Source organism: Polypterus senegalus, chromosome 12 (genome assembly GCF_016835505.1).
Source record: "Polypterus senegalus isolate Bchr_013 chromosome 12, ASM1683550v1, whole genome shotgun sequence".
Taxonomy (NCBI): Eukaryota; Metazoa; Chordata; class Cladistia; order Polypteriformes; family Polypteridae; genus Polypterus; species Polypterus senegalus.
Genome location: NC_053165.1, coordinates 76,364,858 through 76,425,805, shown reverse-complemented (window position 1 = coordinate 76,425,805; position 60,948 = coordinate 76,364,858). Strand labels below are relative to the sequence as shown.

Here is a 60,948-nt window from a genome sequence, read left to right as displayed (position 1 = left end):
GCGGACGTGGTAGACGTTACCAGCCATGACTGAGTGATGTGCCTCAAGATGGCAGACTTAGGGTACAGACCTCCATTATTGAAGCACCTCTAGTTCAACTCAGAATTACCCAGACTGTCAGTCCATCCCATTGTGCCAATCCAGAGCCACCAACTGACCTGAAGCCCTCAGGGTACCCAGATTTGATTCTGTGCCATCATGAGGCCCTGAGCGGGTTTCAGGTTACACTCACATACCTACCAACCTGGGTGCCCCACACTTGACAGAATATGACAGAGGTTTGTGGTCCTGGTGACGTCCTGAGTTATGACCAGTGACAAAAAAAAAAACCAATGAAGTAAAATCAAATGAAGCCTCATCATTGGCATCACTGCATGTCCCCGTGGAAACAACGCTATAAAAGGGAAAGGGCAGATGCACAGGGCACAGTTTACAAGAAGCAACAGGCAGGGCGGCTCAGTGATTAGGGCTGATGATTTCTACCTCAGGGTCACTGGCTGCAGACTGGTGTACCTTCCTTCTCGCCCACCCACATCATTCTGTGCCCACTCGACATTAAAAGCTGAACGGTGCAAGCAGACAAAGCCACCTTTCTATGATGGGCACCCAGACGAGGTCATCGTCATCACCAAAATAAAATCCTCTTCTGCTGGTGCCACTCATGAAAGGCGCTATATAATGACTGGCAGTGAGCATAGCAGGCTAAAGAGTCACAGGACCCAACCTCTGAGGTATAAGAATACAATCAAGTGAAAAAGTAAGTGCACCCCCTGAAATGTTTGTTCTTTTTTAATGTATGTGGAGATTTCAAGATTTGATCTTCATTTGAGCAGTCCGTAAATATAAAGGTGATGGAATATAACACACATCTGGCCACATTTCCATTTTGTACTCCACTGTACAATTTAAATCCACCTAAATGTAGACTTTTCATGAAGAAGAAGTAAGTGCCCCCCTCCGTTTATCGCTACCTCAACTTAGAATCAGGTGCAAATAGCTGGAAGACCACTCGAGAGGACCTCGTCTGAGCCGCTGCTCCAATGTAAAGCTCAGCCACCGAGTCTGCTTTGCTGCTTCTTGGCGAGGTGTGTGTTACCACCACAGCGAGACTGAGGGGACGCCGAGGCCTTCAGAAAGGCGGCTCTGGAGGCCCAGCAGTCAGGGAAGGGCGCAAAAGCAGCTCCAAACCACTGGAATTGAACCATTCCACTTTCCAAAAGATCTTCTACAAACTGAGAAGATTTCAAACAATCGCCAGCAAGTGCAGAACACAAGATGCAGGAAGAAGACTCAAAGAGGCCCAGGATTTCATCACGAGACCCCCAGTCTACCATTAGAATGAGGCCTAAATGGGAGGTGCGCCAAGTGGAAAGCAGAAAGCAAATCAGGGTTAGGGTTAAAGATTACCCATGAACACTTGGGCAAAGACCAGGGCCTGTGGAGCCGCGTGCTGAGCAGATGAGGCCACAGCAGCAGAAGACATGTTTGGCACATAAAACCCAAAACCCCACCTTGACAGAAACGGAATGTTGTGGTTTGAGGCCTGGGCAGCTCAGCTTCATCGAGTCCACTAGGAATTCTTCTTTGTACCAGAAGGTGCTTCAGGATAACGGAGACCATCTGCTGGACCACAAACTCAAGCAAGGAATTGCTGAAAAGCGAGAACCGGAAAGGCCATCGAGATGCCGTGGGCGATTTGGGCGACCCCCAGACATCTCACGGGCCGGGAATTCTGCACGGAGGAGACGGACAACCTTCTGCCAGCCGATGTTGGAGACTGTTAAACAATTGTAGGAAATGCCTACTTGAGGGGGCAACACCAGCTATTCGAGCCAGATGGTTGAGCTGGGATGGGCTCACTTCGACCACAGACGGAAATGGCACATCTGTTCATTTTCACTCAATACATTTTTGCAGAGTCACAATTTGTTTGTCCAATTCACCCATGGAATCTGTTTAAATGAAGGCCAAAGTGTGCTTAAGGCTGCCCAGCACTCAGTCTGAATGTGGTCCGCCGTCTGTCTTGAAATGATAACGCTGAGCGAGTGGCTGGGCAGTATGGCAGCAGGGTGGCAAAGAATCCCCACACAAGAGCCTTGCCACGACACACCGCTGGCCTCCCCTGCTGCAGCCGCCCTGGACACACCGAGGCGCAGACAGCGAGCAATGAGCAGGCGGCACAGGAGACGGAAAAGAAGTGTTTTATTGAAAATACACACGAGCTGCCCACCAGTGTGTGGCCCACCGCTCTCCACGCAGCCCATTAACTGCTTATGTGAAGGAACTCAATATGGAAGCACCCTGTGAAGGAATGGAAAGAAAACGTGCAAACAGAAACGATAGCGTCCACCACGCTGCCACACGGGAGGCGACACCAGCACATTCTGGACCGACGTGGAGGGTGGCAGCGTGCCCGAGAGGCGTCACGCGCTCCGTAAGAAGCTCTGCTAGATTTGGGCTCACCAGGCCCCAGGAATGTGGCTTTATGTGCTTCTTGTTTCCCAGCATTCGCCAACAAGCACTCTGCTCGCCGGACAAACGTCACATCAAATTAGGCAAATCCCGGCATCAGACAGGCGTCAAATGGGCAAAGGTGCTGAGCTTGCCCACTGGGAAACGGGACCGTCCAGGAATGTGTGATGGGCGAAGGCCCCAGCGGCACATTTCTGCAGACCACTCGTCACCGGCTTCAGGACGCCATTCTGAGGGCAAGCGCCTCACCAGTGCTGCCGTGAAGGACGGCGCCCCCACGTGGATACGCACACACACACACACACACTCATTCACGCACGCACGCACACGCACAAGTAAAATTATTTGAGTATTTCTGAATTCCCTGAGCCTCAGAATGATGTTAGGTAGTCAAGCCATTTGCCATTTATTAGCTACACGCCACGTCCGCTCTCCACTCGTCCAGCTCTCTGTCGCTCTCGTCAGTTCGGCTCCTTGGCCTTGGGCTTGGCCGGGACGTAGGGCAGCAGAGTCTGCGTGCTTTTGTCCGAGACGGTCTGCGTGCTGCTGTTGCGGAGCACTTTCTTCCGGGGTCCCGTGCTGGGCCCCCTTTTGGCTGCTGTCAGGACTGGGGACAAAGCACCCGGACAGTTCAGGGGGTTGGCCGACGGAGCGTTCTGGCTTTGGTCGCTGTCCACCTCTGGAGACCCCCCGCCCTCGTCAGCCGCCCCCTCCTCATCGTCATCACAACACAGGGCGTGGTAGAGGACTTTGTCACTAAAGCGCACTCGCTCCCGTGTGCCAGAGGTCCTGGATGAGCTTTTGTGCGTATGGGTCGAGCCGACGGCCTCCTCGCTCGAAGAGTCGGGCGTGACCGCCACAGGTCCATTAGGGACTACCCTACCGTTCATCTGCTCGTAGGTGGGCTGCTCGGGGGTTGCGGCCATCACTGCCGGCGTCTCCAGGAAGCTGCAGAATTCCCAGCTGTCAGAGAGGATGTCAGGCGTGAGAAAGTCCAGCCTTGAAAAGGTGTCACCGAGCCCCCTCTCGCTGCTCGACGTGCTGCTTGCTGTGGCCACCGTCCAGTCATCTGGCTCGAGGTCAAAATCAAAGTCCGATGTCAGCTTGTCAATCTGTCCAACCACCTGAGGGAGAGAAAGAAAAAAGAAGGCCATTGAGAGAAGCCTGGCAGAGACCACCCGTTTACCAGATCGGGGCCGAAAGTGGCAGTCTGCGAGCCGGAAAACGTCACGTGGTGGGCTGCCGGTTAATGGCTTTCTCAGAAGGAGAAGTCATTTGGGAAAAACGTCCTTCACGGGGCAGGACAGGGAAAGAACCTGAGAGACGGAGTTGGTGACAGAACAGACACAGCTGACCTAAATGAAAACCCTAAAAATGCCGTCCATTGTAAATCACTGGAGGGACAATGACAAGGGTGGGGTGGCACAGAAACAAGCAAAGGTCCTGCAAGCGGTGCTGTTGCCACTTTTCTTTGAGTTCACAATAAAGCTCAGAGTGCCACGCCTGACCCCAGCGTCTCTGTCAATCCCCTAACGAGATCTACCAACAAATGGCCAACACCAGCAACGGGTGCCTGCCATGTGCCAGCGACACAACCAAGGGGCTTTCTTGTTTCAGTTTTTGGACATTTCGATGCTCCTTTTCTGCCTCGCTTGCGAGTTTTGGGTCACTCAATAGATTTGCACGTTTTTATTTCGCCCGCATTCGCACTGCCATTTTGTGTATCGTTTTCGAGCCATTTGGACTTGTTTGCAGTCATTCTGTTGTTGGCAATGGCACTCGCCGTCACCCCTTGACACTGACGTCACAACACTAAGTGTGTTGATAAACCCCTTCCAAGGTCTTTGATTGGTGGTCCGCATTCTAGTGGGATTTTCTGCCTTTGACTCTGCACCTCGACCTCGGGGTTGGCATTTCAATGTTTTGCCAACTTTGTGTTTGCCCCTGGACTGTGCCTGCCGAATGTCTCCTCGCTCAACTTCTCCCATGGCTGTACACTTCCGTTCCTGCCTGAACTTCTTGGCCTCCAACTGGAGTACCACGAGGTGCCCCTGGCCCGAGTGTGCCAGCTTCAGCAGCGACGAGTCACAAGCGCCTCATTAAAGCGCTGAACAGCTCCATTTATGCCTCATGTGAATAAATATTCATTAGGAGACGGAGACCGTGGCGTGCCGAGCATCTGACCGCATGCAGCGCGGCAAAAGCGTCAGAGCAAAGCGGATTTTTTCCTCCATCCCTCTGGGGAACTCAAAGCAATTAATTGAGCGCCGAGGCAGGACGAGTGGGGCGATTCATGGCCGAGAGTCAGACTGCGCACACGCATGATGTCCTCCCAGCATATCGCGCACCAGTGAGTGGGAAGACAACAAGATGCTAACATCAGAGACTCGGCTCTCCTCACTGCAGGCTGCCTTTGTAAAGGGTGCAATTCGGTGTACCTCGGGGTCTCGCCCAATAATCTCTGATGAGCCTTGGGCCCTCCCTAGTGGTTTGGGCAAATCTAACTCGACAATGGTGATTAACCGTCCAAATGGGTGCTAACTAAAGCCCAAAGCTGACTGGTCAGCGGTAAGCACAGCTGCCCCGGGACACAATCCCACCCATTACCCCTTGAGACCTGCAATATCTATGTAGCTGGTATCGAGATCAGAGCAACCTGGTGCACATCCCACACCAGTCGAATAAAATGCAACCATTTTGGATGGGGGCCACTGTATGGCTATCCTGCCAGACTGGCATGGCTCCTTCACTTCAAATACCATGAGGCACCTCCTGGCACTTTGAGGCTCCGGTGGCTCACGCAGCGCTGCCAGGCTACACTGAGTTGGCTGGATAAATGAGCACATGGGATCTCAAGAGCTCATGGCACGGTGGGCATTTCTAAATATCAAGAGCTGTGTTAAACCTCTGGAGGCTCATATGGTGCCAGCGGAAAGGAAACAAAGTCTGGAAAAGCAAAGGCCTGCTGACTACTGTGTGCCAAGCTGCCAAATTCTAGTCTGGACCGAATGACTGAAAAACCACTGGGGTCAGCAGGAGAAGGCAAGTGAGTGCCCACCTGCCCAAGCAGGGCCTTCCTGGTCACTAAACAGTGTACTACAGGGTGGGTGATGCCAGTTTCTTTCACCCCAAGGTGAACAGGTTAACGCTCGCCAAGAGCCATGACAGCATGAGCCAGGGGGGCTCCACCGTACTCACACCTTGAAACAAACACGTGATGAAGCCCGCAAGTGAGAGGGTGCCCTCCACCACCACATCCCAGGACATTCTCCTCATACAACAAACAATATTTTTTTTTCCTTACTTGCCCAATAGTTAAGCGCCCATCACTGCCACCTAATCCACCTCAGGGTGAGATGTACGGACCCCCGCAGCATCGAACACAAGTCAGGAATCAACTCTGGACAAGATGGCCGTTCAACAACAGACACTTAGTGGGACCGGGCGCAGTTTTGGAGAAAATCCACGCAGAAGGGGACAGGGCTGGGATGTTGACCAAGGGCTCTGGAGTGGTGAAGGACACCGCTCTACACACTGTGCCGCCACACCTCCTACATAACATCAAGCAAACAAACGGCACCTGGTATATGTGGGCTTGGAGTCAAACCAAAATTTGGACTGCCATGGAATTGAACTCCTCACTCTGCTTCCATCTATCAAATAAAATGACTCAACAATGGCTGAAATTAATCGGCCACCTCTTGTTGGCAAGCCTCCTGCCAGCAGGACAGGCTCCTTGGAAAGCCACTGTCCTCACACCTTAACTACACCAGTTTACCCATTCAATGGACTGTGGTGGGCAGGAACAAAACCTGCATTGGATGCCAGCCACCTGCTACAGGGCCGACTGACACCTCCAGGACAATAAGATGGAGGCCCAAACCTGTGGACGTAGGAGGAAGCTGGAGCAGAAGAACAGGAATGGCAACATGAGCAAGATATGCCCATAAACAGAGAACAGAATGGGCACAGGCCAAGCCATGCAAAGGGTTTTCTCCCCATTATTTGGGGGCCTGGGTCCTTACGTGACTCACAGAGAACAGGACAAAAGGGGGCGCTCCTGAGCATCACTGACAATGGAGCACAAACTTAGCATTTGTGTATTTGAATCCTCCGTTCATTGAAGAAGCAGAGCTCAACAAGAAAACATAACCCAGTTAACCACATGAACACAAGGTGGCACGTACAAGAGCCACTCCGGGGGACGCACCATGAAAGTCTCACTGGACAAAGACGGCCTCATCTAAAGTGAGATCAAACGAGAAGCCTCAGCACAGGCCCAGCACGTCTACTGCCGAGTGTCACCGAGAAGTTCTTGTGACAAGAATGGCATTTATCCCGATTTGACACAACCCTGAGCGCTGCATTCCCACCGAGTAACAGGTGGTGGTCTGGGATTGTCGCACTTGATCAGAACGAGTCTTCATGCCAGTTGTGTGGCATGGGTGGTCACCACTGATTTACACTTTGATGCCATCTGCAATTCCAACAATTTAGACAAGAACAGGTCAGTCAGACCAACACGTTTGCCAGTTCTACTCACTCGTTTTCTAACATAACCAAGTCGAGATTTGAAGACCCCCAAAGTGCTGCTGTCCACCAGATGCCGTGTCTTTAGTCCTTTGTGTGTCCCCAACATGTGTGTGACATTTACACTTAACAAGTTCCACCTGTGTCCCGGTCTTCTTGTCGAAGTAAGAGCCTTTCAGTCCTGTCACCTCTTCATCTTGTTTGCTCAAACTGTGAAGGTTTGGCTCCTTCCTCCTCTCCTCTCCTCTCCGTCGCTCTCCAGGGGATCACCTCGCTTGGCTTGTACTCTACGCATCAGGCCACTCTAAAGCCTAACATGTTACTAGCCTTCTTAATGGCTTCTGTCCCCTGCCTAGATGTCGAGTTTGCCACTCCTGCCAGGCCCTTCTCATAAGATCGCTCATTCGATTCTCACATTTAACTTCCTACACGATTCTTGTACTCAGTCCAGGTCCATTCTGCATTGTCCTCCACTGGCCCAGTTTGGTATCGTCGTCAGACTCGTGCCACTGTGCAGGACACCAGCTTTACCTTCGCCTCATTCTCAGAAGCTCCCTCTCCATAACACTTTGTCTCCTGTTTTTAAGCCAGTTTTCCATCCCCTCCATCTACACACTGCACCTTCAATTCTCACTTCTGTTAGTTTAATGACTAACCTCTCATGTCAGTCATCCTCAAAAGGTAATCTAATCCACAGTAAAAAAATCTCCTAGTAACTTCTCTTGTTGCTTTGTCCTAAACTTCCACCACATTCGTCCCACATGGCCTTTCTGTCTGTTGTTCTCCTTATTAAACGTACAGGTCTGTGGATGCATGGATCAGCCCGACCTCCCTTTGTAACAACAGGGCAACATTTAGCGGCCTGCGGTCCCCAGGAATGTCCCTAGTGCACGAGGCCTAACCCTAACCCGCTAACCTAACCTCTTTTAGCCCCCTTAGATAAATGTGGCGGGTCCCAGCCGCGCTCTTCCAATCCCTCTCTACACCCCGTTACCGCTCGGAGGCTGTCGACTTTCCCTGTCTGTATGTCTGAATGCCCCCTTAGTACGCCTTCACGGTTCTTCTATTGCTCTTTTGTCCTCTTTCCTCGTTTCCTTCCTGCTTCTTCTCTTCCACTGAGTGTTGGCTTTCCTAATGTCATTGTTACCTGCCGCTCTCATGAGCCATTGGGTCGGCACTGCAGATATTTGCCTGGTATGGCTTACAGTATATACAGTAGTGCTTTGTTTTGCTTTATTATTATTAAACTTTATTTCTTTTCACTCCATGAATATGAAGAATGACTCTAAATGTTGCTGTTAAGGCGCTAGCAGTGAGTTTAAAGATGCTAAGAGCATGTGGCCTGGCAATACGGGTGCTTGGTGAAGTTGCTCTGCCTTGGCTGCATTTTAGACAAGACTGGCGTCATCAACACAGTTCAGTTCTGGAGTGACTGGCACAAACTGAATGTCTGAGTAGTTTGCAGTTCCATTCCCATCCTGGCAACTCCAAAAGATCATTTATGCCAGGCTCCTAGAGATTTATTGGTTTAACTGTGGAGATGCTGCCCGAATCTCCATTCACTCTGACCAGGGTCACCTCAGGGGCAGGCCGAGCAACGTTTCTAATCTGACTACAGTTGTGGGTGGCTGGCAGCTCCAAAGGTCTAAACACCTTAACAATATGGAGATTGCCAGCAGTCACGACCCTTCCGTAGATATCTCAGTGCTGCATGGGTTAAAGATGGCTGGCACAGCTGAAGATTATGTTTGGGGCAGCAGACAGGAGCTTCTCTGCCTAAATGTTGGCACTCTGTTGGGCTCCATATCTTTAATAAATGGCAGACCACCCGGTGGCTGCTCAATTAACAATAAATTAGCGTCGACACAGACAGGATTTCCTTGCCTTTGCTAACTGAGGCATCTGAATTATTGACTTGGCATTCATTTAAACTTTAATTGGACTGGGAAAGAAAGTTCTAAATTTGCTTTGACTACGCTCTCCAAATCTAAATTTAAATATCTTGGGCACAGTTTTTTTAGATGCACTGCAGAGCAGATCAAGAGACAAAATCGACTGGGGTGACCAAAGCTGAGCCGCTGCTGTTCTCCTGGCCTGAATCTGGGCATTTGTGACCAGTTGAGGCCATTTGTGCCAGCAGAACGTCTTGCAGGTTTTTCAGGTGCCCTGATTTGCGCCTACTGCCAGGCTTTGATGGCACTCGCCCGACTCTGTGTGCAACATCTGCCCTTAGCCAGTGCCCAGCTGTGCCGCCACTGGCGTAAAGTAAGTCACCTAAGTAAACACTGCCATCATTTCACCGAAGTTGGAAGGTCTCGTTTATTGCACTTTGCTCAAGTGGCACAGTTGTTTGTCAGGCCAGCACTGCCATGTCCCTCTGGCAATATGGAGGCCCGAGCAGCAGTCAGAATTCCGCTCGTGGCCTCTGGTTATCAGCCGAGTGTAGACTATGTCGAGCGGTAGTCCACGCTGTCCTTCACACTGGACGCTCATCTCGATTCCTGTCATCGAACGCCTGGCGCTTTGGTCGACTTCCTCCTAACCCTTCAGGCTTTTCCATAATCTACAAAGGCACCATCTGCCATCTCTTGGAAAAGTCTCCCTTGCAGAGCGTCTCATTTATGCACTCTCTTAAAAACAGTGACCACGCGTGCCTTCTCCACTCCAGCAGCATCTGCTCCACTTATTTTAACTCAGCGTTGTCCAACCTCTTTCACATTTTGGGACGGCTTGCTGCCTTGGCTTTTGAGACACAAGCCAGGCACGCCGGCCTGCCACCATGGATGGCCAGATGTCTCAAAGCTTGCTCTGCTTTCTTTTGGTAGAAGGTCACCAGGAGCACATCAGTAAACGTTCCTCCCCTTAAGGTCTTCTCTGGACTTGACATCAGCTAGTTAGCTGACCCTGGCAGAAGATAAAAACGCGGGCCAAGTCAGAACTGCACCTGCGAGGATTTATTGGAAGAAAAAAGAAACCCCCCTGAGAAGTGGGACAGACGACCAGGAGAGAACCTCAGGGAGGCCTTTCTGTGCCAAGCCAAGAGTATGGAAGATTTGACGGGGGGCAGGAAAGGGGTCAACAATCAAACGTTTATGGCGCTCAGCTCTTTGGCGGCCCCCCTCGCTCACAACATATGCAACTGGAATTCAGAACACGACTGCATGCCAGTGGCCGACTCCCTACAAGGCTTTACTGTTACTTCATGCATTTATCTGACAAATGTAAGCACGTTGATGTAAATCCAATTAAATAAATATGAGAGATTAAAGATCAAAGATTAAAACAAAAACCTTTTACAAGAAAGAGCCGGCACAAGACCACCCATCTGGGGTCCCCCTAGTGGCCACAGCACTAGGGTTAGGCCCTAACCCTAACCTCACCCTGCAGACAGAAATCAAGACGACGTGTAAAGCACACACGCCATTTGGAGGTTGCTTTGGACGTGTGTCAGCTAAATTGGAACAGAAGGCACAGAGTTTTGTTGGTTTTTTTTAATAAAATTCTCCTTTGCATTTTACTGGAAGCCAGAGGAGCCAACAGTGCACTGCCACATGGATGGGTGCGCCACCAAGTGTAATGGGACCCACCATAAATTCAGGGAATTGGGCACCACATCTGCAGCATCCATGGGTGCTGCCCTCGACTCCCTTCGGCCCCTTTGACTAGAGGATTGTGTGGTCTAGTCGGAGGCTACAAGCCGTCATGCGAAAGAACCAAGGGTGCCCTCTGTGTCACCCAGTGTGTCCACTGTCACAGCTGTCCAGCACTGCGTCTCAAGACCTTCCCTGTTTACGCCGGACCTGGACTCTGCGGTCTGTGCATTCTCTCATATTTACATCCACGGGAGTTTCTTGTTAAAAGTTACTCTTTAGATGACTTAAATGGAGCAAACCTTCCGGAAAACGCTGAGAAAACGTCAAGAGAATGCAAAAAGGAAAGCGGGCGTCACACTTGTCACAAAGAGACAAATCCTCATAGGTTCGCTCAATGCAGTCGCTCTGTGCTTCATTCCCAGAGTATCAAAACAATGCTGTAAGAAATTCTACTAAACATGGGACCCTTCTAAAATCGACGAGGACGTAGCCAGCTGGGGTCCTTCTGGCTCACAGACAGAGGAGGAAGAAGCAGGCCAGGCTGCAGACAACACCAAGGCGGAGCCTCTGTCCAGCTGTGACGATGATGATGATGATGATGATGATGATGGAGAAGCTCAAACCCTAACTTAGGGACGCTCTGCAGCGCATCTGCACAGGAGTCAAAGGAGGCCATACACACCGGGCACGCGGGTGAAGAACCATCCTGCTCAAAGTGTGTTCACAATTTGCTCTGAATGAGCTGACAAAACCCGAGTTGCCCAGGAGACATTATGATGGGATGGGCCAGGATGGAAATCCAAAGATCATCAGGTGAGAAGGAAAAAGAAGAAAACAGCAATAATGATGATAATCAGCTCGTCTCCCAAGGCTTAGTGAAGAACATCCCAAAGAAAGGCACATAATTAATGGCCGATGCTGGGATCTCTCTGAACAATGAGTAGCTGCCCCTGCCCACGGCAACATCACCGCTTGGGGTTAAAGTGCACTCCATCAACTAGGAGGGCTTTCCCACAAACGCCTCTATAGCACTGTCACCAGCGGCCACGTTCCATGATTTGTTCTTGATGCCAAAGTGTCACCTAACATGACAAAGGCAGTCCTTGGTCCCAGGGGCTTCACTCGACTCTGCTGCTTGGTTGTCCCTTCCTAATGACAGGGGACAGGGCATTGCTGGCTGCCTGGCTCCGCTTTGACCCTTCACCCCCACCGTGACCCCGAGCTCAAGCAGCTTCTCAGAGGCCCTGCACTTTTCGGCTCGCCTGACCGTCGACACCTCGAGGTTACATAAGCAGTGCGGTGGGGTCCAGCGGGTGGTCGCCACTGCCTTGTACGTGTCAGGCTGTAAAGGAAGCGGCACGGAGCCCGAGCGGGCCGTCAGCGCAGATACTCGGACACCCCAATGGCATCTAAAAGACTGAGTCCCGTTCTCGGGCCCTGCTGGGCAAATCCAAAAAAAATAAATAAAATAAATAAAAATAAAAAAATTAAAAAAAAGAATGAAACAAAATGCGCCCGAGAAAAGCGGAGGGGCTGTCACCTTGACGAGCGCTCGCTCCGTCGCTCCCTCCCTCAATTTCACCTTGACTGACTGCTCGGCCCGCGAGCCCCGTCACACCCACCTCTCGGAGCTCCCTGGCCACCTCCTTGAGCTCCACGAGGATCCCCTCCAGCTGCTCGATCACCATCTTCATGCGGCTCCGGATTTGCTCTCTCTGGCTGGGGATCTCACTGCAGTCCTGGGCCTGCGCGCTGCTCAGGGACATCCTTCACAAGGCGACGCGGACAGTCCAGCGGGGTGTCCAGGGGTCCATTTCTCATCCAAACAGGAGCCCCGGTTGCGCAGGGAGACCTCCACATTTTAGAGCTCGTAGGGCCGATTCAGAAAACCATGGCATCAAGGAACCCCTGGCCCGTCGCTCGCGCTGCTCCACAAGCCCCGCAGTCCGAAAGGATGAAGAAGAAGAAAAGGAGAAGAAGAAGATGAAGCACACGAAAGAGGCGTCAGTTCGTCGGCGGGCCACACATCCGCATGCAAGGCGGCCGGCGAGTCCCTCCCGTGCCGAGAAGACAGAGAGAGTGCCGAGAGCCTCGCTGCCGATCCCGCCGCACGCCAACTCCACAACGCACGCCGCCGGCCCCGCGGCTGCCTACATGGTGGCCGGTGACGGAGACCCCCGGATGGCTGGCTGGTTTGACGGCTAGTAGCTTCCCATCCCCCTGCGTCCTTCCTGCTGCTGCTGCGGCGGCGGCGGCGGCGGCAATCCCACTGCTCCCATTACATCGCACCGGCTCAGCGCGAGAAAGGCTTCACAAACGCGCATCAAAGGCGGCGGCCGCGTCCAGACGAGGGCGAGATGCGCAGCGCCTCCTCCGTCATCTCACGTGTGTCGAGCCGGGCGGGCATTTGCGCTTCTCATCCTTGTGTGTGTCGGCGCGACGCCCGTCCGCTCGGCGGCTCAGGTGCACCCGCGCTCTCGAGGACTGCCGGGAAGGATCGTCAGATCGCCCGGGAGGGGGGGGTGTGAGGGGCAGACACAGAGCGAGGAAGACAGAGAGGCACCGCCCACCCCACACGCAGCGACGGGCGCATCGAATGGAAAAAGTCGGGTCGTTGGTGTGGGTGGCACTGAAGCGACCAGGGCTGCATGGGGTGACGAATCCGCGACTTCACCCCGTGGCAGCGGGTTTCGGTCAAAAACGGCTCGTCGCCCTTGACTTCGCTCGCTTTGAGTTGATTTTAAAAATAATGAGGTGCACATTTGTAAAAAACGAAAGCTGCTTATTTTAGCACGTAAAAAAATCACGTTTCAAATTTTCTGGATTAACACAAAAAGGTCAGAAAGTGGCGAACAGCAGCAAACGTATTTCAAGCAATAATAGCACTTAAGAGCGGCCGTTGGCTGGAATGAAAACCCGTCCATTCGAATATTGGAGCCAAATGGACGGGAGCTGGCCGGTCATGTGCAATTAACTCCTCCAAGATAACACCAAGCCGAGTTTTGAAGGCCCCTAAAGTCCTCCTGTCCACCACTACGTGGTCACTTATTCCATATTTCTGTCGTTCTCTGTGTATTGATGAAACTTTTCTAACGTTTGTGTGAAATTAAACGTTTCTAACTGTGCTCCTGTGTTCATGATGAAGTCATTTTAAAGTCACCATCTTGATCCAATGGACTAATTCGCTTCATAATTTTGCTCACTTCAGTCAGGTCTCCTCTTAATCTTCTTTTCTTTAACCTGTAAAGGCTCAGCTCTTTTAATCTTTCCTCATAACTCATCCCCTGTAGCCCCCCCATAATCAGCCCAGTCGCTCTTCTCTGGTATTTTTCTAGTGCTGCTTTGTCGTTTTTGTAGCCTGGAGACCCAAACTGCCCCCAGGACTCCAGCAGCTGAAGCCTCAGCAGTGTGTTGTAAAGTTTGAGCAGAGCCTCCTGTGACTTGTACTCACACATCAAGGCGCTATATAACCTGACATTCTGTTAGCCTTCTTAATGGCTTCTAAGCACCGTCTAGCAATTGATGGTGTTGAGTCCACCGCAACTCCTAAATCCTTCTCATTAGGTGGGCCATTGATTTTCAGAGCTCCTACTGTGTATTTAAACATCTCGTTTTTACTGTGATTCTTTACATTTACTGACATGAAGTTTCATCATCCACAAATCTGCCCAAGTCTCTCTGCTGGCCAAGTCCACCTGTGATGACTCAAACGATTCTCGATTATCTGCCACTCCACCTATCTTGGTATCATCTGCAATCTTAACCAACTTATCCTTATATAGAATTTGATAGTATCCGTATGTATGGTGGTCGTGCCAATACCTCGACTCAATAGAAGTTAAAACCATCCAGTGGGTCTCTGCCTCTGTAGTTAGAACATCACGTGGCAGACGTGGACGCAGTATTGCATGATTGGCTAAGAATGTTCAAATGCTTGAGTGACGCCGCTGGACAGCCGAGTGTAGTAAGTCGGTGTTGGTTTGAGCAGATAACAGCAAATTCGATTGGTTTTTGGAACATTGCAGGACTAACATCGTCAACTGACTTAAACCCTTCGACAGCTCTGGAACCGCAAGTAACCTAGAACGTATCGCCATTTGCTTGGTACGTCGAAATCTATCTTTGGGCAGTTCGGTTTTAGCATCCGTCCTTCTGACATCTATTGGCAAACTGAGTAATGACGGCTGGGTATTAACATCGGTCATTGTTTAAATTTTAGCCGATCTCAGATCTCAAATGACCATGCCAACATAATTATTACTCCGATTCTGATTAGAGTCATAAAACACGGTTTGTTTTGAAAATTTGTTTGCCGGAAAAACTCAACTGAGGTGCGCCAAAGAGCTGAGTTCACGTCTCGCAGCCCCGTTTAAACAGGAAGCTCTTCATTACATCAGCCGAAAAGGTCTATTTGAAGCACAAATCGGTGCCATGATAACAAAATCATTTCAAGGACTTAAAAAAACAAATAATTCTTTGCAGAGGAAATATGGATTTCACAAACGTAGAATTTGTAGTCCGATTCGATCGGCTCCCAGTCGCTATTTATTAATATTTCTATCGCAATCATTTCTAAAATTAGCAGTGGCCTCTGTACTGACCCCTATGGGACGCCACTCTTAAAATCCACCAATTCTGAGAAGGTTCCTCTCACCCTAACCCTGATGATTTTATATTTAAAGCACTTTGAGCTTATTTTTATATATGAAAAGTGCTCTATAAATACAGTTATTAAAATGATTATTATGTGCAGAGAACAAGTGTTCATACACAGATAAGTCTGCCCGATTAAACTGAGAGGCCATGTCCTGACTAACGCACCCCTGTCCCATCTTGAATTTGTGAAGTATCTTCAAGTCCATCTCACCCCACTTTGTTATTTATTACTATGACTGCCATGTGGAGTCTTCAGCACCCATAAAACTTCAAAAACTGAGCACGCATGGAATGGATGGAAACATGAACTGCATTGATTGTGAATATCAAGCACTCAGAGTGCATCTAGTTTGAGGGGTGCTCTAAAAAACTGATTGGACGTGTAGGTTAGGTCAGCTGTGGTTGTAAGGTGGTCTTGTATCATTAGTAGACATGTCTGTGATGACCTCAGTTAGAATAAGGACATTCAAAAAACTGCGCTGGGAAACATCTTTTAATAGAGAAAGTCCTTGGTCAGTTGGTGCCACACTGCAGGCTGGGGACCCTTCGAACTTCTCAGAAGGTCCAAAGTTAAACCTGAGCTCAGGGGTCGGGCCACCTTGTTTAGTTTCAAAACGATATGCTCGCCCGCAGCCGTTATTTTTGTACTTCTTCTTTGTGAGCGCTGACGGGTCTGGTGACTCACCCAGGCAGGCAGGCAGGCAGGCATGCGGGCAGGCGGTCGGTCGGTGGTGCGGGTTGAATCATCGGTCTTGTGCCTAACTGTGCAAAGCCTCTGCCACTAGGGGGCCACACTGCGCCCTACGTTGGTGACGCCGAGAGGTTAGCGGAGGTGCGCTGCTCTCCGTAACCTCTGCAGTGTCTGCTTGTACATTGACCTGTGATGTTTGTCTTCTGTTGCAAGGATTTATTTTAAATGTGATGGTAATTAGGCCTTATTGAGATATTTAAAAAAACAGGCCTACGAATATTTGTGAATTCAAGTAGTGACTGTGCTTTGAAACACAAGAATAGCTGATGACTGCACTCGTTGATATTCAAGTATACACGCGTTCTTGAGAGACACCCAAAGATATTCACTCCAGAATGGTGTGTCTAATTGAAAAAGGAAGTACAGTTCGCATTTCTCAACGGCCAAAAGGGAAAAATCCAATGGCTGCGTCTGATATTTCAAATGAGACAAGCAGTTACGACTCCCCTAGCGAAAGTAGACATTGACTTTCACTCCCAATAAACGGTGAAGTTACAACGAATATTAGCTATTAAAACCAGTCATTATTTAAGAATTGACATTCCCTCTTCCTATCAGTACCCGCAATTTAAAAACAGGCAACATGGTTTGATGTAGCTGTACCTTAGTAGATTCATCGATCCTAACGACATCGTATTAATAAAGGTGAACGCGCTAGACGTCGAATTGTTGTAGGCTAACTGAGCAGATCAATCCACCTAACAAACAACAGGGACACAAAACGAAAATAACATCTTAGGGAATGCGGTGTACTCTTAACTGATACACAGATGTTAAGAAATCTCTATAAAGCGAAGTTCGAAAGCCGCCGTTTTTATTCCCGCTTCTGGCGCGATTACCCGAGGGCGATCCTCACTGCTGAGGACCCGAGCGGCTGGACCAGGCCAAGGAGATGCCCACGTAACACCTGGCTACGGCAGACAGACAGAGGGTCATTTTCGGAGGGTGGGACTGGACCGCGTGTCCACCTGGGCTGTTGCCAACCAGGATCCCGAGCTGTTTCATCGGGTGGTGTACTAGCGCGCATGCTCACCAACTTGACCTGACCTGAAGCGTTTAAATGCATTGTGTCGTTTATCAGATTATTGCGACTGTTTCACTGCCCAAAACGGAGGCGGCGGGATTTTTCTGTCCCAAGACGAGTGGGGTCCATTTGACCCCTGCTTCTTCTTAAATGAAAGTCAGATCAAGCCTCTTCGATCACATTGGTCACTTGAGAAATCGTTTGACCAGAGGAACTTTCAAACCGGCTCGTCACCTGTCCTAGTATTCAGTCTTGGGCTCTTGTGGACACCAGTCCCTCACGCGCTGTGCAGGTGTCATGGCTGTGCACCCCGGGGCTGACCCGCCGAAAGGGTCAGCGATGACGGCGTATCCAGGTGTTTTAAGTCGCCCTGGAAAAAGGACTTCGGTCACATTCACAGTAACGCCAACACTGCAGAATTTAGTTGGGTAGGGCAAGGAGACTGTAATGTTAGCGAGCCAGGGGCACACGCGGGCACTTTTCCCAAATAGCACAACCTTCTGAAAACCGCATCCGGTGCAACGCAGGAACCCGCCTAGATAACGCGCCGCTCTGCTCTGCTCACACAGCAGCCATGCACTCTGGAGTCGCCAACCTGCAGTGCGTCTCTGAGCAGGTGGGAGAAAACCCAAGTGCCCGAAGGGAAACCAACCATATGGGATTGGACCCGTCACGTATACTGCGAAGCGCTCCGTTTCACATCTTCATTCGTCTCTCTTTACCGAAGACGTGAGCTGCCTGCCTGCTAGGGTCGTCCGTCACCCCGCGCGTATAACGCGACTGCAGAGGGACGAGATAGCGGGCTGCGCATTGCCGCCGGAGCGCTCGCAAGTAGGTCATCCTGGCACGTGTCCGCCCGGGCAGCCCCGACCCTCCGAGCGCTTCTTAAAGTGGCAGCGAGACGAGGCGTAAATGGCCGAGCGCTTAGGAGTCTACTGCCATCCGATGGTAGCCGGCGGGATACGTCGCACTAGCTCGATGCCGTCTCCTTGTACTCGTGCCACCTATTCAGTTTTGTTATTTCTGCTCAGTTCAGCTCTCACAAGGCACCCCGGCTGAACAAAAAGGCAGACTGCTGTAGTAAAGATCACTCTGTTAAGGGCAGTGCAAAACACACAAACACTGCGTGTGCCTTCATTGTGACCCGCCACCTCCACTTGTCACTTGGTCATCATGTCATGTCTGTTCCAGCACCGCTTCTCCATCTCACCACCAAGGCGTCATCTGACCTATGAACTGTAAGGCAGCTCTTTGCCTCCGGAGCCTGGTGGCTGGTTCTGTTTGTCCACCTGGTTGACTCTAATGACTGGCAAATACAGTAAGTGGCTTCTTCTTTAGTGGACTTTCCTCTTACCGCCAGGCTAAATCATTTTGTTGCAATAAAGAGAACTCATGACATGTTTGTAGGAAAACAAAAATACACAAAAGAAGATCATGAAAAAAAAAAAAAAATCCTCTCCTTGCACAGAGGGGAGAAATTGAAATGAGTTCAAAGGCACTTGGGCCAGTTGGTAGTGGCAGGCAGGGTGGCATTGTGGCAAGGACATTGGGCCAAAAACCACAAAAGCAGGTCAGTCAGCCCACCTGGGTTCCAGCAGTGCTGAAAAACACAATCCAAACTGCTCTTGTGAAGGCGAGTGTGCCCTCCACGTCCTTGGCGCTGTGACTGTCTGAGCAAATCCTTTGTTAGTTTTCTGCTGAATTGCCTTATGAATGCAGAATTTAATTGCCTGAATTTAGGTTTGATCATATCTGCCTTCATCATGTCTCTGTTGTAGATTTCATCCAAAGAAATAAAATTCCTTGAAGTGGGGGGCTGGCTGCATCGGCCACAGCGCACTTCACACTTCACAAAGGAGTGGGATGAGTCACACATTTTGAGATAATAGTTGTGCCCAGTGGGCACAGTGATTGGCACTGCTCCTTTACAGCTCCAAAGGACTGGGTTTAAATGCCAGCCTGGTGACAATCGGGGTGGCATCTACATGTTTTCTCTCATGTCCCTGTGGGTTTCTTGTGGGCGCATCAGTTTTCCACAGCTCCAGATTGTTCAGACATGTGTGTCTGTAAATGACTGGACACAGCACTGGATGGGCCGCCCATCCCAGTTTGGCTCTTGTGTTGTGTCCAGTGCTGCTGAAGTGGGCTTTGCTTCCACACAAGTTCTGAAATATACAGATGTGAATTGGAGGATGGATGGACAGACACCTCTGAAGACTGGAGAGTGAACAAAAAGTGTTGTCGACTGTGCCAAAGTCTTGCTTCATGTGAATACAGTGGAGAGGTCAAGGTCACGGCTTAGTGCTGAGGCACTGAATTAGGGTGACCATCAGAAACACTGTGATGTACATCTGGCCAGGAAGTGACTATATGAGTGCAATTAAGAAGAAATAATTAAAAATGAGGACTAAAACTGGACACCCAGGCTAACCGCAAACTGCAGTCCAAGATGGCACCAGGGGTGGCCTACAAAGATTGTGCCATCTGCACACTGAGCCTCAAATTGAACCCAAACACAAAGTGAGGGCATTCAGTTGATATAAATAAAAGGGAAAGAGGACTGAAGAAAATAAATAATGGTGTCCATCCATAGGGTAGGCATGTCCTGGGACCCTATTAGATGCATGCCAGAGTCTGCTCATCCTCCACTTCTCGTCCTTGCCTGGCCTGTTTGTTGCTCTTCACTCTTGGTCATTAGCCAAGCAATATGCGGCCATTAGCAGCCTCAGCTGCACATAACACAAGGGCCCCTGTGGCCTCCTGCAGCCCCCATTACAATGTGGGCACGGCTCCTGGGTGTCCAGACTGGCCCCTTTATTTCCTCGCAGGGGTTTCTTTTCTTACCTCCTCCCAGTAATGTTAAGGCTGTCACTTTGACCCTGGTCCTTTAGGTAGTGCCTCTTGACTTAGCACCCCTTGTCTAAGGTTGCTTAACCTGTTGATTCTTGTGACAGATGTCTGTGGCAAAATAAAACTGTTAACTACACCAAAGAAACATGGAGAGCGATACAGCTGAGCGCTCGAAGAAAAACAAAAGGCAGGCCAGATATCACTTCATTTCCTGTTTCAGAAACATTGGCAGATGTGCCCCCTGTCCTTTGAGTAAGAGAGTTGCCCCTAAAAGGGCCAGTAGGTAGACAGCCTGATCTTAATCTGATTGTTCCCTCTGTTGACTTTAGCAGGACAGTTCCTCTTCATGACAGAGTGACCCAATGGCTTTAAATACTAGGGTGAAGATGAAAGCGATTAGAAGAGGCAGCAGTACTCTGACTTGTCCCAAGAGGGAGCACTCGAGGGTCTTGAGACATAACAAATGGCAGTGACAAAGTCCTTCAGAGGAAATGCAAATGCCAATGCCAGGCACCTCGACTGATCCATGTGTGCCCAGCAGGCATGCACTGCTTCTGCACTGTGTGCCCTGGTCTACCTCTACCATGTTGAGTTTCGCTAGGCTGCTTGCTCTTACATTTTGCCACAATCTGTGATGTACTTTGCCTTCACTTTAATTATTATTTAAAATTCATCCTGAATCATTTTGCTGAATTGGAGTAAGTACAGCTGTGACCTAGCAGACGTGCCTGTAAATGTGTAATTACTGCGTGACTGCACGTTATACTGGCGCCCCTGTTTGTGATACGGAATCGTCACGGGCCACCCAGGAAGCCAGCAGTCCAACAGAGGCTGTCGTGATTCAGCAGGTAAGAAGACGCCGTCCTGATCCTGGAGGCTTATTATCCAGCCAAGTTCCTTCATTTTTGTGAATTTCATGCCCCACTGCCTGTACCTTTTTAAATTCTTCTGCGTCTGAAATTCCTGCCAACCCGTAATTTACTTTGGTAAAACCACCTTTTTTCTGTCTTTCATATGTCTGCAGAGGGTGCAGGAGGGCACCCGCTGATGGACTGCCGTGCGCTTCTGTCCTTGCCTGGTATTGCCAACATTCTCTGGGTAGGCAGGTTTGGGAAATGGAGTGATGATGTCAAGTGCCCTGTGTTGTAACTGATGGTTTTATATGCTTATTATAATTTGTAAAGAAATGTTGTGTGACTCACAAGTATTCTGAGCTCCTAACCCCCAACTCCACCTAAGCAAACCTAACACCACAGACAGTAAGATCCCCCAAAAAAACTTTAAAACAATGCTGGTGGGAATTGATCTTTCAGCCTAACAAACTCAGCAATCCTCTCCGCCTCATTTATCCAAAATAACTTAAAAGCGACTTAAAAAAATTTCAAATAAAAAATCAATTGCCTCCCAGTCTGCTTTATTTTATTATATGCCTGCTGCAGAGCTGTGGCGTCAGGCGGACGGAGGCTCTCGGACATTTCTTTGTCCATCCAATCATTTTCAAGCCCTCTGCCCATCTAGGGCAGGGTCACAGAGCACCTGAGTCCTCGCCCAGCGATCATCGGGCACAAGGCAGGGACAACACCTGGAGAGGGTGCTGGTCTGTCGCACAGTGAAGACACCATGGCCACTTTCACAGCATCAGTTCACAGAAGCTGCAGGTCTCTTGACTGTGGAAGGAAACCCATATGGACACAGAGAGAACATGCAAACTCCACTCTCAAAGAGGCAAAGTTGTGATTGCGACACTCTGCCAGCCCTTTCTTTGGTCATTGCTAGCAATAAATTGAAACGATGATTGGATCAGACGACCAAATGCTGCTTCCACACAGCCAGCGTGTGCAGTTTGCTGTCCACCCCATTTCCATGTGAGTTTTCGTTGTTCAGAGACGTTCGTGCGACACTCTTAAAAGCACTCTCTTCTTTAAGGGCGCTTTACTACTTGACAAAGAAGCATTTCATTCTGTGACGGGTTCTTTGGGCTTTGAAAACGCTCCTAATATGAGGACAAGCAGAAATCTTAATGTGCAGTAGGTGACCCAGCAAGAAGCAAGAGACTGAGAAAAGCCAAACTGAGCCTGTGGGACAGTAAGAGTCCCGTTAAAATCAAGAACTCTATTGGCATTTCACAAATCTTTTAATATCTGTTCATAGTTCATTATGGAGCCTGTTATTAATCTAAATAATGAAATGTTCTTTTTGGAATCTTTATGCAGATGGCTCTATTGGGAACTAAAAATGGGAACCCCTAGGAAGAACCCCTTTTGGTTCCAAAGTTCACCCCTTATTCATAAGAGTGTCCATTGAATGAGGATGCTAAATTGACACTGTGTATGTCCTGTCCTGTTCGGGGTTGGCACCCATCTTCCACCTGATGCTTGAAGAGATAATTCAACTCCTCCCGACTCTACACTGGAATAAGAATATTCCGTAAATGGAAACCTGGATGAATGGATCTCCTTATTTCCGTTATTGCTGATTAGCTTTCTGCCTACTTTAATTCCAAAACTTTCATGTCCCTTCACAACAACTTTCACAACAGCAGTCCCAGTGAATAGAGTGGGACCAGTTTAGAAAGATGTCTGGAAAATGCACAACCTCAAGATACCAGAAAAAGAGCAATGGGCTGCTCTTCCTCCACCAGTGGTGATTTTCCCAGGTGGAAGAGTTCAGCCAAGCCACCAGCACTCATGCAAAGTCTAAAGGCTACAATTTATTGAGCAGAAAGCCAAGTTCAATGTTTTTACAGCTAATGGTTAGGCACTCACACACTCATGCTTGATGATGGATGCTTCGAGCAGATGTCTAGTCTCTAACTGGATGCCCGAGTTTCTCTCGGCCATTACAAGAAGTGCTGTCTAACTGCTGCCCCGATGAAAAGTGGCAGCTGGTCACTGCAGCTGACCCAGTGAGATGTTCATTAAGTGTGTGTTGAGTCCTACAAAAGAGCAACCTAGAGCAGGAGATGGTTCAGTCAGCAATGTGACTAGGACCTCAGAGAAAGAAAGAAAGAAACAAAGAAACAAACAAACAAAGGGTAAAGGTGATTACTTAGAGGTACTCGATGAGAGGAAATCTCATCTGTGGACAGGGAGCTTCGTGTACAAACAGGCAGACATCCCCGCACTGGAGCTAAACTGAATAGAAATCCTCTGCTTACTGGGAGATCCTGCAGTTTGTAGTGGAAACGAAGCGCCCGTTGTAATGGATGTTGCAGCGCACCACGTTGTTGGTGAAGTCTGACTCCATCACAGAGTACTTGGGATTCACTTGTATCTGGAGGAAGACAAAGAGAAGGCAGGTAAAAGCAATTCCTGTCCCTCCGTGAAGTGATGCAGGCAATGCTGGGAGCTGAGCCAAAGAGAGCTGGTCACTTCACGTCCATCACTTGTTGAAGAAGAGGAGCACATACCACCAAGAGCAGGTTTACAAATAGGGGGCAGCTAACTCTAAAGCCAAAATGCAGTGAGATTTAAATCTGCTGAATCACACAAAAGTCCCTGAAATTCTGGGCATGTACAGAGCTCGAGAGGGCAAGAAAGGAAAGAGAAAAGCAACCCGAGGGTAGCGCTATACCTTGAGTATGTAGTTTCCTGGTGGTACATCTGTGATGTCAATCCACTGGCAGTCAATGTCTGCATTGTAAGTATCGTAACATCCTGGACTTAAACCCTGAAAGAGAGGAAAACCATCACTCGTACTTTTAGAAATCACCTTACAAGCACATCAAGAACTTTGTTTCAGGTGCCCCAAACAAAGGAAGCAGCATAAGCTGCCCACTCTTAAAAAGGATGGCACATTTCCATGAGTGAACTAAAACAGTGCCAAGAGGGAGAATATGGTGAATGCGGGCACAGGCACAATCACAGGCGACAGAGTGGTAGGAACAGTGCAGCCTTCACTTGCTATTACCAAGCTTCTCATCTGTCTTTTACAGAGCAGAAAAGCTGCAAGGCACTAGGCGGCCAGCTCATCAATTTCCATGCAAAGCTCTCATTAGGCTTTCTAAAGACGGATGTAGTTTAGGCAACGGGACACAGAAAAAAATCCTTGTTACCTGAGTGTGGGATGTGCAGGCATAACGCTTTAGATGGCCAAAGTCACAGGTCGTGTCTTCCAGGCAGAAGCTGGCCTTGTGCCCCTCAGCCACTTTGCGCCCAGTGTTGGCATCCAGCAGGTCATAGTGGCTGAACTCATCCATGCTGTGGTAGTGCCTGTGGGCATGAGAGAGAAGAAGACTGGCAGAGCTGTCAGCATGTGGCAGAGGTGCATCACCCTAATGCTGATGATCTGCTTTTCACTTTTTTGGGTGGAAGAGGATATTTTAAGGGGGTCTCATTTTAAATATCAATAAGTGACGATACGGGGTCAGGGCAGGTAGACATCACGGATCAGGACCCCCTAACTAACCTCGACCTCCTGCAGTTCAACACAACCTTCCTGTCAAGTGTGTGCTCGGCTCACAATCTGCAGGCTGCCTCTGGCACAGGGAGAGTAGTGATAGATGGCATCTCCAACAGCAATAATGAACTCTCTAAGATAAGCAGACCGTGGCGTTCCACTGCATTGTCTGGTCACTGGTGTCGCAGGGACCCTTCCAAAGCATCTTTGTCCTCTGTCAGTGTTCCTTTCTTCTCTTAGAGCGTCACTTTTCTGCTAGGCTGACACCCTGGCCTAGTCAGAGACCACCTACCTGAGCACCAGTCCTCCTTTATCTCTCCAAATGTCTCACCTCTTCATGGAGTAACTTTCTGAGTCCTTGCAAAGAGGGACTAGCTGAGGTAAAGCCTCTGCAGATGTGAAGGGGACACCTCAGTTTTGAGTTACAGTTTAATGGCTAAGAAGAGTCCAGTGCCATCTTCTGATCTACTGTGTCACTCTGAGCAGGTCACTTAAATTGAAATGTGCTTAAATGAAGTGGTGGTGGCAATTGAATGGTGCTATATAATAAAAGGTCAGCCATTTATTCATGTGTGCTGTTGCAATGTCCTTTAAAGGTCCTGCTGACTAAATGGCATAAATATTCTGCTTTCTTTACAAGGATCTGCTTTTAAGCCACCAATTCTATGCTATACTGAGGTTCAAAAGTGTTTTGCTGACATTCTGATAAGTTAAAGATAACCGCTGTGACTCATAAAATAAAACGGAGCACAATCCTCAGTAAGGAGCTCGAGTAATCATCGTTCTTTCAGGCCAAATCCATTCAGCACAGACACCTCCACAGTTTCCACGCTGATTGGCCACATTCAGCTTCTGGGCGAGAATAACTGAATTCCCTGTCCTACACTATTTACTCTTTCAGACATCTTTTTATGTGCAGGAGAAATCCTTATAAACAATCTCCGATCCTTTTGGCTGCCCATTTACAGATCCTGGGGTCAGTGACAACTGCACGATCAGTAGCGGTAACATCGAGAGCACCTGCCACGTTTATCTGCCCTGTGTTTTTATCATTCAGTCAGGCTTTAATAAATGTCAGCAAATACATCACGAGGACACGGGTGTCTGGGGTGGCATGTCCTGGTCACAGAGTTTGGATGTGCCCTCGAGATTTCTTGTTCTGCTTCTTACCCTAGCATGGCATCTCATGCCCTGACATGTACTCTTAATTCAGCGTATTTTAAGTATTCAAACACATCAAGAAATGATTCACATTTAATTATAGCAAAATGAAACATTTTCAGGTGCTTTATGTGAAAGAAGGCAATCGAGGCACTTGTGCGAGTAAAAGACAGCTGCTCTCCTCTGGACTGTCCTGAAGCATCACCAGATGGACAAACACCAAAGAAAACCAGAAGAGATCAAACCCATCAGGCCAAAACCACAAAGCAGATGAAGACTTCTGGGCATGTGACCGGGCCTGGTATTAAGGAGCAAATCGTGAAAGGGAGTCGGTTATTTCCATCTTTCAAAGCTCCACATGAAGTGTATCATTTGTCGTAAAGACGAGTTCTGCTCTGGTCATCAGGACACAGGATTTTCTAAATCGTAACTTCAACTCAAGGACTGTGCCTGAAAACTTGTAGAAGGTAGAAATTCAGGGTCATCAGTGTAATGGCTGTTTTCTTGGTTCACCCAGGTTAGGCAACTGTCCTCCAAATCTCTTTCCTCTACTTAGCAATTAGAATCTATTTGGGCTTTCGCACTCAACCTGTTTTCATAAAAGCATCTCTTATGCCTGGGATGAAAATTCTAGTGAAAGATCTTGTGTTTTGATTGAGTGCCCTCTAGAGGTCTCAATGATTTACTACAACAAAATATGTCACAAACAGAAATGTATGAAGTCACAGCTTGGTGTGTGGGTGGGTGTGTGTGCCCTGTGGTGGGCTGGCACCCTGCCCGGGGTTTCTTCCTGCCTTGCTCCCTGTGCTGGCTGGGATTGGCTGCAGCAGACCCCCGTGACCCTGTAGTTAGGATATAGCGGGTTGGACACTGACTGACTGAAGTTGACTTTGTGTCAGCAGCACACCCATCTTGAAACATCTCCTCACACGTCTAGACAGTGTGCTCAATAAACATTATAATAAAGAAATAATTGTGTAGGGACCTTGCAGAACAGCATCTGTTGGCTTCATGTGTAAGTGTAGCATGGCTTTTGGAAAGTTACACGGGGATACTTTAGCGCTCTCTTCAAATGCATCAGAACAACTAGTGGTAGATCTTTGAGGCAGTTTGATTAACGTATGGTCTGAAGGTGGCCAGCCCTTCTGTGTACCGTATGTGCCCTAATAACTACTCATCATACAGATCCAGATGATATACTGTACATCAACACGTAAACCCATGCAAAAATATTGAGACAGGACGAGCTCACAATGGAGGAGAAGAGTAAGACACATCAGCAGATAGGAGCAGCTGGAGCCCCTAGAAGAAGAGCACATCAAGTCTTTGTGACTGGGTGGCCAGGCACGGGGTACTCCCCTCCGCCAAAATCACTTGTCGTTTTTTGCACACGATTTCAGGCCTAGTGGAAGACACCTTCAAGATGTTGTGATCCTACGAGCAGATGATGCATCCTTGAAATGAAAGGCCAGTTCATTCCTTTCACAATTGTGGGGGCCTGAGCTACTGCCCTGTACATTCCAAAATGATCACATTTTAATTCTGAATTGGCACGCCCTATCCTTGTCCTTTAATCGGTGCCGCTCTCTCTCACTGGAAAGCTATGCCATTAGAGTCATAATGCTGGGTGAGCCAGTGCTCCAGTGTCACTGCCCATGCCCACAACACATGGGGGCTACAAGGCGCTGAATTCCCATGCTCTGCCGCCATACCTGTATGTTTGTTTGAAATCAGAGCCACTTCTTCCCGAGAAGATTTCAAAAGGGCAGCCTGCTGTTTCCCATTAATGCCCTCGGCACTGAGCTCATACATATTTTCGCATTTGGAACAGACATTTCTCCATGGCATTGTTAGTTTATCACAAATCCAAACAGGATTTCCGCTCTGGATTTCCTAAGAGCTCTGGTATGCTAGTTGACCATTAAGGGCGTTAGGCTGATTTCCTGCATTGCTGCGCCTAGGAGGAGAACTGAGCTGAAGCACAAGAGCTGAGCTCACAGGCCACGGCGCCGTTCACTTGAAGGGCCTCAGTCTGAGAAGGTAAATGGACACCTGTGCTCTGTGTTTTACAGTGTGTGACATTACTCACTTTCTCCAGGGCACAAGCCTTTCCTTTCTTTGCAGGGCATTTATAGTTCCCGGCCCTGCTGATTATTGACCTTTGGCTTCCAGGCACTCAAGCAATGTTTGAGCAGCTGCTGGTGGCCCGCCATAGAGGAGCCTCTGCTAAATGGCTCCCCTGTTCAGAGCTTTCCCTTAAATTCCAGGCCAGAACAGTGAGCTCTGACCTCTGGGTGACAGACTGCCAGTCTCCCAAGGCACCTTGGTCCTGTGTCACTTCCTTTTGTGCTAAAGAAGCATTCTCTTCTTGTCCTAGACATTAATGGATGGGTGGGCCTGCTGAGTTAAACCAACATCCCTCCAGGTAGAGACCTGTCATTAACACCCGAGCCGTCACTCTGCTGGTGACGAGCACCTTCCTCCCTCACAACACTGCAACAGCAATGTCACTGTTTTGAACAATAAACCAGCATTTACTTCACAATGACCAGCAGTACAAAATCTTTTTTGAGTTAAAGTACAAGATGCCACTTCAAAAGCAATCGAACACAGAAGAGTAAAGCCATATAGGTATGGGTAGAGAACAACAAGCAGGGTCACCCTGGCAAGCCCACATTCGTACCTAATGTTCATCCATAGAGACTGGAAAGAGAAATGTGGTGGTCACTCACATGAGACCGAATGAAAATAAGCAGGACACTGGTCATGGTCATAAACTCCTAAAAGAAGCTGAGATGTGACAGCCACTGTCACACCAGGCTTCCACAGGGCTGATGGTATCAAAGAGGCTACAGGGTGGCACTGCATTCCACAGAGATGCCAATTTACCCTGCCTCAGCCCTAATTCTAAAATACTGTAGAAATGGCACCATGTTAAGTAAAGGTTATTTGCTTTGTCCAAACAGGGTGAACACTGCGCAAAAATAAACAAGTGGGCATCACCCAGCACTGCCATGATAACTCAGCCAGATGGTATGCTGATCCATGGCACTGACCTTCATTACAGAGCTGGACACATGAAGCAGGAGGCCATGCTGGTCAAAGAGGACAAGCAAAAGGAAGAAATGTGGTGTGTGATGATGCAGGACACCAGACTTAATGTGTCAGACTGACACTCAGACCAAGGAACACAGTGCATGGTGGCTTTCTCTGCCAGCAGGAGGAGAGCAGGGCAAAGTGGGATGACATGGTGACAGCGTTATGCTGTGTTTGTACAAAAGGGAAATACAAACGTGAAATACACGTGAAGGCCCCATCAAAATGGTCACCTGAATTGTCTACAATGTGAAGAGATGTGACCTTTCAACCCCCCGTAATAGAAAAGAAATAATAACCAGATCCACCGGAGTGGTATTTTTGTAGCCAAAGTGGATTTGGACATCTGCAATTATCACTGTGTCTGGTTTGCTTTTATTTGCACAAAGAAAGAGCTGACATTTAATGGCATTTTGTGCAAACCAAGTAGTTAATTAATCACAGCAACTCGAATGCAAACTGGTCATTTACACCAATAGCTATGACATTCCTCTGGAAATCCCCACAGCTCCTAAACATGGCATTGATGGAGCTGAGGAGGCAGCATGTTGGGAGTAGGCTGGTAATAAGAAAGTAGGGAAGGAGCAAAGGAATACAGTTAGAGGAAGAAGAACATGGTCTCTGCTATAGCTGTGGCAGCCTTGGGAAAAGTAACTCTTCCCAGTCCCGATCCTCTTCTCCGACACTGTAATCTTCCTCAGGCTCACTCCTTTTGTGCCACTTGCCAGAGGCTGCTTTGTGCCTTGGGACAGCCATTAGTCCTTCTTTCACAATAGCATGACCACGTGACGTATATTATCCAGAGCTGAATGTGATGGAGTGAAATGAAACATGGCAGGAGTTCAGACGCAAGGCACAGTCATTGTCACATGTGTAACAAAAGGCTAAAAGGCTTAGGGTGCCTCACACGTTCTGTACCGTCAGTGAAACTGTTGGGACACTTACACTAAACTCTGGCACAGCACTAAGCCAGCACTGGGATCTGGGTTCAATTAGCAGTCTGGTATTTATCCATATCTTCTACTTATGTCATTCCAAACACATGATTGCTTAATTGGCAACTCCTAATTGTGTATGGCATCCCCTTCAGGGTTCTGCTTTTCATCTGATGCCAGCCCCCATTAAATGGACACTCAGACAGGAGCTTGGTGCTTATGTGGACACAACTGGGACAGATAGTGGGACACACATGTTGGCACGGTGGCTGTGAAGAACATGTTAATTGCTTACCTAGTAAATAACAAGGCATCTTTCAGTCTGGAAATTCCTATCACTGAAGCAAACCTGGAGCCCCCAATAGATGAAAATTTAACAAGAGCCACTAACTGCCTCAAGGCCATCAAAGGGGATTGTTGCATTTCCCAGTGTGGCCAGTAGAGCGAAGCTGGGGCTGAGCCGTCATCCCTGGAAACATCATCAGAGGTGGGCTATTCACAAGACTAACAATGGAGCCCTGGGCTCAAAGGTACTGAAGCAGCACGCTGAGCCCGACATCATGCGCCACAGCACTAAGCCTCACTAAGCCGGGGGTCTCAAACGGGCCCGTAAACTGACTACGACCAGACAGGGTTAGTCTTAGGGGCTGGTGTACCATGGCAGCATCGATTGCTTTCACTTTCATTCGAACTGAGTGAATTTTCAAAATGCTGGAAAACAGAACTCAAACAGGCCAGGATCTCAGTGAGCGTCAAAGCCGATAGGGAGGCGTGTAATTCACAGGTGGAGCAAAGAAGGAAATTTGGTCCGATTCAAGCATAACAAGGGAAAGGAGGAGGAGGAGGAGAGCTAAATATGGAAGAAGGCTGCAGCCTCCTTCTGCACTCAGAGTGCAGTCACAGCAGGAGACAAACAAGCCTGAGGATCTGAGGATGGCGGACAAGTGCAAACATGAATACGTCACCTCTACAGCTGCTGGGTAGACAAGACAGGCGAGTGCGGGCTTGATGGCTGACTTGTACACATGGCACATAGCAAGGTTTCTGAGTGAGAGGTGGTGCCACACTTGCAGGTTGCCCCCATATGACTGAAACACTTACTGGTGACAGCTGTGCCATTCCCATGCGTGGTGCGGCCTGTTGGGCAGAAAGTCGGCACCTCCTTGGTTCTTGACCCTCTGTGGGAAACGGAGGAGAATCCTGATGTCGTAATCAGAGACGTCAGGCCCGTAGGCAGAGCTGTAGAATAAAACAAGAGTGGAGCTGAGTGCTGGCGGTGCAGAGCACACACATTCTTCTCTTCAACATCACGTGGAAATGGCGCCAGCACCCATAACCCACTATTCCTCTGTGGAATCCCAGCAGGCCGAGACATGTGCTTACAAGCAGGATTTCAAGCGCCTCATACCTGGCAAGACATTTCTCCTCAGAGGCACAGCGAAGAGAGTATAGATGTGCTCGTTGGATGTAGGTGGAGGCCTGCACGTAGTTTGGGTCAGGCGTTAGGTCTGGAAGGCCTGTAAAGAGAAGCAGTCAGCTTACACGCAAAGCCAAAGAGAACTTCTGAATTGACATAGTACTGCGCCCATCACCTGCACTCCTGGATGGAAGGCAGAGAACTTGCAGTTTAAACCCAAATTAAAAACTCACAAGCTACGTCTAGCACCTTGACTGCACACCATAAATAGCAGATACCATTCTGGGCTGATTTAGTTCCTCACCCCTCATCATGTCTGCTGAACTTTTCACCCAGTATCCAGGTCCAAGTCAGGCGTGAGTGCAATTTATGATGGCCGTGGCTGATTCCTCCACATATGGCGACTCTGCCTCCCTAACTGAAGGCCTGCTGGGGTGCAGAGCTCATGTATATATATATATATATGTCTAACCCATCTGCCATTCTCTAAAAATCTTGAGAGCCCTCTAATTCCAGCCAAGCTTGGCATGTTGTCTACTGCTACTCTTGGCCAGACTGTGCACTGGCACTTGTGTTGGAGATGTTCAGAACAGCATTATGCCAGTTGAAAAGTTCAAAGAGTGGCACCGGGAGAACAGAGACGTCACTTTAAATAAATAACGATGACTCTGAGGAGCTCAATGTTTGCCAGTGGAGCAAGCAGGCTATAATGTGGACACCAAAATGGTCAGCAGAGCTAAGAATGAGGACACGATTAAGCTTACAGGGCCATGCCCAAGGTGCTCATTGTGTTCATTTGCCCAGCAGATGTGAAACTTCCACTGCTAACCAAAGTGTCTGGTATGAGATTCAGGGTGTGAGCAGCCAAGAACCCGAGAGAAGACAATCCCAGAGCCGAGTGTTTTCTGAAAGGCACTCTATAAATGACCTGAAGAATGTGACAAGGTCCCATTCGTCACCTGTTAGTGTTTTATGGACCGTTTCTGTTTGTGGAATTCGGCCATATTCTGTCACAGAGTAGTAAAATATTCCTGATACCATCAAATGATAACCATGTGAAGGATGCAAACGTCTGCCAGTTGCTCGCCATTTCTGCTTAACTGTTTTGTGTCCACACTTGGATTGTCGCTGTTCTCACTTTAAATTCCGCCTAGAGATGTGATTACAAACCAGGCTGACGTAACTTTCCTTCAGCCCAAACGATGTCTCGCCTTTTGTTTTAGTAATTCACAAGACTGGATGAGTGACTTGTGTTTGAAAACAGAAAAACACAAACCTTATGGATTCGTGGGAATGATGTAGACCTAAGCATGAGTTTTGCACAACGTAGGTTCATACAAAGCCTACTTTTTTCCAGTTAAAACATTCTGATGCAATACTATGAAGAATACAGAGAGGCCAGGCCGGTTCTAGTGGAATAGACTCCTGCAGGCTACTCAGATCATTTCCTTTATAGCATTCAGTTAATGCAAGGACCCTGACAAGAATGAGAAAGTCAGGCTACATAAGCCTTGTCCTTGGGTCATTCTGCTGGCTTCCAGTTAAGCTTAAGGCTAATTTCCAAATCCCCCTTCTTCCCTGTAAGCTTTAAATGGCCAAGGCTCTACTTACTAATCAGAATGTACCAATGCACACCGTCGTTTTGATCTCCAGATAAATCCAAGGAGAAATAAAACACAGGTGGGAGGCTGCTGAAAAAATGTCTGTCCCGTGGGTCTCGGAGTAGAAGACTCAGTGCTTTAGTCGAGTGACCCCGATTAGAGCTGCTCACTGTTAGTACAACTGTTTCTGTGCTGCTATTTATTCCAAGCTACTCCATTTTGTTTCTGTTCGTGCCTCCAGCCCAGGCCATGGGTTGTTATGTCTGAGATATTGGAAGCCTTGGAATCAAGTGGCTTCAGATTTTACTGTTGTGGATTTTGGCACACACTTCCCAAGTTGCATCAGGACTGTGACTTTACCTGCTCTGCCCGACTCCAAAGTTATTTTCTGTGGGGTTACACAGTTGAGTAACCTACTGTGCCTGTACTTCATGAAGAGGGCTATGAAGGAACTGAACATGGCACCTGTCACTTCACCATGACAGGCTTTTACAGAAAGGCCACTTTCTCAAGGACGTAACTGTGGGCCAGCAGATCACACCGCCTGCTAATGGCTAAGGGTATGTAAACCAAATTCAACTAAACTGGGCACATTAAAAAGAGCTAATAGGTGAATATTTAAGACAGTTAAGGATGCTTAACAGAAGGCAGCCGAGAAGTTACATTAATGGTTATGCGGTCGCTGCTGTCCCTTGAGTCCACTTCAGCGGACATCACACAGCCTGCCTGAAACATCTCAAGAGCTTTCCTTCAAGCATACTATGAAGTCAGATTTTAAAAAACTGACACTTTTTTTTTCTTTTTCTCGGAAGGAACTCTGTTTCTTGATTTTTGATGGAGAAAATTTAATTTTCAACTAAGAAACCGAGAGCCACCTGGGAAGGTTTACTAGCATTTTGCTGTCGCTAACGGGAATACAAGAAGATTTAACTCTCCAGGTTGCATGATTCTATGCATCACTTTATACTTGTTGTTACTGGTTTTGATGTAAATAAATAAAAGTTTGTGAGTGAAAGCTTAAAGTCATTTTCTCTGTCTAACTGCTACCATAAAGGCACAAGGGAAAGCTTTTGTGAAGTTCTCTGCTGATGGTGAACTGGGTTGAAATAAAGGATTGAAAGTAAAGACAGGCCCAGTCAGCGGGCAGCCTTTCATAGAAATTTGTGTATAGCCCAAAATTACCCACGGAATGCTTCAATGGGTTTTAACAGGTTCTGTTTTTTGACAGTCCCGCCAGCCTTGACTCTCTAAGAAAACACACCCAAAAAATCCTGATAGGAAAAGAGAAAAGGAAGAAATCTTGGCAAAAGCATTTGAGAGGGATAGGCCCCCTTCCAGGTAGGTTAGGTGTGGTGCTTGTCAGTAGAGCGGTGGCACCAAGTGCCACATGAGCATACGGAGAAGAGAAACAGAATATTTTACATACAGAATCTATCTTTATTTCAATCAACTATCATTCATAACAGTATGGTATTAAGTAGAAATATACCTCTCTATCATTTATACTGTGAATCAGAGTATCTATCTAAGATTAGTGCATTATTCCTTAATTGCACCAAGGTCTTTAGTTATTTGTTTAAGTTGCAACCCCTGTGTAATTTTAAATTTCTCCCAAAGAATAAGATTTAAAGAAATCAAATCTAACAGATAATAGTATAATGCTAATGTCTAACTTCCAAAAAGCTTTTTGAGAGAAACTTGCTATATACAAGATAAATAACCAACGCCCTTTCAGTGGTGTGCAGATTATTTGACAAGAAAGTGACCCCTGTCACTTTTTATTGACCCCCATGCAATGGGTCACCATTTCAGTCTACATGTAGATTTACTATAAATGAGTGAAAGCTGGTCAGCTATGTCGGTGTAGATGTCCTGCACTGGACTGGCATTTCTCCAGTGTAGGTTCTCGCCTTTGTGCAATACTACCAGGAACGGCTCGGGACACCCCTTTCCTTGAGTAAGGCTGACGTCAGAAATGGATGGATGGATGGATGGATTTGGCATCAAAGACAGAATGAGCATCATCTCTTCTCCTTGAACCCTGTCAAATGGGCATTTCTGCTGTATTTCAATGGGCAGTGCCCAATTCGGTCCAATGAGAAATAGAAAGGGATAATGCTAACTGTATGACTGATTTCCAACAGGTCAGCACAAATCCATCCATCCATCCATCCATTTCCCAAATCTGTTGATTCTATTACTGGATCAACATGTGTGAAAGAACCTGTCTGTTATTAATGAACACAAGACATGCAGGATCCATCTTTTGCTGAGATTCCAATCCCTCACACCACACATAAAAAAATCATAGTAATAAACCACACACACACACACATACATAAAGGACCATGGAGGGAGGATCAAAACTCCGCATTAAGCAACATGACCAGAACTGCCATGCTGACCCTCACAGGAGCTGCCCAGGCCAGTGCACCAACGTGCCGACTGGCTCCCTCATCACTCCCCCTTTAGCCATGCTGGTCAGCTCGACTATTAAAACTTCCTTTTACTGCAAATGCAATCCAAACATTTCAGCCAGGCTGTGCTCACCTCTCTGCTCACTCCTGTACACGTTCCCCACACTGCCGCTCCTGGGTTGCGCAGGCGACCACTCCTCTGCTCCGGCTGCAGGGAGGTCCGGGCGTCGTGCGGGCGGAACCTGAGGTACAGCAGCTCCCGAGGAGGGCCGGTGGGGCGGACTTCGAGCGGTTGCGGAGCTCGCTTCGGCCCTTCGAGCCGTATCCACGTTGTACAGGCTGTGGGTGTACCTGTGGTCCAGGGCGTCGGAAATCGGCGCTTGCTGCTCTGGAGGCAACTCTGCCGGCGAATTTGGGACAAAAGGTCGGACAGGAGCCGGATAGTAGGGCTGTTGCTCGCTCCGATGCCCAAAGAATTGTCTGGCGCGGTCCTCCCCTCCAAAGAAAGCTTCACCTGCGGGATAGCCGTTCCCTCTGGAATAAGGGTCATAGTAGCTTTCATCCTGTTCCGGAAGAGGGAAAGGATTGGAATTGTAAGGAAAATGATACTGAGGCTGCCGCGGCAAAGGGTACTGTGGGTACGATGGCACGTTGACAGGCGGGTACAGTGAAGATGAAGAAGAGGAGGAAGAAGAAGAAAACGACGACGATGACCAGCCTTGTCGCGCTCGGCCAGACGGAGACGGCTGAAAGCGGTTTGAACTGATGCTGCTGCTGTCCTCCGCCGCTCCTTGTCTCCAGTTATCCGGAACCTGGCCGAACCCAAAAGGATGTCGAGTCTGTCCGCGAACAGTTTCTCTGGGGGAAGAAGGCGCCTGCCTGCGCGTGTTTCCCGGGGTCCTGCGAGAAGATGAGTCAGCAAGGATCACCCAAGGAGTTCTGCCCTGCTGTTCCTGCCCCGCGGGCAGGTACTCGGGACCGCTGTTTAAGAGGCTGTACACCCGACCGTTGTTCTCCCAGCGGATCATTTGTCTCCGGTTGTTATCCGATGCCTCTCCTTGAGCCTTAGAAAGTAAAATCCAGCACAGCCCAAGCAGCAAGCGCAGAGTCCAGGCTGGGTTACTCGTGTCCATCTTCGTGGGCTCAGGTGATAGCCTCGGAGCTGCGGTAACGAACACTGTGCCGAATTCCCGTGGCCCAGCGACCCAGCTACCTCAGGCAGCCACAGTCTCACGCAGCCAGTCACGCACACGCTCGCTCACTTGTTTACACATGATTGCGCACTTTCTCAGATAATCCGCCAGCCCCGCACAAACTTCGTTCCAAACTCACTTTAGCTCACATTAAAGTTTTCACTAGGTCGCCCACCTTTCTTTTGCAACTCCACACACACGCCTACTTTCTTGCACACTCGATCGCTTTTTTGACACACTCACGCGCGATGCTCACTTTTCCACGCGCGCGCACACACGCACGCACGCTCACAAACGCCCGCTCTCTTTGTCCCACGACATCCGCACAATCCTGACTCGCTGGCCTCACTTGGCTGCGGCGCTCGCTCGCCCAGTCCTTCAGTGTAACTGGACCCTTTCTGGAGAGGCATGTTGTAAATAAGTCATTGTAAGGACAGCCTCGATGCCTAAAGTCTCTGTTCTCCTCCTGATCGCTACGCCTGGCTTCGCGGGAAACACGAACCTTGTCAGCTCCGCTTGGTCCTAGTGCTGCCCGCCTGGGACCCTGCTGAGGGATCGCTCATTCCTGGGGTGCTGCATGAGGCTCCTTTTCATTGAACCCACAGGGCACATATACTTCGTGCAATTTCGTACACTTGGAGAAGTTCGCCGATCTCGAGGACCGAATACTTTCTACACCTTGAGCCTTGGCAGATGAAATGAATGGTTCAGGTTCAGGTCTTAGCCGTCCTTTTGTGAGCGCTTTCAAGTAGACAGGTAAGGGCATTTGGTGACACTAATGGCATTTGATCTCTGGAAACGTGAAGGTACAATATTCTTTGAATTGGAGAAGGGTTACATTTCGTTAGGGATTGGCTGAGGTGTTTGGCGTAATTGGGGGAGACTCAGGAGCTGGAAGAATGTTTAGAAAGGCACCCCTTTTAAAATGGGGGTAGATTTGCTGCCTGAATTTATTCCATTGCAAAATGATTAAAAAATAGCAAACCTTGGATATCAAACCTGTCTATTGTATTGCACACTGATCCCCACACAATAAGTCATTTTAACTTCGTTAGGAGAGAGTAGGGTGAAATGACACCTTTTATTGGCTAACTAAATAGATTACAAATGCAAGCTTTCAAGGGTTACACCTCACCTGATGAAGGGGCCTTAGCTGCCTTGAAAGTTTGCATTTGTAATCTATTTAGTTAGCCAATAAAAGGTGTCATTTCTCCCTACTTTTCCCTGTATCAAACTATGCCTAACAAGGTGCAACACTCAACTTCTTCAGGAGAGAAACTGCAAACCACTGAGTCACCTGGACACAGAGAGCTTTCACTATAAAGATGATCTTCAACATCCAAAACTCAACAAGCAAAGATGAAGCAGGTGGATAACAAGCAAGCTTCAGGTGTGACAGAGTAAAGCAAGCAGCTTCATGAGGAAAGTTCCAGTGTGCCAAAATATCAAATCAGCGGGCAAGTCAAAGCAACTGCAATGCTGCAGGTGGGAACTAGCTGAGTGCCAGGGCTCCATGAACGATAAGAAAAGAAGCAAATTCCAGGGAGGTGAGAGGTCAGGGCAGTTCATGGCTTTAGCTGAAGGGTTTGTTCTTTGTAGCTCGTGACTTGCACAACTGCAGTGTCAATTACCTCTCAGGTTGCTTAGGATCAACAATGCATTGGCAGACTGCCTGTCACGGAGAGCAGGCATCAGTGGCACAGCAGGTGGCAATTGCACTGAGTGCCAGTTCCTTTGCACATATTATCTCTTTTTTGCATGAAACCTTGTTGAATAATTCTGTGCCCCTGTAAGCCAGCCACTTGGAACGAGGGCTTATTGGCTCTTATACCCATGACTTAAGAGTCACATGATGTCAAGCAAGTTATTTCATAAGCTTTGTCTGCAGAGCCACGTTAAACACATACAGTGAGTGCATGATATGGCCTACGTCTATACAAATGTGAAAGGCTACATTTACACTCGCTACCATCCTGTATTTTCACCAAAGCCTACCAGTTCAAAGTGTGAATCCCCTACTGGGATGGAGTCAGAGAATGAGGCTTAAAAGTCTTCTGGGAAGTGTGCCTGTGCCAGCTGGGATGTATTTGCTCTTTTCTTGAGATGATAGGACAGTTGATGGACATTGGGGGTTGAAGAAAGTGGAGGAGGACACGGAAGTGAGTTGTATTATGCAGAGTGGACAGTATGGCCTACCAGAGAGCAGAGGTGAGGCAGAGGAGAGCACTTGGGCACAACGTGGCAGCCAGTGGATCAAGTATGATGCGAGGTCTGGGAGACTCCTAACAGTGTTGGGTCCTCTATGGCATACTCCCTACATGGTAGGATTGGGCTCACTTGTTCTTCATTTCATTATTATTCTGTGACCTGCAGAGGTACTTTGATCAAGGCTTCGGTCCACCACACTGAGGCCAGAAGTCTCTGGAAATCTGAAAGGTCAATTCTGGCTGGATGAAGAGGAAGGTGCAGACCAGCTCTTAGAATGAATGGTTGAGGAAGGTGACATATTTAAAGAGACCAGGGGGAAGTGTCATAGAAGCAGGCTGGCATTTTGATTTGCACTAGTGCTGCCCAGCCCACAGAACATGGGTTCAACTGCCAGTTCTTCCTTAGTTTGCCATATACTGGGTGCGTGTGTGTATGCCCTTCTATGGCCTGCTGTCCTTTCTTATGGCCAATGCCGCAGGCTCTGGCTCTACGTGACCCTTAGGATGAATGTGGAGGAACTTCAGAGTTTGGATGCAAGGTGATTTGAAAGTCAGAGGTTTTCTGGGATATTTTTTCGGTGAAGATTCCTGATTTCCCACTGTGTGACACACAGCCCTGTGGTCTGGTTTCATTCTGCCTGTTGCCAGGAAACACATTGTGATCCAAAGTCACAATTCAGCAGAGGTCCCGGAATTTCTGCCTTTTTTTTAACTTCTCTGAGCCAGCTTAAAGACTCCATGTTATTTTAGGATTAAATGGGACATTCTGCTGCCATCCAGTGGAACATGAAGTAACTGCAGCAGTCACAATGTTCGCGGGTTGTGTGCATCATTGAGAGGAACTCACTGACGTTTGAACCACTAGCAGTGATCACACGTGCCACATTGCCATGTCGGCATCCGCAAGGGTTTACATAATCTGGCCGATTACTGGTCACCACTAGTTCTGACAAATTCAAAACTGGCAAAGCAGCCATTCATTTTCAACTTGTTGGTGGCTTCTAGCAGCATCAGCCCTGTTGGGGGCGATGGGTGGGGAGCATCTTGTGTGCCCAAAGTGACACATGTCACTGGTATCAACATTGCCACTTCCCAGAGACTCCGAAGTGGCTATTCAAACTTTCAATGTGCCTTAGGAAACCAAAGAGACCAGCGAGCTCGAACTGGACCCAAGAATACCAGCAGCCATTCTGTGAGGAGGAGTTCAGGGTGCGCTCTTGGATGCTGAGGGGATCTCATGAAAGGGAAGGCGAGGTAAAAGAGGACGTTATGAGCTTGTGCCCTGTGCGCGCCGTTCACCACACACTGACTCTCCTCTTCATCAAAGAGACACACAGCGACAACAAAGAGAAGTTGGCACACAGACTGGCTTTGTTCTCCATCACTTTATTTCACTCTTTTGCTTTACACAACACTGTAACATGCGCTTGTCCGTGACATCAACAAAACCAACTTTTATTCTCAAGTGACGGGGGCTCAACAAGACAGTGCAGATTGCTGGTCCAGCGCATCACACTAGAAAATGGCCGGCAGCAAGATGGAAAAATCACAGGAACTGGAGTCCTATGGAGATACTGTGTGAGGAGCCCTGTGCAGGCCCCATGTTGGCAACATTGCCTGGACAAAAAAGCTAAAGTATGAAGGACACCAAACCCACGGACATTAACCCTTCCCAGCTGGCATGCTGTTCAGTGGAGAAACCCCATTTGTTTGCCATTCTCCTTGGCACGTATGGCTCTGAGCTCGTCGTTATTTCCATGTGTTGTAAAATGTTTGGAAGCAGTGGACTCAAGGCCGGTGTGCATTTTCAGTTTGGGCCTCTACCAAGTTATGATACATGGCAGTGGCACCCAACACAAGTCTGTCCCGGCTGCAGTCTTTTGGAGGAGCACGTAGCATCTCGCTGCCAGCTAATTCATCAACAACTTGAGCTGCTACGGTCGAACGAGGTGCAATACAGAGGTGTCCTCTGGACCTCCGTGATGTTTCAGTCTGCAGTGTGCTACCAATCTTCGCTTATTTTACTTCCAGGACATATTCAGTGTGTACCAGGGTCCACGGTGGGCCATATGTCTGGAGTGAGGCACTCAACAGCCATGGACCGCTCCGGTGTCTCCTGACAAAATCTATAAAAACCATTGTGCCTAAAGACTACTGGCTGTAGTGGATTGCAGTCCTTCACTAATGTGCCCAAGCAGTATTTCATGGGCAATGGGCACAAGTCATGCCATGTTCAAACACAGCCAAAGATTGCCTGAAGGTTACAAACCTCATAACCATCATTCACATCCCCTCAGATGCCATTTGGTGAGTGTTTAAACATGGATTTATTTGGGAGGGTGCCATCTCGTGCCACATTATAGACAAATGCACCATCTGCCCACACAAGATGGCTAAATGGCCAAACCAACCCCTGGTGTGTTTTATTGCTTCGACGAATGCCTGCCACCTGTTTCTGAGTCTCTTGCACCAGGAATCAACTTTTTTTGCTTGATCTCAGGATGCACAATTATATTCTTGACTCTTGAATTCTGGGAGCCCGAGTCAAGTCACTTATGTTGCAGGATCTCACATTCAGACTAAACCTTTGGTGTGGTGAGGGGTCTGGATGGAAGGAGTCTGATAGGACCTACACAAACTGCCATCTACTCATCCGATTGTGCATGGTGGCCAGCCCGGGTCACCACGCGATAAGAGTTGAGGCTGACCCTGGAGGGATTTGTTCTTGAAGGATGAAGTTATGGGATGATCAAAGAGCTTATGCGCGGACACGGATGTCACAAGGCTCCCCACTCGTCACCGGGTGTCAAGCTTGTTTCCTTTGTTGTGCGTTTTCTTCCAGGGTTGTTCAGTTTCTTCCACTACTTGAGCATATCTTTATATTTGCCCAAAGTGGAATGCAGCCCTTCCAGAAGTTTACCCTGGCACACTCCTCCCTTGCGTCCTCAGAGAAGCTGCATATTGTTCACTTTGCATATATTTCAGATTTCGAAGACAACGTCCCATGAGAAATAGTGCCTTTATCGGTCTGGGATTGTGCCAAGCGTCCCGTCACACGACTTTGCATAATAAATCTGCTGGAAAGCGCTCCTTTTGGACTCTTAAGACAAGTAATCACGATTAGGGGAAGTGACAGCAGAGGTGGACACTGGACACAGTTGACATCTATCACGTCCTAAAAGCATTTCACAATAGGGCAAAATGAGTCGAAAGAACAATGCACTTTTCTCAGACACCTGTGCACAATAACACTTACTCAAAGCAACGACATCGTCCCAGGAACGTCATCACTATTGCACATCACTATCAGGAGATTTCATTTAAAAGAAAGAAAGAAAAAAAGAAAGAAGCCACACAGAAAATGGCCAGCATGGTTACTGCATGAAGCTTGGGATGAAGACATCAAACGAAAACCTACTGAAAACCCAACCTGCCAGCCTGGCCCTGACAGGCTTCATTTAAGGTAAGCGAGAATGCTGCCCGAGCTGCACTCAGGTTCCTGGACGCTTGGCTGACGTGCCGCATTGGTGCCACATTGGTGCCGCTTGGCCTCTTCTGAAGACGCCGCTCTGATCTTCACTCTTTGCTTGCGTAATTGGGCACGCCACCCAAGCCAGTAATGGCCCAAACGGTGTCAAAGAAGACTCATGTCTGAGTTGAGGTCAGACATGTTGCACATGCTTTTTATGTTTTTAACATCTGGTCAAGTTTTACAGCAATGCTGTCAGGAGATCTTTGAGAGGCAGGTTTTCAGTAGATTACGGTTGGGCCTTACGTTCCACGCTGCGCAGATACTAAACTGGCCAGACCCTACATCTGGTTGTCGTACGAGTAATTGGGAGTGGCAGAGTACTGAGGCTCCGACTGCATCATGGCACCCTGGGCGGCGCCCATTGCCGCATTCTGTGCAGCTTGTTGGACGTGAGGATTCTTCCAAGCCCCTGTTGTCCACTCTTCCTGTGCTTTGCTCAGACTGCCACCGCTGCCTCGGTAAAAGCTGTGCACCTAAAACAATGTAAAGAAATAAAATAAAAGGCGCTGATGAGTGACAGCATTTCTGACCCTGGCTTGACGCTGCTGCCGGTCATTCTGTATGCGATGCCAGAGCACAAGTGGTAAACCATTTGGTCTTCATGACCATGGCGGGCTACAGCATGGATAACACTACAGACATTTTGTTAGCAGTGGCTACAGCCAGACTGGTGTCAATGAATGGCAGCTGCCCACACTGGTTAAAACACTTGGGTCTTGGGTGTTCAGCTCCATTAAGCTGGCCAGTGCCCATTTGCTTCAATCTAGCCAATTACCTTCCATGTTTGAAGTGGCAATTACGCGTTTTCCAGTTGAGCCTCTGACAGCCTTTTCACTTTGTGTTTGGAGCTGCCTTACCCATAATTAGTTGGCAGCCCCTCATTGTTTGTTTGTGTAGCTAATAGCCCCCCACTCTAGTTGGCAGCTGCCCGACTTGTTTTCTAAATGTGCAGCTAGCCAATGTCTAACCTTGCTTGTCCCAGCTCATAGGTCTTAACTATGGGGGACACTGGGTCAGCTGCACAACCAGTCTATTGCCTATCCCCCCCCAAAAAAAACTCCAGAGCGATGTTAGAGGAAAGTTGAATATTTAAGCTAAAATTGCCAACAGGAGACACATAAAAGCTGCTCTGTGCTTGAGCCACCAGCCTTCCATGTAGCTGAAACTGACAGTGACAGCAAAATGAGAATCCAGCCTTACCAAAGCAGTCAAATAAGTCGACATACACATTTACCTTAGGTTTTCCTGCATGTCACAGACCAGCCTCTCAAAAGTTTGAAATTAAAATGCTTTGTTTAAATAAAAGCTGATGAATCTTTCAATGCCAGTCTATAAATTTGAGCAACTAGTCTGTTAATGGTAGGCGGTTGAATGTGGCCGAATGAAATCATTATTATTGAAGCTGCAGCCTATAATCGCTAGTGGCCCCTTGAAGGTGGTGCCCATGTCCCAGTGCTCTCTGCTCCTGTCCTCTCTACATAGCCACCCAACCCAGCTTAAGTCATTGCTGCTTGGTTTCTTGTCTTTAAACTGTCCCATATGATTCCCCTGCTTTAATTCCTTGTACATCTCCTGCTGTTCAGGATCAGAGTACGGATTTGAACCCAGACAAAGACCTGTGCTCTTGTCCTTTAAGATCACAAGTTTTGGTCAAAACATTCGCAGTTCACAAATTCATATTTGCATTGTCTCCATTATTCTGCCTCACACTTGACATGTTCCAGTCAAATTGAATGCCAATGGATTTGCCAGGCATAACCGATTTTTATTCGCCCAGCTGGATCTTGGCAGAAAGAAGTTCAGAGAAATTGTGACATAACCTAAAGCATGAGATATCACAATGTGGCTCCTCTCTGAAAGTCACCTGCAAGCCGATTGAGCCTCAGCTGTGCAGAGTATAGAGAGCAGCCCTCTGATGTTTGAAATAAGTTGACCAAAACGTCAGTAGATCACAGCTGTTAGCCATTATCTAGTGTGACAAGAAACAAGTGTCAAAAAGAAGTTTCCATACCTTTGTGAGTGCTATGAAGGAAAGCACTGCCACAGCTGTGAACATGAGAGTTGGGATCAGCATGACCACGGCGGAGCCAATGTTAGTGCCAAAGAAGAGGATGGTAGCCACCCAGCCACTACAGCAAAGAAACAAAGAAGAATTTGAGTCTCCCTGGCACTCACCCAAGTCTCACCTACTCCTACGGCTTGGTGGGTTTACTTTGAGCTAAGATTCTCATTGTCCAGGCATTGTGCACAAGCAATCAAAAATATGAATGTCTGGATAAGTTGTAAAAACCATTGAATATAAATCAAGAGACATTATGCTCAGTCTCTCGGGATGATATTAAGAATGATCTGGGGCCTCATGTATAAACGGTGTGTACGCACAGAAATGTTACTCTCACTGCACCTTCTTCTTCTTCTTCTTCTTCTTTTCTTCTTTTAGCTCCGGCTGCTCCAGTTAGGGGTTGCCACAGCCACGCTTCCTATTTGAACAGCTTCTCACACAGCAAACACTTCAGAGCCTTTACTGTACGGACCTCGCGGTTCACAAACAGTTTCATGCCAAGAGCTCTAAACGCACTCAGTCAGTCCATCAAGTGCTCCTTGTAGACCTTCTAAGTCCAATCACCTCACTGTAAACTTGTGATACACTCATAACATCGCACAACCTGAGCCGCTTTATAAAGCGCGTATTTACATATGATGATGATATAATTTTTAGGATGAAATGTAGCAAAATATGTTTATTATTATATTATACAGATAAAACTTTATTTAAATAATCTATATTGTTAATAATTAAAGGACACGGTGTCGGTACGCCAGCAAGGATCTGGTGCTCCGTTGACGGACTGTTCCTGCCTCGCACTGTATGCTTCACTGGAACTGGCGTGAAGGACAGAATAATTAAACATGTACTACGAAGATATTTCAATGTTCCTTAAATGTTTTGAAGAATTGGCGTTCTAAGCTTACAGATGACTTAACGTCCATTACAGAGCTGATTGTGTGCGATTGGATATTTGGGGAAAGAAAAGGAAGGACAGGAATTGGATGTTAGTACATTTGAGAGAGACAGTACTGCTGCAATAAACTATTTCATCGAAGGTCGTGCACAATCACTGCGCCACCATGTTCCCATGTTTAATAACGTGCTTTAACTCCCATCTTCATGAAAATGATATCACGTATACATCTCAGTATTTTAGTTATTCAGAGAGCTGGAATATCACAAATGTCATGGATTCTGTGTCCCGTCGGAGGAAGAGAAAGCCGGTTTAAGAAGCACGTAGTGATTGACACACACAGAGCACATAGAAGATCAAATACTAAACAAAGCATTTAACGTGCTACTTTAATTACGATGTGATTTGAGAAACTGGTTCATTAAACGATTTTAAGATGAAGTTTACGATGTTCTACTTTAATGACAAAATAAACTACGTGATTAAAGTGGAAATGTCGAGATTGAAGTTGACATTTCGTGCTTTTTTCCAACTGTGTGCCTTTTTTTTTCTCTGTACCCTAATAAGCTGTCATATGACACTCAGACGGTGGGCTACGACTTCCCTTTTCATGGCAACTTTGATATACGACTCTTTTTTTATTTCGGGCACTGTGAGACTTTGTGAGCTTGAGCTTTCGAGTTTCTCCGACAGGCTATGTCACTCGATCAGCTTCCTTTTGTTGTTGATCCCACTGTTTAAACCAACAAATATTACATTTTTCTTTGCCTCTACTTGGTATTCGATGAAATTGTTCTATTTTTCCTTGTGGTTTTCCCATTGTCTTTTCACAGAACGCTGAGCTTAAGGGCTATTTATATTGATTTACATATTCAAAGAGGTGTAATTCTGGGAGGAGTTGGGGCGGGACAGCAGGCGCCTGTACATGCATTACTTTTCACGCTGATCAGGATTTATGTAGCGGAAGAACGTGGAAGTTGGCGTACGCACAGATTCCTGCATCTGGATTTTTCTGTGCGTACACACATTCCTGCTTTTGTGCTCACGTCATGTTATAGTGTGAGTTCTCCGCACGGCGTTATACATGAGGCCCCTGGTGTCCTGTGGTGCTCTCAATGCAGTGCCATAGCTCTTGAAATCGTGTTTTCTTTATTATGTGTTTAGATACTGGCTTTAAGACTTCATAATACTGGCCCCTCATTAGGCAGCTGCATGTTTGACAGATCTCTTTCTTCAGTTCCTTGGATTGGTTATGTTATTCCTCTGCTCCTTTGGTTCAGCACACAACCCTCTATTGGCCCTATGGACATATTTGGCACTTTTGGGAATTCTGAATTGTTTGTCTTGTTCCTCCTGTGTGAAGCTGGCTCCTTCAAGAACCCAAGGAGTCTAACTTCCTTTGGTGGACAGGAGGGATCATCCAGATTTGCACCGCTAGTCTCTCTGGGCTCATCTGCTGTCAAAAGAAATGTATCCACATGTCTATGTAATTCTTTACCAGATGTAAATCTTTGGGTGAGTATTGAGAATTGCATATCTTTTCTGGCAGCCAGTCACCTGAATAACAGGCCTGACATGTCACGAAAAATAAATAGAGCGATACCACCACAAAACTCTACAATGGGGAATGCCAGCACACTTGCAGTATAGCATAGCTAGTGAGGAACGAAGTTGGGTGGCCACCAATCGAAAGCATGAAAACAACAGCAAAGAGAGAGACTGTCTGCACTCATGAAGTCCTTACCGAGGAGGGGTATGGTAGGACAGCTTTGCGTTACTAAAGCAATCATTCCTTCTTACTTTCTTTATAAGTGAATGGCATTTTTTTCCTCTACGTTAAATAGTTCCTCAGTACAAAATAAATGAAAGTCTGATTTGCACAGTACGTCCTAAAGCACAAGTATATAAAGCAAATCTAATAAAAAGAAGGAAATGAGCAAGCAACTCAGAAATGTTTGCACATAAAGCTACTCTGATATTGTCACATAGTATGCAAGCCCAGGAAAAACTTGGATGTATGGACATTGTGCAGTGTGAAGGAGGACACGATGCGGCCACACTTACCAGACACCCCACCCAGGGATCCCCACAGCCTGGATGATGCTGAGCACCAGCTGGGCAATAAAAGTGAAGAAAAATGCCATGAAGTTAAAGGAACTATCCGTCCTAAAGAAGGAAACAAGAAAGGCACAGTTTGAAATGGTGTCAGGTGGAGAGCTCAGCAGCAGACTTGAGGAATTACCTAAAGGGAAGAAAAAATTGCAAGAGCAGAGTGAGCAACCAAGGAGGAGTGTGAAGCAAGAGATGATAACACACTGAAAGTGGCTCTTAAAGGGCTACGCTTCTACATCGTGGAGAAAGAGCCATTCAGCAGCCACCCCATCCCTGGCAGTTACAGAAAGCAGCCAATGGCCAAGCGGTACAGGTTAGGCTCAGACAGTGACCACGGTCAAGAAGATGAGTACAATGCTGTTGAAAAGAATACAAAATCTACTCAGTAATAAATATGAGAGGACTTCCAACCATCCTGATAAGAAAAGCAGCATGGAGTAGAAGAAGAGTTGAAAGAAGTCACACCGGTAGAGAATTCAGACAAACAGGACAATGTGTCCAGAATGGTAGAAGAGGGACACAAAATAACATCAGATTCAAGTTTGCATATTCGCCTAACTAAGGGACATTTTCTGATGAATTTCATACTGGATTTAAAAATCCTGAACACAAAGTTTAGATCGAGTAAAAGCCACAGCAGATGGACATGGGGAGATGTTACCAAGAGTTGGAGCAAAAGCTGGAAGAGTCAGAAGAAAACCCAAAAAGTCAATGGGTTGGAACAGTCGGAGGATTGAAAAAGTATCACTGGCATACCTCTCACTTGGCTACCTCAGTCCAGCAGAACCTGATGTGAACACCTGTGCTTCGGCAGGCGAAAATCCACTAACACGAAGCCTGACACCATTCAATATTTTCTGCAGGAAAAGGAGACTTTTGACCTTAAAGAAAATTGTCTTTTCAATAATTATTTCCTGGCATAATCTTTACACAAGCCCCCCTAAGAACACCAGTAAAATAAAGGCTCAAGACCATAAAATGTGCACAAATGACAGGAGCTGGCAGGCAACCCACACTGAGAGTTTAGGAGGAATTGAAGGCACACTCAACTGGTCTTGTCAGCACATAAGACACAGTATAGGGTGGTCCAGATCTAATTATGCAATTTTCATTACGCGATAACTTATTACGTTTATTACATAGAAAATCACCCGAAAAATCCCAGACCATCGAGAAGTGTGCGAACTGACGACATGAAGAATCGTGTTTGCGCCGATCTGGAATCGTCCCCGCACAAATCAATGTCATCCAGACGATCTGGACCACACTGTAGGATCCTGAGCTGGTCTTTGTTGACCTGGCACTGCCATTATGACGAGTGTCACACAACTCCAACGGATGGCATATTTGTTAGATGTGAGTTAACCAGATGAGCATCATGAAGTGACATACGTTTTTAGGACAAAAAATTCACCCCATTTTCTAAGTGGTCCCAATAACTACTTTTGATACGTTATAAAGGATTTCACTTCAGCTCCATGACTTGGTACTTTTTTTCTAGCCTCCCACTGCCCTTTTGTCTTAAATGCACATCCATTTACTCTCTGCTAGGTGTCACTGAATACAAGACTCACAACTGCAAAAAAAGAATTGTTTTTCATGTTCCTGAGGACTTTAAATTCGATGCCCATATGTGTGTCTGCGTCCAGCTCATTCAGCCTGTCTGAGCAGGATGTGCCCACCACTCCAGAATCACTTGGCTGCTCTTCAGTTGCCTACTTCTCCTAGCTGTACCCAGGACTCCAGAAGCATTTCCAACATCACCCCCAAGAGACTCCGCATAACAACCATTGGTTTATATTCAACGTCATAACTGAACCAGTCATTACCATTTTGAATGTCTTGTGCACCATGCTTAGCCAAGAAGAATATTAGTTCAAGGTAAACCCAAAATGCTTAGGGCTGATGCTTTGTTACTCTGCATGTAATACTTTACATTTTGTGACAATTAAAAAGTGAAAAATTCACAAAGCAAGGAACTTTGTCAAAGTGTAAGAGCCATATGTATTTAAAGTGGCCACAGAAGAAGTGACATCTGAACATTCAGGCCCTGCTCCACCCGATTGATAAAATATATTTCTGTGCCCTCATCCACAGACTCATGACTTCATTATATACAATGCCACACTACTTTTCAGGAGCCTTGGCACAATTTCTGTTTCGATTACATTACAGAGGCTGCAACATGACATCAGGCTCACATTAAGACACTGTCCTTGCCTGGTTTAATTCTCGCTTATCAGATCCATCCCAGTATGTATATAAATGTGCTAAAAGGACTCCATAATTGTACACAGAAGTTAAATACGGTGCCCTGTGGGACTCGATCCTGGAGATTTTACGGTTTTCACTTTACATACTTTCATTATGAATTCTCATTAGATAACAAAACTATCAATAATTTTCACTAGCATGCTGATGGTCATTTCAGAGGGTGGGAGTGAACTGCGTGTCTGCCAGAGGTATTGCCGACCAGGACCCTGAGATGTTTCATCGTGTGGTGGCTGCTCCCCAGCCTGACCTGACCTGTAGTGTTTAAATGCAGACCAGAGCAGTGCAGTCAGTGAGTAGTGACCCGACCATATGCAGATGACACCCAGTTATACCGTTCTTTTAGGTCAAATGACATTTCTCCGGTGCCGTCTATTATTAATTGTGTCTGTGAGCTAAAGGAGTGGATGGATGAGAACTATTTCTCTTTGAACTCAGAAAAAACAGTAAGAGGGAATGATGTTGACCACAACAACATTCTGTCACTCAGTTGGGGTCACCATTAGCTTTACTGAATCAGCAAGCACTTTAGGCGTTATCTTTGATTCTAGCGGGTCACTTAAAACATGCATCGCAAACTATCCAAAACATGTTTTTTTTCCCCCATCTCAAAAATGTTGGAAGGTTAATACATTTTCTAAATATGCACTGAAAAACTAACTAATGCATTTATTCCTAGTAGGATTGACTATTGTAGTGCGTTATTCACTGGCTGTTCTGATTATTCTTTACGCAGCTTTCATTTAATTCAAAATGCTGGTACAAGAATTATTACAAGAAGCAGAAAGTGTGAACACATAACTCCAGTTCTCAAGTCCATTGGGATTAATAAAGTATCTACAGTGCATCCGGAAAGTATTCACAGCGCATCACTTTTTCCACATTTTATGTTACAGCCTTATTCCAAAATGGATTAAATTCATTGTTTTCCTCAGAATTCTACACACAACACCCCATAATGACAAAGTGAAAAAAGTTTACTTGAGGTTTTTGCAAATTTATTAAACATAAAAAAACTGAGAACTCACATGTACATAAGTATTCACAGCCTGTGCTCAATACTTTGTCGATGCACCTTTGGCAGCAATTACAGCCCCAAGTCTTTTTGAATATGAAGCCACCAGCTTGGCACACCTATTCTTGGCCAGTTTCGCCCATTCCTTTTTGCAGCACCTCTCAAGCTCCATCAGGGTGGATGGGAAGCGTCGGTGCACAGCCATTTTAAGATCTCTCCAGAGACGTTCAATCAGATTCAAGTCTGGCTCTGGCTGGGCCACTCAAGGACATTCACAGAGTTGTCCTGAAGCCACTCCTTTGATATCTTGGCTGTGTGCTTAGGGTCGTTGTCCTGCTGAAAGATGAACCGTCGCCCCAGTCTGAGGTCAAGAGCGCTATGGAGCAGGTTTTCATCCAGGATGTCTCTGTACATTGCTGCAGTCATCTTTCCCTTTATCCTGACTAGTCTCCCAGTTCCTGATGCTGCCACCACCGTGCTTCACTGTAGGGATGGTATTGGCCTGGTGATGAGCAGTGCCTGGTTTCCTCCAAACGTGACACCTGGCATTCACACCAAAGAGTTCAATCTTTGTCTCATCAGACCAGAGAATTTTGTTTCTCATGGTCTGAGAGTCCTTCAGGTGCCTTTTGACAAACTCCAGGCGGGCTGCCATGTGCCTTTTACTAAGGAGTGGCTTCCGTCTGGCCACTCTACCATACACTCCTGATTGGTGGATTGCTGCAGAGATGGTTGTCCTTCTGAAAGGTTCTCCTCTCTCCACAGAGGACCTCTGACAGAGTGACCATCAGGGTCTTGGTCACCTCCCTGACTAAGGCCCTTCTCCCCCGATCGCTCAGTTTAGATGGCCGGCCAGCTCTAGGAAGAGTCCTGGTGGTTTCGAACTTCTTCCACTTACAGATGATGGAGGCCACTGTGCTCATTGGGACCTTCAAAACAGCAAAAATTTTTCTTTAACCTTCCCCAGCTTTGTGCCTCGAGACAATCCTGTCTCGGAGGTCTACAGACAATTCCTTTGACTTCATGCTTGGTTTGTGCTCTGACATGAACTGTCAACTGTGGGACCTTCTATAGACAGGTGTGTGCCTTTCAAAATCAGGTCACATCAACTGAATTGACCACAGGTGGACTCCAATTAAACATCTCAAGGATGATCAGGGGAAAGAGGATGCACCTGAGCTCAATTTGGAGCTTCATGGCAAAGGCTGTGAACACTTATGTACATGTGCTTTCGCAGTTTTTTTTATTTTTAATAAATTTGCAAAAACCTCAAGTAAACTTTTTTCACGTTGTCATTATGGGGTGTTGTGTGTAGAATTCAGAGGAAAAAAATGAATTTAATCCATTTTGGAATAAGGCTGTAACACAGCGCTTCCCGGTTCATTTTACCTTCGCACCCCATGTGACGGACGATGCCTATTTCGCACCCCATTGGTTTGAGAAGAAGTATGAAAAAAATATGAGGTTAACGCAGAAAAACAGATCACCAATTGAAGCTTTATGAATAATGGATACTTTATTCACCATCAATAGTTGTTTTGGTAGAGCCATACTCAGTGTAATCCTCCCTCCATTTTCTAATTTTTTCGCGACTAGATTAAATGAACGGTAAAAAAGTAAGAGCGAAGTGACGGTGACTTATTCAGGCAGGCAGGCGAGAGCACAATAGCACGCGGGCTCAATGTAGTGCACGTCAAGTCGATCTAAAATGTGCGGTCAGATTCGAAAAAATATATCTTTTCAAGTTCTATTTGGATAGAAGTAGGTTCTATTTAGTTGACAGAAATATCTTTGGTAGGAATGTAAGTTGAATTTAGTCTTTAAATTTCTATGGTGAAGAAACATTTATGCAATGATGACTAAATTTAACTTATATTCCTACTAAAGATATTTCTGTCGACTAAATAAAACTTACTTATATTTAAAATTTAAATAGAACTTGAACAGATACGATAGTTCATAATACCCGCGTAAGAGCGGAAGTCATCCGTTTTAACAAGAAGCGTATTGCACTGATACGGAATAGCCTGCCCATTTAATTATTTAGGAATGGATAGATAAATTAAGATTATGTACAAATAATGTTTTTCATTTTTCTTCCTCGATGGATTCTGGCACCCCCAGCAACAATCGGGAAGCGCTGCTGTAACATAACAAAATGTGGAATAAGTGATGCGCTGGGAATACTTTCCAGATGCACTGTATCTATCTATCTATCTATCTACCTTACACTGGCTCTGAGTTAGTGGTGGCCAACTTCCACTTGGAAGATGCAGAGAAGCTGGCCAAGGCAGCTTGATTTTCAGCATTTACCAGGGGCAAGTAAAATGAAGGCCAAAATAACCAAGTCTGGTAGCATCAGAATTCATCAGGTCTGCACAACCAACATCAGGCTTTCTGTACCAAATATTTTTACCTACTCGGATGAAACAGATTACACCTGGGACTTTCTGCAGGGTACATTTTCGAACAGTACTGGACATTAATGAAGCTGTGGAAAGTGCAGAGCTAGCCCACTAAACTACATGGGGTCTAACACCAATCTCCTCTTACTAGTCTACAAGTCTAATCTAAGGTTATGAGTCTGATTAAAGTAAAGTATGTTCACAATGAAGGCCTTTCTTCCTGTCACATCTAACAGTTTATGCACACTCTGAAATGTGAGTCCTAACAAGGCTATGCCAGCTGCCCCATCCGACCCTGGATTGATGTTTGATGGTGTTGGTGAGAAGCACTTCTGAGGCCCCAATAGCCAGGCTGTTTGGGCCTTTAAATTCACATGTCTGCACTGAGATAGGAGACATGGCTCCTCTTACCCTCCACTATTGCTCCCAACAGCTGCCAGCAAGTCAGTGCTAAATTTGATACTCTTGGAGATCTTGGTTATCTCTTAGGTCAGATTTAAATACTTTGATATATCAGGAAGTGACTTCAAACATGGTGAATTCAATGAGCCACACATACTCACTTGAAGGCCTTGTAAATGGGCCGAAACCAGCACACATACGAGCAAGGAGTGAAGAGGAGAAGCCAGACGACTGCCAAGCCAAAATTCATGAATCCACCTCCGCCAATTGTCCACGCCAAGCAGCCAATCAGATTGACAGCCAGAGTGATGCTATTCACTGCAAACACAGACAGAGGCAAAAATGAGATGGCAAAGAGCACAGTTGGCACTACATGCCTTTACTCTTCATACACAGTAGCTCCAATCTCAAATCATGTAACAGACTGACATGGTGCTTGGGCCGGTGTGCCTACAAAGTCACCTCAGACATCGCATGCCCATAGGCCTTGGGTCAGTCCAATGTGCCAACATGTCACAGTCTCGTCTACGTTTTCTAGCATCAGAACGGTTTTCATTTCTTTTACATGACTGCCGTACCACATTTGAGAAAATAAAAGCTGGGTGAAAGTAAAGCACAAAAGCAACATTCATTTGGTTTTGTTTTCCCAACCGCCCACATTTGTCACATATAAGATATTGGGGACAGAGATCTGCCACTTGTCCTTCTGGAGGGCCATATGTTAAAAAGCCCATGTCTTTTTGCTTGCATATTTTGACCTTACAGACTCTTCAACAAGACTAACTTCTGACAACAGAAACCCGAGGGCGCTCTTTAATAACCTTCTGAAACATCAGACTTAAAAATAAATAAATAAATAAATAAAAACCAAAAAAACACAACAAACAGCAACGTGAAAATCAGGGGTAGGGAGTGGCAGAGTCACAGAATAAGACCAAAGCATAGGGGGTTCTCCTTGGCCGTAAAAAGAGCATCTTGACTCCTCAAGAAGCAAGGTGCTTTACATTGGCCAGGGCTTCATCCCTCATATAGGAAAGGACTGCCATGAAGATTCAGAGCAAGACACGAGACAGACTGGAACTCTGACACTTGGCATTCAGGTAAAGAGGAGTACAGGAGGTTAAGGGGGAGCTGGCACAGCTGTCTCATATTCAGAAAGTACCAGTGTGCCAACTACTCACGCATCCACAGATAGTAGAGTCGCTTGGCCATGGTGCGATGCTGGTCAGGAATGTCCTCGTTAAAGTCCTGATAGAAACATGGCTTCAAGGGAATAAATCTTGGCAATGGTGGAAAGTTGTTGGCTTTTTCTGAAATGATAAAATGTAAAACTGCTGAGCAACTTGCTGAAATCACAAACTAACAATTGAAATGAACATTTAGAAACCCACATTCGTATCTGTTTGAAATCTGATTAACCCTTTCAAATGAACAGAAGAAAGTAGCTCTTAGTATCAGATTAAAAGATACCAAAAACAAATACAAATGAATATCACATACATCCATCCATCCATAAAATAAACTCAGCCTCCCGAGCAGCCCAGATGTCTCTGGCACAAACATGCAGGGCATCTTCAGAGGGTGCGAACTCAGCACACTTTTGCAAGGATGGGGCTGAAATCTTTGAGCAAATGACGATGCTGTGCTTTTGATGTACACACATCATGTCTGCTTCTCGGCACATCTGGTTTGTGAATGAATGTTGAGTGACAAGATGATAGACTGGGTTTCTGCAACCAGTAAAACATCCAATATATAAAATAAGCTAAGGACTAAAGACATAGGAACTGGCAGAAGCAGAAATCAGATATGAAAATGGTGAACAGGAAAGATGCTGCTGGACGGGCACAGGATAGTTAGAAGAAATAAAATCGAAGAGAAGATAAGCTAAGATAAGTAAATGCAGGCTGTGCATTTGATTTCTTGATATTGAGGCCACACTCTTATGATGACTACAGAGGGACTCGTGAGTGTGCCCTGCGCTTTACTGGTTGACTCCTGCTGTTTGCCCAGTGCTGACGGGTCGGCTCCAGCACCTCGGTGTCACATGTAAGAAATGTGGGTCCAGAATAAGAAGAAACAGAAGCGTGAAGGAATGCATGTATCACTAGAAGTGGACTTATAATAACATGAGAAATGCACACAAGGAGAAACACTCAAATCTTTACCTCCCATCTCTCGCTCTGTTTTTTACGATGTACACAAGACGCCTTTGTTCTCTCTGGAAAAAAAAAATGAAGGGCAGTCAGATCATAAGATAAGGCATACTGAGAGCTGAAGGAATCTCAGCCATTTTTCAATTAACCTTAGGGAGTACAAAAAATGAAAAAAACAAAGAGATAGGAAAGTCTACATTGAAATGGTTCTCGGAAATAACGGCATAACGACCCGTGCAGGTAAAGCAGCCCTTCGATATCTCAACAGAAAAGGGGGCTTGTGAGGAGGTCACAGTCCCCCAAGGCCGACGTGAATGAATGCGCACGAGCGCGCACCGCCTGCTTGGGAATTGACATTCGTGGCTCGGATCTGCTCCGCTGACCTTTCCGATTTGGAACGAAGGTCTAGCAGCGAACACGCGCCCTTCTGGTGGATTCGGCCCTGAAACAGATCGCCCGCAAAGCATCTTACCTTCGCTGCTCCTAATTTTCGCGAATGCGCTTTATCTGCCCGACTGCATATTCCCAGCATCGGCGATTTAAATGACTCTTTTTTCTCAAGTAAACGTACGCCTTTGGACTGCTGCCCTGTCACAATCAGCAAAGCCGTGAGTGTCTTCAGATTTTCACAAGGTTTCTCGGTCCAATTCTTGGCTCCTCAATTTCTGGAACACCCACAGCGCGCGTTCACGAGTGGACTCTCGCGAGATGTTTCACGGATGCCACCACATTCTCGCGAGAGCAAAGGGATGCGGGTCTTAGTGGTGCTCTCCGAGGTGCTGAAGTCGCAGCCGGACTGTTCGAATTTCGGTACCTGGTTGAGAACCGTAACTCGCCTCAAATTTAAACAATATAAAAAGTGCCGGAGAGCCCAATCGAAATACAAGATGTCTCCCAAAGAAATAAGACAACTCCGGTAACACAGAAGACGTCATCGGAGAGCCCCAAGGACCGCCCTTGAGGAAATATAAATAGCGTAATTATCATCATAAAGCCGGGTCATTACTGAGAATAGATGGTATAAAATAAGCCTACAGCTTAGCAAATACCGAAAAAGTTGAAAAGAAACATAGACGCTATATAAATAAATGTATTATTATTATTATTATTATTATTATTATTGTTATTCTTATTATTAAGATGTATGGAACAATGCAATTTAAAACAAGACGAAAGTAAGTCCTAGGATATTTGGAAATGATGAAGGAAAATTCTAGAGGAAAAACAGGACGTGATGACAATTGTGCGGCCAAGAAAGTATTAGTCTGACAGACTTAGCATGCGAAAGTCAAATAAAAATATAATTAAAAGAACAAATGAATGGAATGAAACTTGAGTGTAAGACGGTGGAAGATTTGGAGATATAAAAATAGAAATAAGTAATATTATATATATATATATATATATATATATATATATATATATATATATATATATATATATATATATATATATAATGAAATAGAGATAAGTTAAGAAAAGGTAGTGTATATGAAATGTTACTAATCCCATACCTAAAATATTTAATTAAGAATGAATATAATAAAAGTATATTAAAGGGAATAGAAAAATTGTTGAAAATCCTCCAAAACGAAAGCCTTTTTCAGTATATGAAAATGGCCAAAGATAATGATGAACAGATATGTATATAAGCTGCCTGCTTTTTTAAATTAAAAGACTGATTAATGCCAGATTGTTTGTGTCCATGTACACAGACTATAACAGCAAACTGTAAAAGTAAATTATGAAGATTTGAAATAAATCATTTTTATGTTGGTAAGACGTGAAATAAAGCTAAATTAGTTAAATAAAGTTGACCTCGCCGTGCACATGTATGAGTAGAAGCACACAGATGTCTAACTGGCCGTATTTCTGAGGCGAGCCTCCTTTGTGTTCAGAACATAACCATTTGGACTTGAACACGTCATTCAGCCAAACTCCATGATCTTTTCTTGATCTTCCACTTTCAAAATATCTGCAGGTCTCCAAAGTGCTGCTTTCTGTACGCCACCCACAGAGGTGTCATAAATATGTAGTATGTGCATACAACACATCCTCAATTAACATCCAACACAGCTGCCTTCTTCTCAACAAAGAACAATTTATAAACGAACAGCTTTCATCAAACTTTTTTTCCAGATTCGAAAGATTTCATTTACATTTCCTTTTATTCTACCATTGCTTAAGATGGGAAACTTGGGCTGTTGAATTAATTACAGCCCAGGTCTCTGGAATTAGTCTAGTGAGCCAGTCTAGTAGCCGAGTTTAGATGGTGAAGTTCCCTCCCTGAAGTGATGGTAGCTTTTCAAGCAAGAGACTCATAGCTTTTAGTAGGAGATCAGGATTCAGATATTTTCGGTCATTTTGGACAGTTTCCCTTCCCTGAAAGTTTTCTCAACTTGCCATGCTGTTGTCTCCTTTCACTTGCTTCTTGCCTCCTTTAAGAGATGGGGTGCATGTGGTTGTAAAGGTAGGTTGAATCTTCTGCTGATTGAATTAGACTCACTTCCAGAAGCAAAATCAGTATCTTCTAATAGCCGGATTCTTCTGTCCATCTTAGTTGTCGCACATGAATTTTAGGTTTTTGTCCTCACTTCAGTTAATTTGCCCCTTCTGGAAAGACGTCAGTTCATCTCTGATGTACGCTGAAGTTGAGCCACGAAAGCCAAGCAGAATAGGCAATGCCAACTTTGTCCTACACTGAATGGAACGGCACTGGTGTCACACAGCTTCTCAGCCTGCCCAAATGGCTGCTGTGCCCAGTCTATGAAGTGTGGCATCTCTGGAAAACATTGCACATTTTTCTGTATCTCTTGGACTTTACCATCTTTCTCCATCTTTGGCACATCCCTGATCACCTCATGTATTTTTCTTGATATTTCCTTTTTTGTTGCTGTTCATGTTAAATGTTGGATGGACACGCAAGTGAAAATTTCAATGCATGCTGCACTTGGGACAATTTGACTACATTGGTGGTCTCCTACAGATTGGCATGTGGCACATGCAGACCTCCAAAGAAGGCCACTTGGTCAGTTAAACCTCGAAGCTTATCATCTTCATCTCATTTATTTAACTGTAAATAAGAAGACTGTGTCTAGTTGTCCCTTCTGTTCCCCCTTGCGGACAGTGACACCTGGTTTAAAAATGCCAGTTGCTGTGGGGAGCTGTAAGCTTTTATGAGGCACTCTTCCCAGTAAGGGCACCCGACACTGAAACATACGGCGTACTGAAAAACATACGCGGAGTTTGTCCCATATGCTAAAGAAGAACACACGCGTAACACCGGCCATTTATTGAATTAAATTGTGACTGACATGTGATTTCCTTATTATAACCATTAGCCAGAAACTGACAATTAAGTAAAGCAAAAAGGGTTGAGCACTTCTGTACTGTCCATCATTTGTTTCGGAGTAGCATCTCATCATTGTACTGGTGAAAATGGTTTAAGCAGCACCTCGAGTTTTTCTTTTCTAAAGCTAACATGTGTAAGCCTTATCAAGTTCACCCATCCTGCTTCCATTACATTTAAGAAGTCAATCTGGGCCTGGTGCTGCTATTCTTAAAACCGATTTAAAGCAGAACGTTTGTCCATTCAGGTCTGGGCTAACACCACGCCAAAGCAGGGCAACTGCGGATGCAATTGTGGCAATTCTTAAATGTGTAAGACGATTTAGCGTCCATCATTTCTGCATCAGATGGATTACTGACTAATGAACAGCATCAGGGTGTTGGCAGGAGTTACTGTCCTATGTTTAGGTCCCCTTCGATCTTTATTGTCACGTACACTGCGAGAGTACAGTGGAATTCTTCAGAGTGTATGATCCCCAAGAACTAAAAGCTACATCATGTATTCTCCAGGTAAACTTCAGCATGTTACACTTCATAAAAAACTTTGCTCCCGACATGTAATAACACAGGATTCAATGTGGATGCACGTCCTTCATCACTTGACCTTCACACAGCAAAATGAGTGAATATTCTGCCACCACTGCCAATGAACCTCCTTTTATGGTGCAGCACACATTTGGACCAACTCAGATCATTACCGAAAAGAGAATCTAAGAAAAATGAAACTTTCAATCATTTCATGGCACACCTGACAATGAAAATGACAAGAGTGGCCTCCAACCTTTTTTTGCACCACAGCCCACTTTCATGCAAGACAATTTTCCATCATGCGTGCCTAATAAACACAACTCACTGTAACAGCTTGTTTGCCTGCAACGAGACAGTCCCATCTTCAGTAGTAATGGCAGACAAAGACACCCAAAGTGGCTTCCTTGTGCCCAGTCTACTCCGTAACACTGCTGTGGTTGCAGTCACTGCAGAAAACCCCGCTTCTCAAAGATATGATGTTGCAAACAGAGGCAGGATATTTCTGTGCTTTTGTGGCAGAGACATTTGGTTTTTTTATTCAGTTTAGTTCATTGGGCACCAAAACTGTGACAGAGACAAGTGTGGGAAAGCGGCAGAGACAGAAGTGATGGGGAGAAGGTCGAATGACGAGTGCTCACAGATATTGCGAGTGATCAACAGTTTATTGTACACCACAAACTAATCAATGTGTGCGCGCATCTAAACTTTACTTAATTACTGCAGCACACCGACTTCCTTAACTACAGTGACTGTCAAGGAACAAACAGCAGAACACGTCACTGCTCTGCATCCCGCTTTTCAGCTCCATTCCTTATGTCAAAAACACGCTTGCTTAAATATTTTCTATCAACAGTTAAACATAACCTGCCAGACTGAGTAGCATAAATGTTTGTGTGTGGGTGCCTGCGCCACCACCACCTACTCAAAGCTTCATGATGCACCAACAATGATGGACGGATTAAAAGGCAGAAGTCTACGTGACCATCATCATCATCAAGCCCTTCCGTGAGAATCCTAAATCCAAAGAGGACTGTTTCATTTGTGTTAGGTAGAATGCCCAGAGGGGACTGGGCTGGTGGTCTCATGGTCTGGAATCCCTACAGATTTTATTTTTTCTCCAGCCGTCTGGAGTTTTTTTTGTTTTTTCTGTCCCCCCTGGCCATTGAACCTTACTCTTATTCGATATTAATGTTGATTTATTTTGTTTTATAATTGTGTCTTTCATTTTTCTATTCTTTAATATGTAAAGCACTTTGAGCTACTGTTTGTATGAAAATGTGCTATAGAAATAAATGTTGTTGTCTTTGTCAGAATGCGCAGCCACTATGAAAATATCATATTCTTTAAAGACACAAAAACGTCTCTGCAACACTGCCATCACACACCAGCAGTTCGGGTCTATGAAATCCTTCTGCCATGCCATCAGTGTATATTCCTCTACCTTGCACACTTCAATCCCTCATTGCACTTCGATGAGACTTCGCTGCTGACAACTTCTTCACCATGTTGAATGAGGAGTGGCGACAGTTATTGAAAGTTATCAACAGTTTATTGTACACCACAAACAAATCAGTCTGCATGCACATTGAAAAATACTCGACACTGCCAGCCTTCATACTTCCTTAACTACAGCGGCTGTCAAGGTACAAAAACAACAGAAGAGTCGAGCGATAGTCACTAAGTGGAAAGAAAAATGAAGAGTTTATTCTTCATTCTGTGCGGCCCAGTGGTTGGGGACTGCAGCAGTGCCCGATGCGAGGGTACTGAAATGGGCAGGTGCCATGAAATGCTGAGCTATACATCTAGTAACGTAGTCGGATGTCAGAAAGACACAACAGTGTGTACATGGCAAATGGTGTCCTCAACAGACCTGTCAAGATGAGCACAGTAAGAAAAGCAGTAAGACAAGTAATAA

At 46.5% G+C, this 60,948-nt stretch overlaps 3 protein-coding genes across 4 annotated transcripts; all 3 read right to left on the bottom strand.

Annotated features, from left to right (window-relative positions):
• Nucleotides 1-2,185: 2,185 nt before the first annotated feature.
• On the bottom strand, nt 2,186-13,292 carry insyn1 (inhibitory synaptic factor 1). The gene is made up of 2 exons (XM_039772345.1): nt 12,218-13,292; nt 2,186-3,596 (listed from the first exon to the last, which is right to left on the bottom strand). The coding sequence occupies exons 1-2, from the start codon at nt 12,359-12,361 to the stop codon at nt 2,934-2,936; spliced, it is 807 nt and encodes a 268-aa protein (XP_039628279.1). The 5' UTR covers nt 12,362-13,292; the 3' UTR covers nt 2,186-2,933.
• A 9,274-nt stretch (nt 13,293-22,566) lies between these two features.
• Nucleotides 22,567-36,553, bottom strand: loxl1 (lysyl oxidase-like 1). Its single transcript, XM_039772343.1, has 7 exons — nt 35,035-36,553; nt 30,875-30,983; nt 30,568-30,705; nt 23,931-24,087; nt 23,450-23,545; nt 23,034-23,149; nt 22,567-22,866 (listed from the first exon to the last, which is right to left on the bottom strand). The coding sequence occupies exons 1-7, from the start codon at nt 36,032-36,034 to the stop codon at nt 22,860-22,862; spliced, it is 1,623 nt and encodes a 540-aa protein (XP_039628277.1). The 5' UTR covers nt 36,035-36,553; the 3' UTR covers nt 22,567-22,859.
• Nucleotides 36,554-39,671: 3,118 nt separating this feature from the next.
• Nucleotides 39,672-56,066, bottom strand: scamp5a (secretory carrier membrane protein 5a). 2 transcript variants are annotated; one of them, XM_039772341.1, is made up of 7 exons: nt 55,630-56,066; nt 55,170-55,222; nt 54,183-54,311; nt 53,163-53,319; nt 46,861-46,962; nt 43,845-43,962; nt 39,672-42,306 (listed from the first exon to the last, which is right to left on the bottom strand). In XM_039772341.1, exons 2-7 carry the CDS (start codon nt 55,174-55,176, stop codon nt 42,112-42,114), a joined length of 708 nt encoding a protein of 235 aa, XP_039628275.1. In that variant the 5' UTR covers nt 55,177-55,222; nt 55,630-56,066; the 3' UTR covers nt 39,672-42,111. The 2 variants fall into 2 exon arrangements, with proteins under 2 accessions (XP_039628275.1, XP_039628276.1); XM_039772342.1 differs by having other exon boundaries at nt 55,729-56,066.
• Nucleotides 56,067-60,948: the final 4,882 nt, after the last annotated feature.

What these genes read in the sequence shown, in the direction of transcription:
- scamp5a (XM_039772341.1), bottom strand. An exon ending in ATCCCTGGGTGGGGTGTCTG is followed by an intron (nt 43,963 to 46,860) that starts GTAAGTGTGGCC and finishes TCTTTGCTGTAG; the next exon opens with TGGCTGGGTGGCTACCATCC. An exon ending in CCTTCATAGCACTCACAAAG is followed by an intron (nt 42,307 to 43,844) that starts GTATGGAAACTT and finishes ACATTGTTTTAG; the next exon opens with GTGCACAGCTTTTACCGAGG.
- loxl1 (XM_039772343.1), bottom strand. Translation starts at nt 36,034, where the DNA reads ATGGACACGAGTAACCCAGCCTGGACTCTGCGCTTGCTGCTTGGGCTG. An exon ending in GTACAGGAGTGAGCAGAGAG is followed by an intron (nt 30,984 to 35,034) that starts GTGAGCACAGCC and finishes TTCTCTTTACAG; the next exon opens with GCCTTCCAGACCTAACGCCT. An exon ending in GAATGGCACAGCTGTCACCA is followed by an intron (nt 24,088 to 30,567) that starts GTAAGTGTTTCA and finishes TCATGCCCACAG; the next exon opens with GCACTACCACAGCATGGATG.
- insyn1 (XM_039772345.1), bottom strand. Translation starts at nt 12,361, where the DNA reads ATGTCCCTGAGCAGCGCGCAGGCCCAGGACTGCAGTGAGATCCCCAGC. An exon ending in TGGCCAGGGAGCTCCGAGAG is followed by an intron (nt 3,597 to 12,217) that starts GTGGGTGTGACG and finishes TCTCTCCCTCAG; the next exon opens with GTGGTTGGACAGATTGACAA.